This window comes from Podarcis melisellensis (assembly GCF_964234715.1).
Source record: "Podarcis melisellensis genome assembly, chromosome: 3".
In the NCBI taxonomy this organism is placed as follows: Eukaryota; Metazoa; Chordata; class Lepidosauria; order Squamata; family Lacertidae; genus Podarcis; species Podarcis melisellensis.
In genome coordinates this window covers 64,267,992-64,340,080 of record NC_138530.1, presented here as the reverse complement: position 1 = coordinate 64,340,080, position 72,089 = coordinate 64,267,992, and the positions used below count along the sequence as shown (strand labels likewise).

Below are 72,089 nucleotides of genomic sequence, written 5' to 3'. Positions count from 1 at the left end.
ATTGCCTCCTTCCCCTTTCCGTTCACAGATGCCCCTGTGGGATGAAAGAGCCTTCAGTGAACAAAAGGACAATATTGGAGACAACCCAATAGCTTTGGTATTAGTTTCATCGAGTTTTTAAAAACTGTTGCATCTCCATCTGAATCATTAAAAGGCAAGGCTTTACTATGCCACGGCTAAGTGTTAAGGCCTCTTAAATATTTCAAAAAGTAGTTTCTAGGATATTCCCCAATGTTTGTTCATTCTCATTTAGAGCCATTTTATAAAGAAGCATTACATTATTTATTTGTGCGTATTTATGCATGGGCACGAAACATCTGCAAAACATTAGAGAAACAACACGCCTTTGCCTTGCACATTGCTGCTTTTCTTGTATGGAATTAATGTATTCCCTTGGAGGCTGCCATAATAATTATACCATGTTTCATGTAGAATAACAGTGGAATGAAATTCAGCAAGGACAAACGTAAAGCGTTACACACAGGAAGGGAAGAAAACAAACCAAGGCACGCAAACAATGTTGAAAAACAACAAACTTTAGAATCAATAAGGATTTAGAGCAGCAGTGGGCAACCTTTGGGGTAAATGTGCCACAAGTACTGGTGTTACGTGGATGGCACAACTCAGAGGAGTTTGGAAGTTTTCATTGCCATTTTCAATTAACTACAGTTTTACTGCATATCTGAACCTTAAAATGTGGTCTGTATGAACTATGGATTATCAAAGCAAACCACCTATATGCTTTCCCCGGGGCGTACTGGGTCTCATCCATGTTAAACACCTAAACAAATTAAAATAACCTAATTGGTCACAACACCATTCAAAGTTGGCTTGCTTTGGTAAAGCATAGTTAAGACTAATCACAGGGGGTTTTTTAGGTTTGGCCAGAAGAATGCCACAGTCTTCTCAGTAGGATTGGCCTTCCATGAAATCTTTGGATTTGGGGACTTATTTGAAGGTACATCTCTTCATAATTCACATGCTGAGTTTATGGTTTTCATACATGTTATCTGTACTGTAAGGGTTTTACTCTGGGAAAGGAATTAGAACCCTATTGACAGAACAATGTCCACCCAGCATACACCCATTCTTAAGTGATGCTGAACAAGGGTTTAGACGATTAGGATTTATTTTTTTTGCGGTCATGGGTGTCACCTTTTTGGTGTTTTCAAATATAAGTGCAAATGAAACAAAATAAAACGAGCAAGACCAAAATAGAAGAAGAATTAAAAGTGCCATGCCTTTGTTGTTTCATTTCCTTTACTACGGAGTGTAATCAATACTTTACAACAGGGTTAATATGCTCTCTTCAAGCATGCTATTATTCTTTCAAAAGAGCACAATAACTTTATTAGTTATGCTGTCTGCAACACTTCCAATGTGACAAGACTGCGTGGGTGTTCAGATCATGAGCAATTCTTGGTGCCCTCTCTTGGAGGATTTCCATGCCTGTTAACAATAGCAGCTAACACTACACAGCTGCAAGAAATTTTAATGTTGGAAGTTCTAATTTTAATTAGTATAATTTACACAAACAAAAAAACCCACACAGAGATCTACTGTTTCTCCCTAGCAGCAACTTACTATTCAGATGCTATATTTGCCAACCCTTTCCTATGCAAATGAAGTTTGTGTAATAGTTTTCCTTTCTCACAAAGAAAATGAAAATGGAGTAAATATAAGTTTTCAGAAACCTCTGTGATAAAACTCTGATACAGAGCTCTTGCTTGTAAGTCTATCCATTTAATGGCATCTCCATCCCCCGACAATAATTAAGTGGGACCTGAAGAGAGTATTCAGTCTTGTCTATGGGATTCATAATTCTTCAGTTATATGGAGGTTCCCATTGAATACTGTATAGGAGTGCCTTGTCTTCAAGGCCATCTAATCAAATGCATTTTGAAGTGTGCTAAGGCAGAGGTTTCCGAAAAATGTTCCATGAAACACCTGCATGTTATCCTTTCATATGGACATTGATTGCTCTATCCTACACACTCAGAAGTAAACTTCATAGAGATCATTCCCATGAAGTGTGTATAAGATTGCAATCAAAGACTCTGAAAAGAGGGAAAGAGAACTGGGGCCAGGTGTTGGTGGGGTAATGCATGGATCAGTTCTGATTTAGGAAAAGGGGGCATACCCAAGGAGAGATATTAGAAAACACATATCCCCTGACAAATCTAGCTTCACCGTGTTCAGGTTTAACTGCCTACATGCCAAAATTCCCGACTCTGCCCCCCACCCTGGCAGTAGAGAAGCCAGTGGATGCCAAGATTTGATATGTGTTTCTGACATACTTTCAGCACTTTCCTCCAGATTGTACTGAAAGATGTTGTTGCTGCTGTTATATCCCACTGGCACTCAAATGCCTGGATGCCAAAATTTATCTGCCATACAAAAACTTGATGAATGGGTTGAGCCTCTCCACCACTTTGCCCTGTGAACCAGCTTTGATTCAGGAGACCTTCCATTTTGGTTTTTTGACCAAATGCTGGTTGCAGATCTATTTTCATAGCAGTGATGAGCTTTTCATGTCTCTAAAAATTAGATGAATGAAACTGCAGGGGGAGAAATTAACTGATAACATCAGAAAGCTAACCTTAGGCTTGCCCAAGTGACAATATGCAGACAGTTCCTGCCTCAGTTCTTTCCAGAATGGAGACCTCTTGCTGAGAATTAACATATCACAGAAGATAGCTTTTGAATTCAAAAAGCTAGTAGTTCACCAAATGAATTTGAAAGCTCTCAAATGAAGACAGTTTTTTTCCCAGGGAATGATGGAACTAAAAATTACAGGTGCCAGGAATTCTACATCTTGGGTTCTGCACCATTAACTTGGCTTACCTTATTATATAACTTTTCTGGTTATGTGAATTTCATACACAACATAATACGTGGGACTACTAGAGCAGATCAGGACTGTTGTTCAGCGACTGAGTTGCCTACACTTCTTGACTTCATAACTTTCAGCAGCGCAAAACAAAGGGGTACTCTTGTGGAGTCATCACAAGATAATGTGTCCCAGTTTAAGACTGTTACAGCTCCAGCATACGTGCTTTAACTTGGAAAAAGCATCTGCACTTACCCCCTTTACCTAAATGCCTAAATCTACTTAAAACTCCTCTCTAGACATAGTCCTATGCTCTAAGCACACCAACCAGAGTTCTTTACTACAGGGGTGGACTTTCGTAATATGGCACCCTGTGAGAGGCCAGATTTGGCATCCCCCAAATGGATCTTCTCAATTTTTTACCCCCTTGGCTTGCTGCCTTGTGCTGGTGAATCCCTAAATCCAATGCTGTTTTATATCAGGCCCATATATTGAAGCTGCTGGCCACTTTGCCCTTTCCAGATATCCCTTCTGTCTGCGATAGAACCACTGACTGAGGCTCAGAATGCTTGTTTTCCCCATGCCTCTCAATCACCTCTAGTCAGGTAACATCTTGAGTATCTATACTCCCACTATGTGCTCTGACGTACAGACCAAGGACCAGTTCTATGGGAAAATAGGTCAGGCTGTCAAGAGAGTCTCAGGCTGTGAACACCTATTGCTGCTAGGACATTTCAAGGTCAGAGTTGGAGACGATCATCATACATGAGAGAACTGCATAGGCCACTTTGGTATTGGCAGCATGAATGAGAATGGACGAAGGATGCTTGAGCTGTGCTCCTTTCATAGCCTCTGCATCACAAACACATTCTTCTCTACCAAGACAACACACTGAGTCCCTGGAGACATCCAAGGTCAGGTTACTAGCACCAGCTGGACTTGATTGTCACCAGGTGATTGGCACTGAACTGGGTTAATGTCACACAGAGCTACACCACAATGCCGACTGCAACATGGATCATGCTCTGGTGGTGAGCAGGCCAGGGGTTCAGGACACACAAGGGCCTGGAACTTCACTTGCTGGTCTAGTCATACCATTTCCCACCAGGAATTCCTCAATGCCACATTGCTAGTGTATGGATATTGCATAATTTAATCACTAGGTGATACTAGACTCAGTTGTATATGGGTGTGTTCAGATACTCTTCTGTTCTTGCTTAAGGGAGACAATAAAACAATACAATTCTTGCTGTGCCCTCTAACCATTCCATGACATCCAGGGATTAAGAAGCAGATAATAATCAATCTCAGTAAGGCTCATCAGGCTAAATGCAGCATACTGGTTGGTTCCCCACCTTTTAAAGAATCATTGCCTACTGAGATGCTTGCTTTGTAGGTGGCCAGTCAGGTGACAGTAAGAGGATGGGGGGGGGGGTAAAAAGGTATACCATATCTTTCACAGACTTAGTTAACACTGAGCTACCAGGATGTAGGTGAGGCTCAGGTTGAATAATGCAAGAGAGCAGAACTTCAGCAGCAGCTCCTAGTGGAGTGTCTCATATAGGAGCTGCAGTTCAGTAGCTAGCTCCATCTCTGCTGAGAGGTGCCCCTTTATTTAAAAGGGCCAGTCTTCTCCAGTAGGCACTAAATACAATGAAGATGGGGAGGTCTTGATTGCCCTGGGGCATCTGAGGCTGACAATGAGTTGTCCTCAAGCTGGGGGTGAACTGGCTTCATAAACTCTTCTTGTAGAACTGCTTCCAGTAGGTTAGGTGCTTTGTGGATTGCTCCTGAGGGCAATTTGCCCTCACATTCTGAGTTCCTTGCCTCATTCATTGCAGAAGGTATCACAGTTGGTTTCTTCTGCTCGGATCTTGAAGCATCTGTATTTGTAGCAGCTACCAAATTCTGTAGATCCTCTTCTTCAAGCCCCTGCAAGGGTCTAACTAAATGGAATCTTCAGTCTTTTCTCTACTGATACAATGAGCTGAAATTATAACCTGATTAACACTGCAATCATATGGGTATTTGATTGGGAGTAAGCTTGATCAGTAGGACTTTCCATGCATAGGATTGTGCAAGATTCAGGTAGGTAGCCGTGTTGGAAGACCTTTCATTGCCTACAGACACCCACCCAATCTTAAAAAACTCCTCACCCACAATAATACAGCAAGCAGACTTAACATGGACACTAGTACCAGAGCCTGCAATAAACCCAGATGCCAACTTTGCTGCCACATACACCCAAGACAACACCATCACTGGACCCAACAACATCAAACATACCATCTCAGGCCTATTTACCGGTATTTGCTTATCTTCTAACATTGTGTATGCCATCAACTGCCAGCAGTGCCCTTCAGCTCTCTACAGGCCAAACCCTATGCCAAAGGATATCACAAGACAGAGAAGCCAGTAGGAGAACACTTCAATCTCCCAGGACATTCAATACAGGATCTCAAAGCAGCTGTCTTATTACAAAAGAATTTCAGAAATAGACTTGGAAGAGAAGTTGCTGAATTACAACTTATCACTAAACTGAAAACTATTGGGAGACCTGGTCTTAATAAAGATATTGGATTCCTGTCTCATTACATATGCTAATCATCTGCAAACTATCCCTTGCTTTTTTCCTGTAGGATTAGCTGCAGTCATTAACAGTCGTCAACAGGTTTACAATACCCATTGAGTCAATCACCCATCTCCTACTACCCTCCTGAAAAATCCCACCCCACCCTCCCACTATATCTAATGGTCTGGTGACTTCTGTTTCAGTGTATCTGAGGAGCAGATGGAAAGCTCTTCAATCTGAGCAGGCTGAAAGCAAAGAGTAAGCTTACCATAACTTCCGTTATAGAGCTTCAGTATGCTGAGGACAACGTACTGTGCACATGCTCAGAGGATGACCGCCAAACCATCCTGAATATCTTTGCAGAAGCTTACGAAAAGCTTGGCCTATCACTCAACCTCCCAAAAACCAAAGTCCTGCACCAACAAGTACAAAATAACCCCTCTGCCGTGACACAAATCCACCTCAATGGTATAACGTTGGAAAATGTCGATCACTTCTCCTACCTAGGCAGTTATCTTTCCACAAGGGTCAACACTGATGCTGAAATCCAGCATCGCCTGAGCTCTGCGAGTGCGGCTTTCTTCCAATTGAAGTGCAGAGTGTTTGAGGACCAGGACATTCACAGGGAAACCAAAATGCTTATTTACAAAGCTATTGTACTACCAACCTTACTATATGTTTGTGAAACATGGACCACTTATAAACACATCTCCAACTCCTTGAAGGATTCCATCAATGGTGTCTCCTAAAATGTTTACACATCACTTGGGAAGACAGGCGAACTAATATCATTGTATTGGAAGAAGCAAAGATCACCAATGTTAAAGCAATGATTCTTCAACATCAACTTCGTTGGACTAGTCATGTTGTGCAGATGCCTGATGATCGTCTTCCAAAGCAGCTACTCTATTCCAAACTTAAAAATGGAAAGCGTAATGCTGGTGGTCAACAAAAGAGGTTTAAAGACTGTCTCAAGGCAAATCTTTAAAAAGGTAGTATAAATACTGACAAATGGGAAACACTGGCCTGCGAGCGCTCCAGTTGGAGAACAGCCTTTACCAAAGGTGTCATGGGCTTTGAAGACACTCGAACTCAGGACGCAAGGGAGAAACGCGTTAAGAGGAAGGCACACTTGGCAAATCCACACCGTGGTCAACTCCCGCCCAGAAACCAATGTCCCCACTGTGGAAGGACGTGTGGGTCCAGAATCGGCCTTCAAAGTCACTTACAGACTCATTTTTAAAACCGTGTTTATGGAAGAAAATTTTACTCGACTACGAGTGATCACCAAAGAAGAAGAAGACAACAACTGGATAATAGGATTGTGCTGTTGGTTTACATGTTTCTTCCCCACAGACATCTTTAGTTCTAAAGCTCAAATGCTGGCAGCTTCTACAAACCATGATTACTATAACGTTGAATATTTGTATGTCTTCCTTGATGCCACCTGCACTACACATCTGTGTTATTTGGAAGACTAAAGCTTCAGCACCTTATTAAATGTCTTGCCTTCATAAATGCAATGAGATGATTTAACTGACTTACAAAATAGATGCTGCCTCTTAATATTTCTATAAAGTTGCTATAGCAATATTGATGACTTCATGATAGCTCTATAAATATGGTTCTGATGACAATTTTAAATATAAAAGTTTCAGTTCACATTCAGTCGTGTTAAATGGATTTGATGCCTTAACCAATAAAACTGCAGAGACAAAAGAGCACAGTTGATAGGACTATGTGTCCATACTTGTGTTCTTTAGGGATGGTGTGTGTGTATGCACACAAAACTGCCCAATTGCTTAACCAGGTTTCCTGGCTTGTAAGAAATGAAAACGATTGCTGTTAGACTAGCTGCTATGAATATTAAGAGAACTGGTTTTTTTTAAAAAGAAAGTGTTTAGACACACATAATAATTCATCCACAGTGAGTTGTTTAAAACATGCAAGGACACAAACCTCTATCAGTACTGGCTTCAGACCAGTGCAGTCTTGTCTAACAATATTGCAAACTATGCTAATGATGCAGAGCAACTTTTAAGTCACTTAAACAGGGATGAGAGAAGAAAACAGAGGCAGCTAAAGTCTAAAGTCCACCCCCCCCAAAGAGCACCCGAGCCCCTGATCTTCCCAAAACAGGCAAAACAAAAAGGCTGTGATCATAGTCAAGGCTAACTGATAAAGAAAATGGAGAGGGTTGGTCTATTTTCCAAGCAACCAACTAGACTGCCTTGTCTGCTGTGTACCTTGGGGGCAGACCCGTGCTGTAGATGCAAGAGCTAAGGTCAGAGGGGAAAGTGTGGAGAGAGAGAGAGAGAGAGAGAGAGAGAGAGAGAGAGAGAGAGAGAGAGAGAGAGAGGAGCTGCAGCTGAAGAGGTCAAGCCCTGAAAAATGAACTGATTCACATACTTGCTTCCTTTCCTGAAGCACAGTATCCCATTTTCTCCTCTACATAGTGCCAGGCCAAGCTTACTTCATCAATATGAAAGTTGAGAGTCCTAGATGCAAGCATAAGGCAACAACCCTCAATTTCTCTCAGACATAGAAACCCCCTTAAGTCCCACCTGAAATATGAGGTCAGATTTTATTTGTACACTTGTCTTTCTCATTTTCTTCTTTTCTGTTCTTCCTTCTCCCCCTCACCTTTCTCCCTAGTATTTTCCCTCTTTTTATGTAATTTTTTTTTAAAAATGACCTTGTTAGACAAATTTCACAATTCATTCAATTGCTCTTGTTATTTTTTTTTAATATCTTTTTAAGAGACAGAAAATGAAACAGGCAACAATCAATGTTCCTTTTATGTGTCACATTTTTTAAAATATCAGAAAATCCAAGATCAGCAGAGGTCATATTCCAGTGCTGTTTATTGTTAAAATACCAGTGGTTCAAGGAACTACTTTATACTGAATAAGAAAAATATTCCACTCAGTTCAGTATTATCAGTATTTCGTATGTCACCAAGAGAATTGTTCATTTATTTTATTATTTAACTGCCTTTTAAACCCACGTTTCTATTCCCTATGGCATGGTAACATAAGGGAAGTATGTATGAATGGAAGAAGAATGAATATCATTCAAATCTGCATTTTGCAGGAGCATTGTATGAGGATACAAGATCAAGGATATTTCTTGTTTGTTTGTTTTTGATTTCCCTCATCTGGAATGCAAATCTAAAAATTACCTTGGCTAGAATGTGCCAATAGTTCTTATCCCAGATTAACAGCATCCATCCATGCATACAAAGAACACAAAGGGGAAGAGGTTAATGTGTGTGTGAAAATGCCCTTATTGCCATATTGTCCAAGGTGGAATTAACAGTTATTGCTTCTTTTCTCTACTGTAATTTTGCTGAGCAATGAAGGGTAAGAGGGGCAAGTCTCCCCCCCTTTTTTTTAGTTTCATTAGTTTTCAAGAAAGCAAATACATATCCAATGAAACAAGTACAAACAAGAACTTACATGAAGAGCAAGCATGGATACCCATCCCAAGACAGACCAAGCATTGGCTTGAACAGCAGAACAGACTGATGCACAATGTACAATCCCTGAGGCTCAATTATCGAGCAAGTGCCTATGCGACAGTGTGGAATGAGAAGCCAGTGGATAAGAGAATTGCATGTTTCTATGTATTTTATAAAAGTTTTTATATAGTGCCCTCTCATAAAATATCAATGTGGCATACAGCAATAGAAAAACATAAAAAAGCAGTAAAAACAGTACGAAACACACTATTTACAACATTAATAAATGGAAACCAAACCTTATAAGAGCTTTCGTGTTTTGTTGAACCCCTAACTACCTGGCTAACTACCTCAGAAAGGGCAGTTCCCCACATTCTGTCAATACAACCCACTTTGTAAAACAACACTTACAACCCGGTGTCTTCCAATGTCTTGAAATCTCCATGCGCGTTGCTGGTAGGAGCACTGAGACCAAATGTTTATGCACAGCAGAATAACTCAGGGAGCTTTCCACCAACAAGAAAGCCAAAGCTGACTCTGATTCAAGGTATTGACTGCTTATTCCAGACATTTTATCAAATATTTCTGTCCAAAACTGGTTGACTCAAGCACAGTGTCAGGCCTGTGTGCAGGAGCCAGACCCTGTGACCAATAGGACTCTGCAGGACTGGGGCCTTCCTAACTTTGTTCTGAAGAGGCAAGGCACGGCCACCCAGGTGAGGTCGATTGGTAACTCACAGCACCTGGTGGCAAGAGCTGGGAAGGGATATAAGGTCAGCATTTTCCCTTCGTCTCTTTGCCACAGCAACACATTCCCTGCCTTGCTTCCTGACCCTTGGACCCTTGGCTTCTTGACTCCTGGCTCTCTGACCCTTGGACTCTTGGCTTTCTGACTCCTGGCTTCTGAACTCCTGTTCCTGCTCCCACCCCACCATCTTGCCCCTGGTTCCAATGTCCTCTGCCGGGACTTCGATCACCCATGAACTGGACCGTGACACACAGTCCCAAGTCTTTATGCCCCTTGATCAGGATAGGATTTGGATGGAAAGTCTTGCTGTCTGGATTTGAAACCTTTACAGACAATTTATCTGAATCAGTAGAGCATAATCACAGTCATGGGTTCGAATCCCACATTGGCCAAAAGATTCCTCCATTGCAGAGGGTTGGACTAGATGGCCCTCATGGTCCCTTCCAACTCTGTAATTCTATGATCTCCACTCAAATGATGGGGAACGTGAGCAGATGATGCTGTGTATGCAACTTATTGTTAGAAGAGCTCTGGAAGTTAAACAACTCTCGCATTACATATTCTATATCTCAAGGAGAAAGAGGCGGCAGCATGCAATAGCAAGGTCAGATTGTACGTGGAGATGGGAAGACACACATCAGTGACAGGAAAACCTTATCGTGGATTCCCATTGACATTTATTCTTCATCTCTTTATTGGATGAATATCTTTATTTCCTGTCCCCTCACTCAGTTGCATGCAAGCCCTGTGTTTGATCTGAGATTTTTGTGAACCCCTGGGACTGCAACTTCCATCTATATGGAAATCTTGTGCTTATACATGCCTTCCGTCACGTTCCACTGTTTTGTTCACTTTCTTGCCCTTTTCAGGCCAGGGTTGCCTTTTTGAACAATTTGTCCTCTCTCAAAAATAAATTTAACGGGACATACAGTTTTCCTATTCAAGTGCTGGATAACTGTTGAAATGCAAGGAGCAATGTTCATCTCCACTTTCTGGACCTTAGGCTCCTTTCCTCTCCTCTCAGCCTTTTTAATCTTGGTTTTTGCCCCTTGCCAATCTTTGGTGAGCTGAGTAGGAGGAACTTTGGGTGGCAGGATGCCATAGGACACAACCACTTTACCGACCCTAAGCAACATATGAGCACCATGACGGAAGTAATCTGGCACATAAATGCACTGAGGGCAGATTCACACCAAACCTTCAAAGCACATTTAAAGCACATGACGCCACTGAAAAGAATCCTGGGAACATATTTTGTTAAAGGTGCTTATAATCGTAGCTCTGTGAGGGGGAAACTACAGTCTGGAGGAGTCATGCACTTTAAATGTGTACTGAATGTGCTTTAAATGTACATTGTGAATCATAGAATCGCAGAGTTAGAAGGGACCCCCCTGCAATGCGGGAATCTTTCTGCCCAACATGGGTCTCAAACCCTGGGATTGAGAATCTCATGCTCTATGAACTGAGCTATCCCGAAGTCACAGTGCAAGTCAAACATCTGGTGTGAACTATGGACAATAATGCAGTGGAGGAACTTCATGCTGCAGCACCAGGGGGCGTAGAGCAGGCATAGGAGGGGTTGGCGTGCACCCTGGGGGTGGGGGGGCACTGCCTGCAGGGGTGTGGCAGCCAGCGTGGGCAGGGGGCAGCCGCGATGGCACCCCACCAGGATCACACTTCCAGGGGTCCCCCCCCCGCACTCCTCTTCCTCTGCCAGTGCAATAATGAATGAGTTGCAGTTACAAGAAGATGGAACTCAAATGGATTTAGAAACTGAAAAGGTATTTCCACACACACACCCCTTGGGAAATTAATTGGTGACACAGTTACATTTACTACTCCCCCCCTTGTTTAAATATCAACTGAATCTTGTACTTTTTGTGTAGATTCTCCACCTCATTGGGAGCTCTAGGTCATGGGTAGGCAAACTAAGCCCTGGGGGCCAGATCTGGCCCAATTGCCTTCTCAATTTGGCCCGTGTATGGGCTGGGAATCAGTGTGTTTTTACATTAGAATGTGTCCTTTTATTTAAAATGCATCTCTGGGTTATTTGTGGGGCATAGGAATTTGTTCATTTCCCCCCCCCCCCAAAAAAATATAGTCTGGCCCCCCACAAGGTCTGAGGGACAGTGGACCGGACCCCTGCTGAAAAAGTTTGCTGACCCCTGCTCTATGAGATCAGGGTCTCTAAATGCATGAAGAGCCTACACAAGCATAGCAGTATGTGTTTAAGCATTTCCACTGTTGTGGGTGGTGTGGCTGGCAGTTTTTGGTGGGACTGATAAGTGCGGCCCCTCTTCTCCCTCCATGCATCATGTGTGCATGTTCATCTGCACTGGCAAGCACCGGCGGAGGAAGAGGAGTATGGGGGAAGCGCACCGCCCCCAGCAGCACGATCCCAGTGGGGTGCCATTGTAGCTCCGCCCCTGCCCACACTGAGCACCACGCCCCCAGGACGCGCGCCATGCCCCTGCCTGCTCTCCGCCCCCCCAGTGTCAGAGCATGAAGTTCCGCCACTGCTGGCAAGCCACAGATAAATCTGAGTCCACTGACTAGGGTCTGAGCTAATATAAAAGTTTTGTGTGTAGTGTGAGATCTATTGATTCAGTCATGCGAGTCATTGTCATTGGATGTCACTTTCATTATATTTCATGGCCCTTGTAAAGTTCAGATGAGCAAGTTCTGAATTCTTGATCAATGATAAGAAAACTTGGTGTGTCACAGTTTCCCCTTGCTCCCCATGTTCCAGAAGCTGATTATCTATGTGCCTTATAGGAACATATGCTGCCTCAGCCCCCACCATTTTTTTTTTGGTCCCACTCTCGCCTCCTGAGAATTTTCTTGATGCCAAGAGACTTCCTTGGAAATGAAAGTTATTAAAGTATTCTTTTAATTGGGATTGCCGTGGAAGGAAAGAGATAAAAAAGGGGGATCATTCCTCAAAGGTATTCTGCCTGAGGCACTTTCTACAGTCCAAGAAGAGGTGACTGAGAATTTGCTTTTAATTAAGCTGAGTTAATTAGCGGAAACAGGAAGGTCGGAACCTTCTGTAAAGCAATTTGGCGCAAGGATTTAGCACTAGTAGAAGGTTCTAAGGAAGAAATGGCGAAAGGCCACACATTATTTCTTGACGAAATGTATTAGGCTGAAGTATGAGGAAAGTTTGTTTAAATTCTGGGTAACACTTGAGGCTTTGTGTACAGTACCTGACTCTCAGAAAAGGCACTTTTGGCCATTTTTAGAAACTGGGAATATTTTGGCACAGATGGGTAGACAGGACAATGGTACTCTGCATCATGTGATGTGCAGGATTGGCCCAAAGATATCATCTGAATCTTCATGGAATGGAGAGCAAAGCAACTGAAAGACAGGATCCGGAAGCAGTGGGATAGCGAAAGGGTTAAATACCACTCCCCACCCCCCAGAACTCACAATTTCTTCACTCCAAATTGTCCTTCATTCCACATTGTCCATCCATCCTAAAACTGCTTTTACTTAGAAAAATCAATCATCTGCCTTTTTTATTACATACATATGCACATAACATGCAGTTAGGCCATCAGGCATCCTATCAAGTAGAATAAAAACTTGTTGTAAAAAACAACAACACCCTCTTATTATTTAATGTATAATTTTATATCGTCAACATCAGTTGGATTTGATCTGCTGTCCTACATGCATTCACAGAAACCAGAAGGAAACACTTTAGTAAATTATGGTGCAGTGGGAAAGGTAGCTAAGTAAGTTTCTTGCTGCACTTTAGTTTTTGTACAATCTAACAACACTTGCAGAAACTATTAGTCTGAGAGATTTTGTGGGAAATGGTTCAGACAAACATTCTTTTTGCTTTCTGAAAATTAATATCAAGTGCTTTTACAATATGGAGCCCAGAGAGGAAATTGCAATGTCCTTTCACTGAAAATGTATCGTGTAGTTCATTACATCCATCATGTGCGATGCCCAGTTCCTTGAAAATTTGTTTTCTGTAACTCTGATAAAGGTAAGATCTATAGACCTTTTGTTGTAACGAGGTGAGTCATTCCAGCTTGGATGTTTCTCACACATTTTCTCTGGATAGAGGCTCTCTTTTATAACCCTGATAGAGTGAAAACACATTAAACCCATCAGAAGCTTGTCTGCAGTATGTCCAAGATAAGCATCATATAAAGGACTTTGCCAGTTCTTGATCAGCTTCTTCTGCAAAACAATCCACTCCTTTTATCCATTTACTTCAACTATTTGTTTTGCTTCCCTGTAAGAATCCTCTATGTGGTACCCAGAGTTCCCCAAGGCATCTTCTTTCCATTAACTCCTTATTGATTTTCATTTATGTGTACAGATTACAGCATATACATTAACTGAAAGCATCAGCTGAGGAAAAGTTCAGACTTCAAATGAGTTCCAGCTTGGTGACAGTGCATTAGCATCTGAATGTTAATCACAGCCTGCGACCATTGTGCTTATAGACATACTCAGTGACATACAGCTTTGTCCCCCACTCTCTTTTGCATGCCCTTGCTGGTGTACTGAAATGTGGTCCCTGACATCTACTCTGGAATGGTATTTATTCATTAGATGTCTTAGAGCCTTAGTTCTCTTTTTTGTTAAAACAACTTTTTAAATAGAACTTATACTGGCAAAAACCCTTAAGCAATGCAGGCAAAGGCCTGCTGAAGGCCAGTCTCTGTGCTATCTTTTCAGGAAGGCCTCAGGTTTAATAGGAAAGCCTCAGGCAGGATCTGCAACTTGGAAAATCCTAGTCTGAAACCTTGGAATTGTGATGAAACCTGTGCTTCCCATCATGAGCATTAATAGTATCAGGCAGTGGTGTTGTTGAGTTGATGATGATTGCCGAATAATCCACACCCACTAGCTCAAAATGTCACTTGGTCATAGCTTGAACCTAGCTAGCAATCATAAAGAGAGAAGATACTGGGCACTTCACTAGGACTCTTAGTTTTGACTAATTTCCCTTAGTCAGACTGCACTGATAGGAATCAAGAACTGCTAAATTGGAAGGGATCACCTGATGGCACCTACATGAATCCTATAAATCTGTGGACCCCCAACTTCCCCCCAACTGCTTAATGAATTTTCTGCCTCTTGTGCATTGTTGAGTTTATTATAGAATAACTGTGGACAGTTCTGTCACCTGCTCTTGTGAAGCATTAAGGACAAATCCAGAAGAGAAGCTTTAAAATTAAATTGACACCTTTCCAATTTCAGAAGACTGAGATTTGCATTGCACGCTTTGATGTGAGATACCATACCATACCTTTGGAGCCTGTAACACCACCTGCTTTGCATCACAAGATTTTTCACTTTGCCCCCCCCCCCAATCCTTCTCCAGATGTCATTTCAAGCATGTAGTATATAATTTTATCTGAATTGTGGGATCTTCAAATAACAACATATTTTATAACAAGAGGCTTGATCTGCGATGAAGATGAATCCTTTTCTCTCTGATTCATTGGAACTGCATATACTATTGTGCATACCAGCGAGGTCCAGGCTGATTGTCCTCAGTTAAGTTTAGCGCAGCATGTTTGGAAGAATGAGATTGCAGAGTTCCTTTGTCCTGCCTGTTTTTGTAAGCGTCTCTTTACCACGGTCCTAGATTCTCTCTTGGCTATGTGACTGCTTGGGAGAATTACCAAGGAACTACTGCACATCAGGCTATGTATCCTGAGACATTTCGCTTCCTGTAAGGACTGGATAAGGCACTTCTTTCCTTCTTTACACTGCAGGTACTCTGACAAATTATACACTTAGAATCATGTGCCCCCAATTTACTCTCCAGAAGTGGCCTTTAGGGATTGTTTAAATTATGTCAAGTAGAGTGATGGTAGCAAATCTTACCATTCACAATGAACTGCAACAGTTCCCTTGAAGGATTGCTTTAACCCATATGTGCCCACTTGGCTGCTTTGATCTGCAGAACTGCACTTTTACAAGTGATACAAAATGTTCACTCCACCCATGCAAGGAATTGATCCATCAGTGTGGCAGCAAGTGCTCTCTCGGTCTCCCTGCCAATTAATATTAGGCAGGTGCTTTCACTGTGACTGCTTAAAAAAATTGCTTCAGCAAGACCTGCAATTCTAATCAAATTTTATTAAGAATAATATTTTCAAAACTGTTGATCTAGATATGTTTTGATATTGATCTTTTGATAGCATTTTTTGTCAACTTGCTTTTAATGTTTGCTTTCATTGGTATTTTTAATGAATATTTCAGACTGTTCTGTGGAAGCCACTTTGGAGCATCCACTTGCCATCTCACCCATAGCAAGAGAAACATCACACCTCATGCCAGAGTTGAAAGGTGGAGCCCCAAATGAGTAAGTTGTTGATATTTGTTTATTGGCTCCAGTGACCTCACTTGATTGCCTTCAGATTAGTGACGAAGCAGTGGGCAGTGCAATCCCAAGCACGCTTTCTAGGGAGTCAGCCCCATTGTCCTCAGTAAGACTTGCTGACCACCAATCTTCTGCACTACGGGGAGACATCATAACTCATCTCAGGGGGCCTTTTCTGATCACGATGTGAAGGCATCTAGGGAGGCTGCAAAAATGCCAGACAGTGGTGGATTTATGGTCTGTAGGGTGCTATGTACACACTTCTTGGGGGGCCATATTCATTCACCTAAATAAATGTGACTATGTCATAATTTGGAATGTATGAGAATAGGAGGAGGAGTTAGGACTTGATATCCCGCCTTTCACTCCCCTTAAGGAGTCTCAAAGCGGCTAACATTCTCCTTTCCCTTCCTCCCCCACAACAAACACTCTGTGAGGTGAGTGGGGCTGAGAAGTGTGACTAGCCCAAGGTCACCCAGCAACTGCATGTGGAGGAGCGGAGATGCGAACCTGGTTCACCAGATTACGAGACTACCGCTCTTAACCACTACACCACACTGGCTAAGATGATAATAATAATGTTTCTGCCATTGCGGGGGATTTGAAAGGGGCTTCAGAAGACCCACCAACCAGCTGATTGTTGGGAATTCAGAAGCTCATTCCAAGGCACTGTCTTGCTAATTTGCCCAGCAAAAAGGGTTTCTGTTGTGCCAGCTTTGCAAAGAGGGAGGAGGCATCAGGTGACTGACAGATGGGCAACTCCACCCAGCTGTCATAACGGGTCTACTGGCCAGATCCAGTTCCCACCACTTTCAGAAAATGTTCTCCTTTGAAATAGAGTCAGGAGGGCCCCACCTATAGTTTGAAGTGACCTGGGTGAACAATCACAGAAAAGGTGGTCTTGGAGATAATCTGGCCCCGAGCTGTCTTCTCCTTCCATCCCGTTCATCACCATCTAATGCGGTCAGGATGCCCAGAAATGTGTATTTTTTCTTTCCTGAGTGCATCTTTGAAACATCCAATAAAAGATGAAACACTCATCAGAATTTCATATCAAGTGTGTTTATGTTGATTGGTGAAGGCATCTGTTTCCCCACCACTCCCAATGTGTAACAAGGAAATTTCAAGACAGTGTAAGAAAACATGATGTTTTCAGATTGACAATTTAGCCTTAGGGGCCTGATTATCCCATGCACAGGATGCTGCAGAGCACCAGGAAAGTATGTAAATTGAGCACTCTCCAATCAAATAGATGGCAAGGGTTTGCGCAAAGCAAGCTGCCCTGTGTATGAGCTACATACTTATGATTCTCTCATCAGGTTGTCAAAGAAAGTCAGCCAAATGTAGATGAGGGCTATAGCTGGGGGAAACGGACGCATATGTAGGCTGCTGTGCAAGTGCAAGTGCAGTGTGTTTTTTCTTAACGGAATTGAGAATTTGTAATCATAACCTAGAGCTGAGTGCAGGGATCAGCAAATGTCATAGCTAGCTTCGTAATTATGGTTCACCTCAAAACCTTCCATAGTCCTTACAAGCACTGAGCTGCAAATAAAATGTTTTAAATATGTTGTAAAGTGCAATGTACAAAAGTGACACTAGATGGCGACAGTGAGCTATGCCAAATTCAATGTATTTTTCAAAACATTTTTTAGGAAAAGGATTTTCACAGCATTTTTTAATATGTGAGTAGATTCCACCCAAGTCACTAGGACTACTCCTGCCCAAGCCTTCCAGCCAAGAGCTCTGGAGCAAGTGTCATCCATCTCATCAGAAGACTTGAGCGCCAGACATTCGCATAAGGTTGTGCCTGTGGTATTTACGGGTCCAAATCAGGGTCAAGCGGAATTTTCTTCTGCGCCTTTGACAAGGCAGACCTTTCCAAATGCATATAATGTGGAAAAGAAGAATGGAAGCTTAAGGTTTGTGGCTCCAGTGAAAACAAATCCAAAACTGAGTGTCTTAGAGTCTAGTCTAGAGTTGGCAGAAGAAATGAAGGGCTTGATGGATGAGAGGGTTTATTCCATTATCTTTTTCCTTGATGAGCCCTCCCATCCTGTGCCAAAGTGGCTCCCAAGTTAACAAGGAGTGACGCCATGCTATACATTCCCATCTGGCTTCTTAATGGACAGCGTGTTCCCATTACTAACCATTGCCAGCATCCCATGGCTGGTAACCAGGCAACTGTATCAGGATGCAAATTGCTATCGAGTTGCTTTCTGATTCCAAAAGCCGTGTTGGGGAAGGCAGACCTTTTACTGCTCTGTCCTGATGACGTGTTAGCTACTATATGCTGATAGAAGCTATATTATTCCCTGCCTCACCTACGCTGCCTGTCCTGGGCGCTGGGTACAGTTACCAGCCACAGATGGTGAGGACCAGCTGTCCATGCTTAGCTTAGTATCCCTGAGGCAGCTGTAATGGGAAATTGGTATATGCAGTGTGCCGTATATGTGCTGAGTATACTCTTTGACTCCTTCTGCTTCTCCTTATTCCCCCCCCGGTTTTGTTCTGCAGCTATTATAAATGATGATGGTTATTTGCTAAGTGTTAACCAATGTGGGCAGCAACCTGCTAACACTACAGTACATCCATGTGCTGAGGGCTTTTCTGGTCTGCTGGAGCTCATGCTGCGTAAATGGTGCTAATTAACAAAGTTTCTCCCACCTCCTCCACTTCTTAGGTTTTACTGTTTGCTGTTTGTTTTTTAAATGAAAACTTTTCTGTGGGTTTGGCACAAGGCTATGTCTATGTGGGGGAGCACCTGCTGCAGCTGCAGAAGGTCCCAGTTTCAAGGCTCAACATCTCCAACATTGGCTGGGAAAGTCATTGTGCCTGAAATGATGGAGTCACGGCCTTCTCACACCGACCATTTCTAGTAGCATAGTGGCTATTTGACCTGATGTGTTTAGGATTGAATTTGGAGCAAATTGTCTGCACCTTTGGTCACATGTTGCTGTTATTAGGAAGTGAGTGCAGGGTTGTCTGTTCCACATTCATGGCAGGTTATGTTCATTGCTGAAGTCACACTCTTTACATACTCTCATGTTCCTCCAGCCAGTAAATTTTGGAGTTATGAGCATGCGCATGTGGATAGCCCTTTCATAAGCATTAATAATAATAATAATAATAACCTAGTATTCCAGAATTTTGATGTTGTGGGACTATAGCAGATTAAAAGGTGAACTATGTGTCTGCTTGAGCTATGGTCAACCTCGTTATTGTGAGGAAAGTTTGCCTGCAGCTAATGTTTGCTGTCATGGGCAGTGCTTTGACTCAATGCCATTTATTGCATTTGTATACTGCAGGCCTCAGGGCGGTTCCAAACATAAAATCACAATATAAAAACACAAAATACATAATAAAAACAAAAAACAAGAATAGCCCAACAACTCCCACTCCCCAACACAACCAATAACCCCCCCACACTCCCTAACACAACTGCTGCCCAGTGTGTGTGTGAGAGAGAGACGATGCGTAATAGGGCCTGTTGTGCTGTCTGAAAGGCCCCATTCAGACAACACAGAGTTGCAGCTCTGGAAGGACCCAGTAGGGCCTGCCTGGCTGCAGAATATTGAGGGGGCCCCAGCCCCCTCAGTGAAATTGGGGGTGGGGTTTAGCCCCCACAACCCCACATAAATGGCTTACCTGTCCAGTATGTTTTATGAACACAATTAAAAGTGTTGGTGCTGACCTTTAAAGCCCTCAATGGCTTTGGCCCTATATACCTGAAGGTGCATCTCCACCCCCATCATTCAGCCCAGACACTGAGGTCCAGCGCCGAGGGCCTTCTGGCGGCTCCCACACTGCAAGAAGTGACATTACAGGGAACCAGGCAAAGGGCCTTCTCAGCAGTGGCACCCTCCCTGTGGAACATCCTCCCATCAGATGTCAAGGAGATAAAGAAATGCACAAGTTTTGGAAGACATCTGGAGGCAGCCCTGAATCAGAAAGTTTTTTAATGTTTAACATTTTATTCTGTTTTTATGTGTGTTGGAAGCCGCCCAGAGTGGCTGGGGCAACCCAGCTACATGGGTGAGGTGAGGTATAACTAATAAAAGTATTATTATTATTATTATTATTATTATTATTATTATTATTATTAGCTTTGAAGGAAGGAGAATCAACTGTGTCTGCCCGAAAAGAAATGGCATCCAGCCCCACTGAGATCGCTGAATTTGAGCAGCCTTACTGCCCAAGACTGCAATCTCACCTTGGACAAAATGTACCAAGCTGCAGAAGTACAGCAACAAGTTGGCAACTCTTCCTAGATGACAACAAAAATGCAACCATGATTTTTTCTCTGCCTTCTCAAATACAATACAAATGACTAAAGAATGCAATAAATTTCCTATCATTTTACTTCCTATATAAGACTGTAAATCTTGAAATAGCATCAGAACTTTTTTTTTTTAAAAAAGCCCTTCATTTCCTTTTCAAAAAGAATTTTGGAAGATTAAACTTTTTCTAACAGAGATAGATTATCCTGGTATTAATAGTAGTGCAGGAGAGCAGGATAAATGATTTCCAGCAGTTGGTTACAAGTTTTTAAAGTTTTATAGTTAATGACCAGCAATAGCAAGAACTGAAACTTGATTTAGCATTTTTTGTAGATAGACATCACTCTATTATTTGAAGCACAGATAACGTGTCTTATAGTTTCCATTTCTCCACTGCCTTTTCCCCCCTTTCAAAGTAGCTGCTTAGTATAAAATGAGTTTTGGATGTACAATTCAGCATTCAATTCAGAAAGTATATTGTATGGTAATCAGGGCGAACATTTAATGAAAGTGTTTGGGTCTCAAGCATATGCCTTTCAATATCCTCTCCTGATCCACCTCCAAAGGTCTCTTATCAGTAACCCTGGAAAGGAATGCATATATCATTTTTGTTGAAGAAGGAAAAATAAAGACTGAGGTGGCCTTTGGAAAACAATTTTCTGCATAAAGGGGTAAAAAAACCCCAACAATCTCACAATGCCCTATAAGTTTAATTGGAATTGTAAATGTTTTTTTGTGGAATACTAGTGCTGTTCCAGAACTCTTGAGGGCAATAGGTTTGGATTGCATCAATAAAGTACCAGTATATTAAGCTGCGGTGAGGTCTCATTACATTTACAATATTTTTGATGCAGCAGCAGATAGAGGAGCTTGGTCCAGCCTTTACCTCTGCTTAATTTATTTTCCTTTTGAAGCAAGAGTTGCTATCTTGCAGCCCTCAAGTTGTTGTTCAACTCCAATTCCCCATCAGCCATCACAGGCAACGATCAGAGATGATGGGAGCCGTTGTCTAACAGCACATGGAGGGGACCACCTTTGCTACCACAGCTTTAAAGGTATGGATCCCGACTGAGGTTCTGAATGGAGGAAAGAGGAGGGGGCTGTTTTAATCTACTCATTCCCCTGCAGCTCTGACAAAATCTCCCACACTGTTCTGAAGGTTTCTCTCCCCAAATGTCCAAGGACAATTTTTTGGGAGCTGTCAGGGGTGGTTAATGCTAGTCGTACTCACAGCAGATCTATTGAAGTAAATGGACATGATTAACTTAGGTTGATTCATTTCAATGGATCTACTCTGAGTAGGACTAGTGCTGAACACCACCCAATGAAAACAGCCTCCCCATCTTTCTCCATCAGGGGTTTTCCGTGAGCGCAGTTACACCCATGAGCTACTTCCAGGAGAAAGTGTGATATATAAATATAATACAGTGGTACCTTGGGTTACAGACGGTTCAGGTTACAGACTCTGCTAACCCAGAAATAGTACCTTGGGTTAAGAACTTTGCTTCAGGATAAGAACAGAAGTCACATGGCTGCGGCACCAAAAGGCCCCATTAGCTAAAGTGGTACCTCAGGTTAAGAACAGTTTCAGGTTAAGAACGGACCTCTAGAACAAATTAAGTTTTTAACCACAGCAAATATATAATACAATGTTGCTTTATTTACTGCACAAGGTGGTGATCTACCCCTGCTGTGTTTTTAGGCTCCCCTGTGCATCCTTCTGAATGAGGCCCCAAATACCTGCCCCTAAGTCCTGCCCTGAAGGCATCACTGCCCTCAAATCTGCCCTGGTCTTTTTGTATCCCTGCCTCTTCTCCATGTCAAAGCGATAAACAACTACCTGACATTCAGAAGACATCTTAAGGCAGCCCTGTTCAGGGAAGTTTTTAACGTGTGATATTTTACTGTATTTTTGGTTTTTATGGAAGCCGCCCAGAGTGGTTGGGGAGGCCCAGCCAGATGGGCGGGGTATAAATAATAAATTATTATTATTATTATTATTATTATTATTATTATTATTATTATTGTCTTTGCTCCCATGCATTACTCCTGTTTTGTTCTCTTGGCATATTACCCTTGCAAAGGACATTCATAGCAAGTGCCAATTCCAGTTTTGTTCTTTTTTGAGGGGGGGCGGGCTTTGGCAAGATGCTCTCAGCATGCCACTTTTCTGGGTGTAGCTCTTGTTGCTGTTGCCACTGCCCATTTCCTTGCCTCTACCTGTGGACTCAATCTGCATGCTTCCCCCCACCAAAAAGAAAGAAAGAGGGTAAGACCTGCAGGGATTATGTTTCCTCTCATTGCTTGTTCATTCAAGGAGTATTCACACATTCTGTAACATAAGTACACCATCTGGGTACCTTTTTTGCACAATAGCTGAGATGTATGCTCATACAGTTATTCCCATGTAATGGTCAACAAATATACAATTGTACCTGTGTGCACAGCAGCTCATCTTTGCAAATCAACATGGGTGCAATGTTTCACACAAGGAGTGTTCGTGCATCGTGTAAAATGAATGCACAATTCGTGTATACAATAGCAGAGCTTTACACTCATACAGTTATTTCCATGTAACATTCAAGGGATAGCTCAGTCGGTAGAGCATAAGACTCTGAATCTCAGGGTCATCGGCCCCATTTTGGGCAAAAGGATTCCTGCATTACAGCAGGTTGACCTAGATAATCCTCATGATCCCTTCCAATTCTATGATTCTATGATCTAAGTGTACAGTTGTACCTGTGTGCACAGTAGTTGATCTGTGCAAATCAACAAGTGTACAGTGTTTCACACAAACAGTTATAAAGGTTCAGTCTTGTTCCTGTGTTCAGTATAATGTGAACAAGTCTTTAGAGAAGGCAGGTGAATGATCAGAAGCAGCAAGGACCGGCACAGCAGAATGAGGAGACTTCAAGATGGAACCCCTACTGTGGCTTGAACCTTAGGAGATGCCCAACAGCACTGATAGTTGGTGCTGACCATGGTCAGAGCTGCTGCTACAGTTTAGCTTAGCCAACTTCACTCTTGCCTCGCTACTGGAGTAAGGAGGTCCAGTTTCTTTTATAACCCATCTACAGTGGTACCTCGGGTTACATACACTTCAGGTTACATATACTTCAGGTTACAGATTCCGCTAACCCAGAAATGTTACCTCAGGTTAAGAACTTTGCTTCAGGATGAGAACAGAAATCATGCAGCGGCAGTGGGAGCAGGAGGCCCCATTAGCTAAAGTGGTGCTTCAGGTTAAGAACAGTTTCTGGTTAAGAACAGACTTCCAGAACAAATTAAGTTCTTAACCTGAGGTACCACTGTATTCCTCAGAGTAGTCACAGCTGATTTTAACACAGCTTTATGTGGAAAGGGATCTTTGAAATACATAAGCCAGTGTTAGTTATCCTTTACTCATGCCCCAAAGTATACCTTGGTGTGACATATAACAGAATGTTCACATTTAATTCCAATTTTGCATAAAAAGACATTTTGACAAGGCACACATAGCTGTGGTGAATCAGGATTGTGCTATATTGCAATATTGATCTCAAAATGTAAAACAATGATCTGATTTTTTATAGGGGTTGTACATTATCATTTGAAAGCCTGTTTGGCCAACTTAAAGGATGAAATAAAAATGTATCTGGAAATATTTTCTCAGCTATTTTCATTAAAAAAAATAAACCTATTAACTTCAGTTTACGTTTTTAGACCATTTTCCCATATTGAGCTATTATTTTTATCTAGCACATTACTGTACTCTTGTAACCTGCTGGTCCTTAATGAGTGTTAAATTTATTGTGTGTATATCTAGCAAAGTTCTTTTTTTTTACACAGAAATGGAGGAAAGCTCTGCTGTTGTTGTGAAAAGAGCAACCAAGATGAACAAGCTTTGGACTGACGGGGCTCCTTAAGATTTTGCAAAGGCTTGGTGGTACAACGTCAAAGAGATATTGGTGTGGTAATAAATTCTACTTTATGGCCCTCAGGTGTGGTGCATTATGAGATGTGGTTGCTTGTTTCATGACTATTGAGAGCAGTGGGCTAGTGGCAAATTCTGATCCACAGGCACTAAGGCTGTGAACACACTATAACTTTCGATCACATTTGAAGCCCTTTAAATCACATTCTTTCCCTCAAAGAATTCTGGGTGCTGTAGTTTTTGCCTCACAGAGTTACAATTCCCAACAACCCTTAACAAACCAAAGTGGCCAAAATTATTGGGGGGGGGATTTGCTTCAACTGTGATTTAATGGTATAGTATTGTAAACAGCCTATCAGGGCTGGCCCGCCCATGAGGCAAGGTGAGGCAACCACCTCAAGTGGCAGTGCCTGCCCTGCTGCCTCAAGAGAAGCGCAACTGGCAGCAGTGCTAGTCTATGGTGAGATCTTGCCAGAAGGCAGCACCACTGCCAGTGCTCTGTAGGCGCTGCCGTACAACTCAGGTAAGGCAATTTTCAGCGAATGCAAGGGGATATGTGTCAGTTTGCATTCCTTAGTGCAGAAAGTATTGATCTGATGTGTAGAGATCTTTCCTATTCTAATTAATTCAAGAAACAAGCAGAAGGTTCATGGTGTTTGGGTTATTCCTTCAGAGAAGCTGAGTACAGCTGGTTTAAACTGGTTCTGTTATCTCTTCTGTCAAGGTTATGCGGACTATAGTAATAGGCCAGAAGGAGCCAAAGTTTCACACTTTCTCTTTCTATCTCTTTTCCTTCTGGTGTGGTGTTCTGTATACTTACGTAGTGTTAAGGTTTATACTTATTATAAGTTATTGTGAGTTTAAGTTAAGTCTTCTGCAGGTGTATTTCTTATGGACAGTGCCAATCCTGAATGTATTGGATTTGTGACCATTATGCTCATTTGCTTTCAGTAACAGTAAAGCTCTGCTGGATGAAATACAATTGCCTCCGGTCTATTTTTTGGGAATCCTGCTAACTTACATTTGAATCAACTCTGGATCAATATTGAATAGAATTTCCATGACAGCACATGCCCTTTTTGACTCAAGTGGTGAATGGGATGTGCCTATAATTAAACAAAAAAAATATTTTTTCTTAAGCCAATGAAGACATTCTCATATGAATTATATGTGCTGCTAAGGAGCATAAACATTTCTGCTTGCTTGATGGAGTGCTCCACCCCCTCCTCCCTTTGTGCACTGTTCTGGGAATTCTCCTGCCTCCCTGAGCGGCTGAGTCAATTTGGCAGGAAGGGGAGAAAGCCCCGTTGCACTAGTGAGCATCCTTGCCCAGGTTTCAACTAGTCAGACCCATTAGTTGCATCTAGCCCCATAGCTTCAATACCAAGCCATTTTCTTCTTATCCCCTCCCACACACACTTTGCTTAACGTCTAGACTGATGAAGGGTTCTGATAGACCCCAAAAGCTCCTTGCTATTTTGTCACATTGTACTTAGTAAAGGGACTTTGGGAATTTTCAAAAGTGGCTGTTAAACCCTTAGTGATGCATGCTAATGTATCCTATCTCTTGCTCTGCTTAACTCATTTGGTGGGGCTTTGTCCGAGAAAAGTTTACATATAGAGGACTGGCAAATACTGTAGTGCCCCAGGAGATAACATACTGTAATTGTTCCTGCAGTGCAGCAAGTGGCCGGGCCCTTCCTTGCTCTCCCATGCCACTGATTTAGGGATCAGAAGGGAGATACAGGAACATAAAATGTATTGCAAAGCCAGTGAGGAGAACCATTTCAATGAGAAAAACTACAGAGATATGTCTGGAAAGACAGACTCTGCTTCTGTCAGAAGTAGAGTATATAGCAAAGGCAGAAGAGACATGCTGTCCCGACTGCCAAGTGTCACACTGGCGTGGAAATCCTATACTGTTGTGCACTTGGCATTGTGATTAATCCAGACAGAAATGGGATTTAATTCATAGTGAGTTCCAGTGAGTGGTGGATCTTGTCCTTTAATAGAAAGTGTGACTACTTTGGGAAGTGCTTAATTGTTGTTGTTTTTTTAAAGGGTAAAGGACTCCTGACAGTTAAGTCCAGTCGCAAATGACTCTGGGGTTGCGATTGGCAAGCCCTAGATTGGCAAGCCCTTCCGATCAGCAAGCCCTAGGCTCAGTGGTTCAGACCACAGTGCCACCCGTGTCCCCTGCTCAATTGTTAAAGGAAGTCAATTGGTACTGTCTGCTGCAGTCTTTTTGATTCACAGTTATTTCCGTTGTTTGTTTTTCATCAGAATTAGCCATTCATCTCCTGAGCAGTTTCTGACTGGCCTGAGCTACTCTAGAATTCCAACACACTTTTAATGGCATGTATTGCAGCAGTCTGTGGTCTCCTCGGTTGTTGTCTGTGAATTTCCCAACTGGGGCTTGAATGTTCCACAGTCCCTGGCAGACTTCTGTTGATGTTGTTTCTTTCCCCATAGCTCCACCTGGCTTCTTCATGCTCCATTATTTACCCACAGCAGGAATCATTTGCTTTTTGAAAGGTTATGCAGTGCCAGCAACTATACAGAACCCTTGCTGTCTTTTTGCTGTTCCTACATTTTTTAATTCCTCTTACCAGATTCATACACACTTCACCTGTCACTGCTAGTTTTGCCTTATTTTTGCATTCTCTATGGCTGCCATCTGGTCAGTTCTAAATGAACCCGACCAGTGTTCTTGGGGGGGGGGGGGGTTGAATCTGGCCAAAATACAGAGCAGAAGAATTTAACCATGCAATCCTATGCATGTTTACTTGGAAGTAAGTCCCTGTCTGCACTATACTTTCAAGCAGTATCATACCACTTCAAACAGTCATGGTTTCACCCAGAAACACATCAGACATTAAAAATTTACTGACAGAGGGCTGTCTATGGAAGTCTTCTAAAAGTCAGATACAGTAGTACCTTGGTTCTTGAACATAATCCATTCTGAGAGTCCGTTCAACTCCTGAAACTGTTCTAAAACTAAGGTGCAGCTTCCGATTGGCTGCAGGAGCTTCCTACACTCAAGCAGAAGCCACGTCAGATGTTCAGGTTCCGAAAAACATTCACAAACCAGGATACTTACTTTTGGGTTTGCAGCGTTTGGGAGTTGATTTGTTTGACAACTAAGCCATTCGAGAACCAAGGTACCACTGTAGTTTCACCTAGGCTATCACCTTGACAGGAAATTAGCCTGGCTACTCCAGGAATTTGAATCCTTGCTGGATCCCTTGCTGGATCCAGGGATTAGAAAGGTCTCGGCATACAGCCTGCTCCCCTGCAAACTCCTAACATTATAGAAGCAGGACTTTCTGTGATGGTACTCTTTGGCATGGAGTCTGGCACCTTTTTGTTTGTTTGTTGCTGCCCGTGGCCACCATTTTGTGCTAGCACCCATTGCAGCTAAAAAACAACAACCAGGTACCAGTATTCTGAGTGCCAATCCTTATGTAGTAGAAGCTGTACCATCTGTGTACAAGAAAGGGCCTTCATGGTGGCACCTCAGTTGTCAAATATTCTCCCCTGAGTGGCTTACCTGGTGTCTTCTTTTATGTTATTCCTGTACCAAGCAAAGCCCTTTTACTTACTTCTAGTTTTGTCTCCAGTGATTAGTTTTTATGTGGTTCTGCCATCTGGTGTTTTATATTTTTTTGTTGCTCTTGTTTTATTGTATACATTTTATTATTTTCATTTTATAATTGGGGAGAAATTCAACACAGCACTGTGTCAATTGTTCCACCAGTGCAAGCCTTTCAGCTTGCCAGACATAACAACCCCCTTTTGTGCTGTGCTGGGGGTTCTCCTGACCCCACCCCACAAACCAATGTTGTGGGTGCAGGTGGAGGAACTATCAGTGGCTGCTAATCACAATGGCCATGTTCAGCCTCCACTGCTGGAGATAGTAGTCTCTGAGCACTGGTGGCTTGGAATCTGAAGTAGGAAGAGTGCTGTTGCCCTCAGGTCCTGCTTTGAGGCTTACCATAGGCATCTGGTTGACAACTGTGAGAAGAAGATGCTGGATTAGATGGGCTTTTGGCTTGATCTATCATATTCTAAACCTGTGATGTGCTGGTGAATGCTTTACACCAAGGGCTAGAAATATAAGCTACTGTTACCGTCATCTTTGTATCCCAACCTTCATCCAAACAGGTCAGGTGCTGTACATGGGAGTTATTCCACTTTATCCTCACCACTGCCCTTTAAGGTAGGTTAAACAAAAATCTAGCAACTGCCCAAGGCCACCCAGTAAGCTTTAGGGTTGAGCAGGGATTTCCCTATTTGAATCTGCGTAAGCTCTCATAACTCATCAAAGCTAGAGACTGTTTTTAGTGTTTTGTTCACTGATATTCTTTCTTTTTCATTCTAAATCCCTCTACAACATTACAAGAAGAACAATCACTCTACGTGCAAAGGCAACCTATTCTTTCATTTTGCTCCAACTGAGTGTGCAGAGGGTTTAGAGAGAGTTTAAATCTGGCCAGACCTAAAGGGAGGAGAAGCGGAGGGCTTGGCACACAAATGCAAGATGGCAGATCATGCACACATAAGCAGGAGTTTTAGATTAAAGTAACAGTAAAGAAAAGAAGCAATCTGATTTGCCTAGTGGTTTTACCTCCTTTACCGTTGCAGTTCCTCACATCTTTTCTTTCATCTTATTCTAGAAATGCTAAGACTGGGAGAACGTTTGATGATATATTTATTTGCCCAGGTATTTTCTGCTGTTGATACTCAGTTGTAGCTATTGTTCTGCCTACTGCATTTGTATTTTGTTTCATATTACTATTGTACACCAGCTTAGAATCTTAGATCCAGTACATGCTTGTATAAGTATCATTTGCCTAAGTGGGAGTAGTCACTCTCATAAAAAGCACATATTTGCACACATGAAGAAATCTTCTTGCTGGATTAGAATGAATGGACAAATCATTATGGATGAAAGTGTTCCCTGTATGTATTAGTGTTCCCAGACTACACAGAAGACATTGATGAGATTTCTAGCCTTGGGTATATATTATAATCTGCATAATTTATCTGGGGTGGGGAATTTAATACATGGAGTTTATCACTATTCACACATTATATGAGCCTGTGATTTCCATTTGGTAGGCTCTTGCTTCGCTCCTTAGAATTGCACCTGATCCTCTTAAATTTGAGCATAGTAATGGCCTCTTGGTACAAATCAAGTGATATAGATGTAAGGGGTGTGATTTTGAGAATGTTAAGTGCATGAAATTGGTAGGTTGTGGGCATCAAAGCACTTACACCATTTGAAAGCTGCTTGATGTCCTCTGCTGCTTGGTTTAGCCATGCAGTAAACAGTTGTTCATGTGTTTTCCACATGGTTCAGTCCCCCACTACATGGTATATCACAATCTGCCGCTGTTAATGTATTTCGTAGCATGGAGATAAATGGGTGTTAAGAGCATTCAGCATTCTCTAGAGTAGACACCATGCATGTGCACACAAGCCACATGACTTCATCAGTGTAAACATTGTTATAGAAAGAAGGATAACCAGGCATGTTAAGTGTACTGTGTCATCTTTAATTGCGCAATTGTAACAATTCAATGTGTTAGTCTTCAGAAGTCATTGTTGCTCATTCAGACCAGAATCATTGTTCAGAAATACAAAGGAAAATGCTGCATTTTGAAAATCATCATTTGGCATTCAAGTCTATGAGCCAACCTCAGTTTGCACATTTTTATTATGACTTGGTGCTAGCTTGAGTGAAAGTGTTAGTAATGATAATTTAACTTTTTGTCTTTCAAATAATTATTCTAATTACCTAACCTAAGATAGATTTGACATAATAAGATGCTAAGTATTCATTAAAGTACTCTATCTGGATTGTTTCCTATCATAACGGATTATCACTAATGCAGAATACATTGTGATGCCTATTCTTTTAATAAGCTAATATCTTTTAAAACTAAAGTCTGTTGTGCAGGATGTTAATTATATGTCTGCTTATTGAAGTAGATTTTATTTTATTTCAGCTTCCACTTTGCTCAGATAAAACACAAAAAGAAGTCAAGAAATACTCTGCATAACAAAGAAAATGAATTGCATATTAACTTCCTGATGATGCCAGTGCAGCTTCTCCTAAACCATAGGATAATTGCATTTCGGAAACGGGAGTCTTACAAATGTAAACAATGAGGGGGAAAGAACAGTAAATAATTATTTTTCTCATTTTTCTTGGTATAGCCTCATCCTTGGAATCCTGGGGTTGTTCTTTAAGGTGGTGATGGAAAGGCTTGAGGAGGACCATTTTTTATTTTGTAAAAGCCTCATTAAACTAAAGGCATTTCAACTGTATTGAAAAGCACAGATCACAGATATTACAGAATAAATAGGTGTTCACCATTCACAGCTTAGCCTCTTGCTCTGTGTATCGGCAGGTACACCCTCAACCTTTGCTCTGTGTATCGGCAGGTAGGTTTTGCTGTATTCACTTACTATCCAGTTGCTACACTTGGAGGCCAGAAAATGGTTTTATGCTAGACAAATTGTTTAATGGCCTATAGCAGGCTTCCTCAACCTCGGGCCTCTAGATGTTTTGAGACTACAATTCCCATAATCCCTGACCACTGGTCCTGCTACCTAGGGATCATGGGAGTTGTAGGGCCGAGGTTGAGGAAGCCTGGCCAATAGCATATGGCTTGCTGCACTAGCATGAACCAGGCATACTATGTGATCCACTGATGTTATATCCTCCTAAAGGCATAATACAGCTCTCTCTTTCATTGCACACCACAATCAAGATCAGAAGTGAGAAACCTGTGGTCTCAGGATAGCCTACAGCTGTTGGTGTAATCTCACATGGATGCTCTCACTGACTCTGGCCTCTAGAAAGCATCCTCCTGGTACCCGAGGGAATGGGCTCTCAACAGGAGAAAGGACCTTCATCCCTGAATGGGGTGAATGAGACAAACAGGTGCAGAATGAGTTGATTTTCAAGCACAGCACAAACCTCAGAATATTTGCATTATAATACCTGAAAAGAAAGAAAAACATGCAGCGGAATGGGGAGTAGTCAATGCAGGCACCTAGTCATTAATGCCATTTCTCATCACAGAATGAATTTGTTGATATATTTGACAAAAGATGATTTCGTACCAAATATGATTTTCAAAAATATCTACTTGGGATGGTGCGATGTCTGTGTTTTTTTTGGGGGGGGGGGTTTAAGTGATTACTAATAGTAAACAGAAAACAATGGAGAAGTTACCTTACACAATAACCATGGTTCAGAGGGATTTTTATTTCGTTCAGTGAATACTCTGAATAATCTGTATCATTAGATTGTTAGAATGGCAACATTTTATCAGGTTCACTGGAGTACTGGGCCAGAGTGACAGGCTTAACTTTTACTTTCAGTCGGCAGCAGCCTCACCGAAGGCAGAGATTTTGTTCTGCTATGAAATATATCCAGGGCAAAATGTAAGGTCCTGGGGAGTGGACGGAATATCCTCTGACTCTCAATGATGTGAAAAGGATTTCAGTTGAGGAAGAAAATACATAAGCACCTGGCATTATATCCTAAACTTGTTGTTTGTCATTGGCATCCATCTGTCTTTAGGGGCGATGGAAAAGTGCACCATTGTGGGGGCAAAGTGATAGGCCAGTAATTCTGTTTCCCTCTCCTGTGTTATTCTGCTGTGTTCTCTCTGCACAGTAGGCTAGAAATTAAAAACAAAGCTCCAGATATGAACTATATATCCTGTCTCATATTTTTGGATTTGCCTTGCCTCAAAGTCTTCCTCTACTGTTATATGATATCTTGGTATTCCATTTGGGAATTAAATCACTTTCCATCTGAAATGTATTCAACATAAAATTAAAAAAAATTGTTGACATAAATGCATGGATAGCTTGGCTGGATATAGTGGATGCTTGTTAAGCTTTAGTCCCCCTGAAATCAATGGAGCCTCTAGGTCATTCCTATCATGTCCCAGTGATTCCAGCAGGACTAAACCATGATTGGATCCAAATTCAATACAGACTTTGATGCAATTGCTTATGTTTTCTTTATTTCTCTAAACTTTACTTTTTTACAGCAGGCAAACGTTAAGGGCCTTTGGTGTAATCTTGTTACTTTTATTCAAATGCTTTCAGTAGACCTTTTACAGAGCACACAAGACCACCTAGGCTGCAGATGATGCCCAAGGTAAAGACAGAAATGCCTGCACATTTCTCCAGCAATATTAATTTTCCACATTTCAGCTTCAAGTGAAAAAGAGATGGAAGGAGGAAGGCCATTGCACTGCCCGTTACACTACCTGCTAAACCCATCAGAAGAACAAAATGTGGTATGAATATTGCCATCAGCTGAGTTAACAAGAGGAGAGAACTTTTTTAAAATTGCAGGAAGTGATAGAGAGGTGTGGCTCCAAGTTACGTAAGCATGCAAAATCTCTGTCATTGAAAATAATGACATTGGGTAAGACAGAAGTGCCTTGACTAAGAGGCACAAGTTCACTAAGGTTTGCAATGATGATGGAAGGTTGTCAGTAATGACCTCCTTTGTTTCTTCACCCCAAGTCAGGAATGCAGTCAGTGCAAAGATTGTCTTGAAGACACAGGCCAAGAAATGAGTCCAGTTCAGCATCGATCTACTGTCTCCAGGATTTTGCATATTCCCTTCCAGAGTAGGAAGAAATATGTGGGATGTGGAACTGAAAATGATCGCTCCTACTGAGACCAGGAAACTCTCAAATTCCACTGAGAGGCTGAATCTTGCCCAGGACCACAGATGCATTTAGGTCAGGCAGTATGTGATCACTACAAAATGGGCTAGGGAACCGAAGAGGCTGAGCTTGGACAGAACTTTGAGTGTTTTGATGAACACACAAGGAAGCAGGCCTACGCAGGCAATTACCAACCATGTTTTCTCGGTCACTGGGAGATCTGGAAAGCTGTGTGACAGCAAGTTGCCACTAACAACCAGATACAAAATGCATATTGTGATGGGACGATGAGCTGCTTGTGCGTAAAATGCAAGTCCCTCAGAGTTTGATCAGGTTTTCAAACCTCTGCCTGTGACGGAGCCCCTCCAGCATGGCTGCGTCAATCACTAGTAGAATCCGAAAGTGGCTGCTTTCGGAAACGTTTCCAACATAAAAGCTCCTTAACGGAAACACGTCGTCTGGCCTCTCGGCGTGACAGTTTCCGTCGAGGTGTGGGTGTCCCTATAGGAGGTCCTGAGACCTCCCCACTGGTTTCGCTTGAAGCGTCTCTGAGCCATCCCTCCGACTCACTTTCCCTTGGAGTTCTTGCTCGCCCTCTACTGGTTCCCTCTTCCGCTGCTACTGCTCTCTCAACCTCAGGGAGCCTTTGCACCTGCGGCGCTTTAGATGTCAGTTCCCTGACATCCACCTCCCCTCCAGGGCCCCCTTCACCCCCTCCCGTCTCCTCTCCTACTGGCGGTGAGGAGGTAAAACCCCTGAAAGAACCTCCCTCATCTTCCGACGTCGCGAACACTTCCTTCCACTTGTTGCTGTTCCTACTCTCTAGGTACTCTTCGTCATCAGAGTCCACTCCATCTTCCAACTCCGACTCCGTGAACCCTTCCATTTCCTCTTCCTCATCGGTGGTGCCGAAATACTCCCTCCTAAACCTTGCTATAGGCTGAGGTTTCCTCGGGAACCTTTGGTGGAACGTTTCTGTTAAAACCTCGTCATTGACTTCCTCTGCACTTACCCAGGTGTTTTCTGACTCCGGTTCCCCTTCCCACGCCACCAAATACTCCACCTGATTACCCTTCCACCTGGAATCGAGGATTTCCGCTACATGGTTGCGGCGTTCCCTCTCTTCCAAGGCTGGTCCCCTGACGTGCTCCCCTTCACGTCCCCCCCTGTATGGTGACAGTAACGACCTGTGGAACACTGGGTGCAATTTCATGTGGTTGGGTAATCGGAGTTTGAAAGCTACCGGGTTGACCTGCTGAATCACCTCAAAGGGTCCCAATCTTCTGGGCCTCAGTTTCTTACAACCCCCTTTGAACGGCAACCCTTGGGTTGACAACCACACTTGATCCCCCACCCTTATGGTTTCACCTTCCCTTCTGTTCTTGTCTGCCTGCTTCTTATATTGTGCCTTGGCCCTTTCTAAGTTGAGCTGGAGCTGCTGATGGATGGCTTCCATCTCTTCTACAAAATGTTCAGCCGCTGGAACGCTCCATCTCTCCCCTCCTTCCCCTGGAAATGCCCTGGGGTGACACCCGTAATTAGCCAAAAAGGGACTCATCCCTGTGGACACATTCTCCGCATTATTGTAGGCAAATTCTGCCAACGCCAACTTTTCGACCCAATCGTTCTCTCTGTCATTGACATAACACCTAAGATATTGTTGAAGAATGCCATTTGCCCTTTCCGCCTGCCCGTTGGTTTCAGGGTGCCGGGCAGTTGAAAAATTAACTTCCACGTGTAGCAAGCTCATGAGCTTCCTCCAGAACCTGGAAGTAAATTGTTTGCCTCGATCTGAGATCACCCTCGAGGGAGCCCCGTGCAACCTAAAGATATGTTCCACAAACAACTTCGCCGTTTCTTCCGCTGTGACTGCATGTGAGCATGCTACAAAATGGCACATCTTAGTTAACAGGTCTACTACTACCATGATGGCTGTTTTCCCCTTGGACCTTGGCAGATCCGTCATAAAATCTATTGATATCGCTTCCCAAGGCCGTTCTGGTGTGGGTAAAGGTTCTAATAACCCTGCCGGCGCCCTTCTTTCCCCTTTGGCTCGCTGACATTGGTCACACCCTCTTACATACTCCCTTACATCTTCCCTCACCTTAGGCCACCAAAATTCCCTGGTAACCAACCACATGGTTTTGTGTTGCCCAAAATGTCCCGCCGTGGGGCTATCATGCAACTGCTTGAGTACTCTCCCCCTCAATTCACCTTCGGGTATATACAGTGCCCCTTTGTAATACAATGCCCCATTTCTTTCCTCAAAACCTCCGGGGCTCTCGCCCTCCCCCCTGAGACCTCTGAGCTTATCCTGGGCATATTCATCATTTTCCGTTTCCTCCACCAGTTCCCGTTGCCCCACCAGCGCCGCCCCACACACCCAGCGGTCCTCCGGGATGACATGTCTCTCTTCGATCACCTCCTCCCCTTCCCAATATTCTGGTTTGCGTGAGAGCGCATCCGCCCTGACGTTTTCTGGGCCTGGCACATAACAAATCTCAAAGTTAAATTTGGAGAATTCCTGTGCCCATCTCACTTGTCGTTGGTTGAGCACTCGAGCTGTTCTCCAATACTCTAAATTTTTGTGGTCGGTGCACACTTGCACCTTGTGTTGTGCCCCAATTAATAAATGTCTCCACCTCCGGAATGCTTCGTGAATGGCAAGTAGTTCCCTGTCATACACCGTGTAATTCCTCTCGGACTTATTCAGTTTCCGCGAGAAGAATGCACACGGTCTCCACTCCGACGCACTCCTCCCCGGTTGAAGAAGGACCGCCCCTATAGCCCGGTCGGATGCATCTGTTTCCACTCTCATGGGTTTTTGTAAATCCACATGCAGAAGTTGTTCTTCCGAGGCGAAAGCCCTTTTCAGTTCTTCAAAGGCTCGATCCGCCTCCACCGTCCAAACAAATTTCTTCTTGCTGCTGAGGCAGTCGGTGATGGGCGCCGTCAAGTGGGCAAAGTTCTTGATGAACTTCCGATAAAAGTTCCCAAACCCCAAGAATCTTTGCACGTCCTTCTTGGTCTTCGGTGTCTTCCATTCCAGTACCGCTTGAACCTTGCCTGGATCCATGGCCAATCCCTTGTCTGACAAGCGGTACCCCAGGAATTCCACCTCCTTGGTATGAAACTGGCACTTCTCCAGTTTCACCCACAGCTGGTTGGCTTGCAGCCTGCCCAACACTTCTCGAACGTCCCTCACATGCTGTTCCTCATCTTCCGAATACACCAACACGTCGTCTAAAAAGGCCACACAGTTCTTGTAGAGCAAAGGTCCCAGAACGTGGTTTATAAAAGCTTGAAAACAGGCGGAGCCCCCTTGTAGACCGAAGGGCATAACGAGGTATTCAAAGGCTCCCAAAGGGGTAAACATGGTGGTCTTCCATTCATCTCCCTTCCTTATGCGTATCAGATTGTACGCCCCCCGCAGGTCCAGTTTTGTAAAAATCTTTCCCTTCCTTACTCTGGTCAAAATGTCGTCAATTCGGGGCATAGGGAAAGCCAGGGGCTCCGACACTGCATTGAGGCCCCTAAAGTCACACACCAGTCTCGGTTTGTCTGTGTTCTTTTTGTCCACAAAAAACACTGGGCTGCCCCCCACCGCTCGGGACTCTCTGATGAAACCTCGCTTCAAGTTTTTGTCAATGAACTCCCTCAGCTCCTGCATCTCCCTGTCTGACATGGCGTACAGCTTGCCTACTGGGAGTTGGGCCCCTGGGAGTAGGTTGATTTGACAGTCAAAGGGTCTATGCGGTGGCAGTTTGTCTGCTTCCCTTTCGCTGAATACGTTGCTCAGATCTGCGTATTGCGGGGGCACCTTCCCTTTGCCCATCACTTCCATCCCCGCTAGGGTGACTCTGTCTCCTCCCGAGACCTTCCCCTCCTTGCAGTGTTCTAGGCAATGCGCTGACCCAAAGGAGACCACCCTCTGATGCCAGCCCACTAGCGGATCGTGTAGCGCCAGCCAGCTCATCCCCAAAATGATGGGCGCTCCTCCCAGGATGGCCACATTAAACGCTATCTGTTCGGTGTGCCTTGCCACTCTCATTATCATCGGGACAGTCTGTTGGCTAACTTCTCCCCCCAACAGCTCTCTGCCGTCAATCGTAGTCACCTGCAAGGGGTTACTTAAAGGGATGGTCTGTATCTGGTGCTCAGCTGCAAACTCCTTACTCATGAAATTACAGGAGCTGCCTGAATCCAAAAGCGCCTTGACCTTTAGTGGGTGTCCGTTTGGCAGTTCTAGTAACACCTCTATCACTAAAGCAGGTCTGGGAGGTTCTGGCATGGGCACTTTCATTGCTCTTTGGCCTGGCTGCTGTGCCCCGACGGTGGCAGCCAGGCGTTGGCTTTTACTTGCTCCTTGCTTTCCTCTTCCTTTCCCCCAACAGCTCCTGCCATCCCTTGCCATTCCTTTCTTTGTGGGCAGACTCTGGCAAAGTGCCCTGGCTGTTGGCAGAGATAACATCTCTTGGCGCTCTTTCCCTCCTTCTTCCGCCCTTCACTGGGATTTGAAACTGCGCGCGCCCGCGCTGTTCCAACTTCCATCGGCTCTGCCGGCGGGAAAGATGGCTCTGGAATGTCTGGAATGCGGAACTCCCTCCAACGGTCTCCTTTCCCTTCCCGCCTTTCCAAAGCCCTCGCCTCCTGGCGCGCTCCTATGGCCAGCGCAGATTTGGTTAATTGGTCCATAGACTCCGCCCTGGGCCCCCGGGAAAGCTCATCTTTGACGGTTGAAGAAAGCCCCTCTTCGAAAAGCATTTGGATGGGCTCCGCCGATAGGTCCCACCCCAATTTATGAATCAGCATAGTAAATTCAGTCCAGTACTCACGGACAGATCTGCTTCCTTGCTGGCAAGCCATTAACTGCCTTCGCACCACCCCCTGCTCAATATCGCTGGAAAACATCAGGTCCATGGCACGAAAAAACTTCCTCGTGTCCTTTAAGATCTCATTATTCGCTGCCATCAGGGGTCTAACCCAATCTTTCGCCCCGGATTCGAGATGGCCAATCACATACGCCACTCGCGATTCCTCGTCGGGGAAGTCATCAAACTGCAAGTTTAGAGCGTATTGCATCTCTGTTCTAAAGGCATGATAGTTCCTGGGATCCCCCCCGAATTTCTGCACCAATCCTGGTACCTTTCTGGCGAGCGGGGTGGTTTTCTCCTTTCCCTTTTCTGCATCCTGAGCCCTCCTCTCCTCAAGCCTCGCCGTTTGCAGCGCCAACTGGATCTCCAACGCTCTGTACCTTTCTTCCAGGCTTGGACCCCCTCCAGCTGCTCCTGCACCCCCGGTTCCGGCTGGGTTGCTCATGATGCTTCTCTCTGCACAAGCTGGCTTTCGGTGACTTTCGGATTGCTGTGATGGGACGATGAGCTGCTTGTGCGTAAAATGCAAGTCCCTCAGAGTTTGATCAGGTTTTCAAACCTCTGCCTGTGACGGAGCCCCTCCAGCATGGCTGCGTCAATCACTAGTAGAATCCGAAAGTGGCTGCTTTCGGAAACGTTTCCAACATAAAAGCTCCTTAACGGAAACACGTCGTCTGGCCTCTCGGCGTGACAGTTTCCGTCGAGGTGTGGGTGTCCCTATAGGAGGTCCTGAGACCTCCCCACTGGTTTCGCTTGAAGCGTCTCTGAGCCATCCCTCCGACTCACTTTCCCTTGGAGTTCTTGCTCGCCCTCTACTGGTTCCCTCTTCCGCTGCTACTGCTCTCTCAACCTCAGGGAGCCTTTGCACCTGCGGCGCTTTAGATGTCAGTTCCCTGACACATATCATGATCAGTTCCATCACCTGGGTCACAGTGACAACTCTGTCACCAAGTTTCGGAAACGGCTCTTTGCAGCAAGCAGTAGCAATGTCTTCATATGTGCCTCTCACTTTTACCAGCTACCCGTCTTCATTTTCCTCATACAGGCAAGCTATTAGGATTTTGCCAGTGTAGCAGCAGAAAACTGCAGCCAGGATAATGAGAAGCAACCCACTGAATCCACTGTGGTGTACAGCATATGGCATACCTAGAACAAAAATCCCCTAGAGACAAGAGAGAGAGAGAGAGGACAAAAGAAAAAACACCTGAAGCAAAATGTTTACTAGAAACAACCCATTCAAACCTGCAGCTGTCAGTGGCTACCTTTTGCTAATTGCATGGAAGGATTGCTGTTACATTAACCTGTCTCGGTAAATAATAGCTGCCAGAAATGTGTATATTCATGATGAATGAAGTTAGCAGGGAAAATAACTGCTGGCAGAAGCACAGAAATCCAGATAAGCCAGAAAATTGAAGACAAGCAAATTGTAGAGACAAGCTCCTATTAAATATCAAGTGCTGATGTGATTGCAGGCATAATTTAAAAGGCTGCGAAGCAGTTATTTAATCAATGTGCATATTAATGTTCAATAGCAGTTCAATAATGATAAAATCAAAGAGCTTTCGCTGTCCCCACACATTTTGTGCAAGCAGGGAGGTGGTACTGCTGGATAAATAAGCAGGGGGACCTAGAAATAGCATCCCTCTCATATTTCTGACCTTGCAATACTGTGTTACTTTTTTATGGATTCACACAGATTCGTGAAAGGAAGACCTCTTCACCTTCACCCATAAGGCACATACACAGTCTTTATACTCTTCTGAGCCAAGATACTTGTGTTCTGAATTTTCCTTTAATTGTGAATACAGCCACCTTGTTACAAACAGCAGCAATATTCAAGCGGCAGATATATATGTGTATTTTAAATGCATGCTAGAAAAGAAGCCCCTTCATGGATCACTGCTTTGTCGTGGTGAAGGGGCTTGAATAACTCCAAGAAGCTATGAGCTATGCCGTGCAGGGCCACCCAAGACGGACAGGTCATAGCCCAGATTTTAGACTAAATGTGATCCACCTGGAGAAGGAACTGGCAAACCACTCCAGTATTTTGCTAAGAAAACTCCATGAACCTAAAAAAGGAGAAGCTTTGAGAAGAAAGTGAGTTTCCAAGGCATGCTCTGGTTCATGGGGTCACGGAGAGTCAAACACGACTAAGACGACTAAACAACAACAAAAGATAAGAAGACCATCAAAGTGTGTGTGTGTTGTTGTTTTTTTTAAAAAAATACGTTGTGTGGAAGATGGGTATCTGTTTTGGCTTGGCACCAATTTTGTAGCTGGCTTATTGTAGCCTTTGACTCTGCCAGTGATACTTTAGACTATAGAAAGCTGCACAAGTCAAGACTATTTGTCCATTGTGCCCAGTATTGTCTACAATGACGGGCAACATCTCTTCAGGGTCTTAGGCAGAGATCTTTTGTGTCACCTACTGCCAGTGTACTGGAAGAAGCGAAGATCACCAGTGTTGAAGCAATGATTCTTTAACATCAACTTTGTTCGACTAGTCATGTTGTGCGGATGCCAATTATCGTCTTCCAAAGCAGCCGCTCTATTCCAAACTTAAAAATTGAAAGCATAATGCTGGTGGTCAAGAAAAGAGGTTTAAAGACTGTCTCAAGGCAAATCTTAAAAAATGTAGTATAAGCACCGACAACTGGGAAACACTGGCCTGTGAGCGCTCCAATTGGAGGACAGCCTTTACCAAAGGTGTTATGGACTTTGAAGAAGCTTGAACTCAGGGTGAAAGGGAGAAATGTGCTAAGAGGAAGGCACGCTTGGCAAATCCCCACTGTGATCAGCTCCCACCCAGAAACCTATGTCCCCACTGAGGAAGAATGTGTGGATCCAGAATTGGCCTCCACAGTCACTTACAGACTCACTGTTAAAACCATGTTTATGGAAGACAATCTTACTCGGCTATGAGTGATCGCCAAAGAAGAAGACTGTTCCTTATAACTAGAGACACAAGGGGTTGAACCTGGCACCATCTGCATGCAAAATAGATGCTCTACTTCTGCTTCCAGGGTCCTAATTTAAGACATCATTATTATTACATTTATGTATTAGTTACTTTTCTCACTAAGTAACCCCAAGCAACTTACATTAAAAACAGTTAATGAAAACTCTGTCCACTGCATTGTTCATTGCTTGGGAAATACAACAACAACAACCACAGTTTTTAAAGGTTTAGTCTGCCATCTTGAATCAAGATGGCTTCCAGATATATCCAAAGAAAGACAAAAACTAATTCCTTGATCTATGGAGCCATAATGCAAAACGTGGTTAAGAGGTGTCCAAATGCATAGCATTACTGTCTCAAGGCAAATTTTAAAAAATGTAATATAAACACCAACAATTGGGAACCACTTGCCTGTGAGTGCTCCAATTGGAGAACAGCCTTTATCAAAGGTGTCATGGGCTTTGTAGACACTCTAATTCAGGGCGCAAGGGAGAAACGTGCTAAGAGGAAGGCATGCTTGGCAATTCCACACCGTGATCAACTCCCGCCCGGGAACCAATGTCCCCACTGTGGAAGGACATGTGGATCCAGAATTGGCCTCCACAGTCACTTACAGACTCATTGCTAAAACCGTGTTTGTGGAAGACAGTCTTACTCGGCTATGAGTGATCGCCAAAGAAGAAGAAAGCTGTCTGTGGACAAACGCCAGCTCCCTTGGCCTGAAAATTGAGATGAGCACCACAACCCCATAGTCACCTTTGACGAGTCCAGTCAAAAGTGACTATAGGGTTGTGGTGCTCATCTTACTTTTCATCTGACCCACAGTCCTATTTTCATCTGACCCACAGTCCTATTACTGTAGTTTCTTGCCAGATATGGTTAATATGCAGTTTTAAAAGGTCCAGTCTGATATCTTAAATTGAAATGGTGTCCGATGATATTCAAATATGGACCCAAACCTCAATGATCTCAGAAACCACCATGCCAAATTGGTATATCTTTAGAGTGATATCTTTAGAGGCATTGAAGGGCACAGAAAACAGACAAAGAAACCAACTTTCTAAAATTATGTTATGCTATGTTATATAACATTATATTACATTGTATGCATTGCTCAAGAGAGGCAAATATGTTTACCCTAAATTCAAACATATTTGTTCTATCTACCTGCCCTCCATCTACCTATCTCATACCTACAACATTTCTCTACAGTATGTACAATACTGGGTGGGTGACCCTCCAAATGAAAGTCTAACACTTTTCATGTACCGTCATGCCCAGTGTGTTATTTTTGTGGCAATTTAATTCACATTAGTACTGAAACTGGCACCCTCTTGAACCAAGTTATGCATAAAAAAGATTCAATTTCAGATAAACAGTTCTCACTGACATTTCTCATTTATATATTAAAAAGTCTGCAAATATACCATGGACATCAGTCACAGTTTTGTCAGTGTTTCTCATTGCATGAAAGATAATTGAAAGAAAGAAAAAAGGAGAGAAAATTATTTATGGAAATAAGGATCTAATAAGGATTTATTAGATAAATGTCCCAGGGACAGTGGAGCAACTGCAAGGAACAAGTATCTTACATGGTCATGGGGATTTTTTTTGGGGGGGGGAGGGGAATGATGGACAAAACACGAAAGAGGGGAGAAGGCTAGTTTCTCACAAAAATAAATTGAGAAAAATAGCGCCTCTGTTTTTTGTCTCATATCCCTGGTTCTGCAAATGCTGTAAACCTACTCTTAAAAATAAAAGAGAAGAAAGGAAAGATGGGAATCTGGGGATTATGACAGATTTAAGGGGGACAACTGCCCCCTTGCCACATTCCTGCTCATGTTATGTTATTCTGTAGGCCACCCTCTCCCAGAGAAGGAGTCCCCTGCTTTAAAATAGTCCCATCAACTATTTAAATGGATTGAACAAAAACAAAAAATATTATATATATTATACATTATTATTATATATTATTATATAAATTGACTGCTTACCTATACCAGGGTGTTGGTGTTTTCAACAGCTGTTTTGTGAAACTTATATTATTTTTTATAGTGTACGTGTGGGGTTTTGTGTCAGTGTCAACTCGATAGGTTGTCTTTCTATTTTATATTTTATATTCTATTTTATATTTTCTTGATAGTGAGAGGGATTGGAGGGCAGTGCCTGTACTTTTCATTTCATTTCTCTCTGACTTCATTCTTTACAATTCCACCATCACCATGAATTCATGTGAATATATTGGGGGTAACAGTTCATACATCTGATGAAGCAGACTGTAGCCCAGTGAAATTTGTGCCTTAATCAATTTGCTAGTTGTTAAGGTTCCACAACACTCTTTCTTCTATTCTGCTGCAATTACTAAGGTGACAACCTCTCTGGAAACAGATAAATGAGTAAGATCCACTTTAGCATTATTTTTGAAGCAATTGTCCTAGCGCTGCATCCTCTTCATTCGTGCGCTGCAAGAGTGTTACATGTAAGCCATGGTGGCTGGGGCCCATTGGGACAGATAGGGCAGAAGGCAAGCAGTAGCTGACATGCAGGGTCAACTAATTCCAGTTTTGTCCCCATTGTCCTCCCTGCTAAATTCTGTAAGGGCAACAGTGAGATGATGGCAAAGGAAGTTGGCTGCCAGCGCCACCTACTGGACTGGATGTTAAGGAGGCAGGCAGATAGAGGCTAGTTGAGGGCTAACTGATGTTGGTGGTGCATAGTGGCGTAGCGTGGGGGGTGCAGGGGGGCTTTTAATGGACCAGCCTCCATTAAAAGGAGTCACATAAGCAGGGAAAGTCTGCCCTGCTTGCTTCTGCAAGTTATTTCTGGCACTTGTCATTCTTTGCCAATGCAAACTTGTGCTCCTTCATTTGGCAGCGATGGAGGTGCTCTCCCTGCCTTTAGGGTACAACATAAACCCCTTCCCTCACCTAGGGAGCAATCCAAACCCAAGGACTATGGAATGAGTGGAGTTTGAAATAGGTGGGTCTCTGGCTGAGCCAACTGAAATCCCTCATCCCAGCTCAGTCAGAGATATGTCAGCATAAGTCCTCCATCCTTATGCAGTCAGACTCAGCCAAAACTGACACATGATGCTGGGGTAACTCCTCAAAAGTGGGGACAGGACAGGACAGAGCAGGGGGAGACTTAACCCTATTCCAAACCCTATTCAGTTTGGTCACATGGCCTAGGGACTCAGCAGAAGTTACACTTGCAAAAAAAAAACACCCTATATTTTAAAGGCTTGTCTTTCCTCTGCCAGGTTTAGAACAGGGGTAAGTTACATTGGAATAATTTAAATTACATTGGCTTCCTATAGTTTGGATTGCTCTGCCCCATGTCTTTTGTGTGGTCCTTCTTAACCACTCAAAGGAACTAGATGAGCCTTTGCAACAGGTCTGGGAGCTGGACTTCCAGTCCAGCTAGTTTGCAGCGTCAGTACAACCCTGAAATAACTGACCAGAGTACCCCATACAATGAATTAGAACAAAAATTCACTGAGTTAAAAACAACTGCACAGCGTAAGAACAAGCACAGAGGTGCAAAGGTGAGCCCCTATTAACCTCCCTAGGTGGATTTTTTCCTCTCTTTTTGCACTGTTACATTGAGAAAATGTGCTTTGGTTCTCCTAAATGTGTTGTGAGCATCTCTATGGACCAGAAAGATGAAAATAAAAAGAATAAAAACTCCCAGGAGTCTCTGTGGAGGGGAATATGCTATTACGAAACATTACATTGCTTACAGGTGTCTCTTCATATATACTGCTGTGTGTTTATAGAAAATGTATTTTCCTGGTGCTAACATAAAGCTGAAAACTCAATTGAAAAAATGAAAATGTCAGAATTTATCTTCTGAATAATAATAAGAAGAATAAAAGGACCAGTTTTTAGGAACCCCAGATTCTAACAGCCATCTCTGTCCAAAATTAGCAACCAGCTATTCCAATACTGAAGATACTTGGGTTTTAATCATTTAATAAAATTCTTCCTGTTGGTTTGAGGGGTTTTTTTCTACAGCAAACATTTGTATTACAAAATGATGCTGGAAGTTAACGACCCCATCGCTTTGTTTGTTTTTAATAGGGAGAAAAGCTGCCTTGTGACCACAGAGCACGAAATGGTGTCGGAGAAAACAAGCTCAACAATTTCAAATCAATTTCCCTTTCTCCATATTTTTTTCTGACTTGTTTTGCCAAATATATAACACCTTCATCCAATGTGGTTTTCTTTGTTTAAGGGGTTGGCCTTGTAATCTGATTGCTTCAGACCCATAGACCTTTGCAAATTAATTTAGTGTGTGCTGGAGCAGTGTGTGTGTGAAGTTTTTTTTTGGGGGGGGGGAATTCTAGCTCTACAATTCTATGATTCTGTGATTTAGGGAGAGGAAGGAAAAATGGAAGCTACAGATATGTGCCAAACAAGGAATCCCTGGGCTGGCTTTGGAATTAGCCTAGGGCTGGCTGAATGCAAGCCATTGTGAAACAATAGCCAGGCATTTACAATTCAAATAAGGTTCTTAGGTTTGTGCAAAACAGGGGTTGTCAAAGTGACAGGGAAGGGTGTGAGCTGACAGTAACAAATGTCATTTTACAGGAGGTTTTTGGCGAGAGGTGTGTTGGGAAGAAGGAGGACCAAGGCCAGTCCTCCATGACCTGCTAGGCAGACCAGATCTCCATGCGGGGGCTGGAGGGCAGAGCCATCTTGGTGCTGGTGGGAGGATGCTGAACTAAGAGACAGGGAGTCATGACTGATGGCTGCTTTGGACCCAAGCTTGCTGAACGTAGGAGAGGGGCAATGAGAGACACTCTTGGGGTGTAATGTTCTACACCCACTCCATTGAAGACTCCAGGAGTAAATATGTGGTCATAAACAATTATTCTTAATACACTAGCCTCCGCTGTGCCTCGATCTTCCCAAGAGCCTGGGACTCCTGGAATCTCACAGTGCTTGTGAACATTGGGTTGGTGTGTAACATTATTTTGGTTTCTTTTCACCCTAAACACTGGGAAATGAACCATCTGAAGAAATATGCTAGGATGGGCATAAGCAACTAGCAACCCAAGGCCAAATCTGGTCCATGAACAGTACTATCTGGCCCTCCGGTTGCCTATCCAAAGTCAAGAATGTATAGGAGAGAGTGGATGACTGTGTCCATCAGACTAGCTAGAGGTCCTTTTTCAGAGGTGAAGGTGGTACCATACTCAACAGGAAAAGGTCCAAGCATGCAAAAAACATGGCCTATGACAGCTGCTATGTGAATAGACTGGGGAAAGAACAGTAATAAGGAGAAAGGCGGTGGATAAAGGAAGGGAAAGGAAGCAGCAACAAGGGAAAAGAGGAGACAGACAAGAAAACCAGATGGAGAGAAGGAGGCCACCTTCTTGTACTTTGGACAGCCTTGGCCAAGGCCACAGACAGAAGACATAGGTATATTCCAGAACAAGCACGAAGAGGCACCTGTTTGGCACCTAAGAGTAAGGTCTTAGCACCACCTGTGTGGTGGTGTTGCAATTTGCTCATGTTGATAAAATATTTGTGCATGTCCATGATATTTACATAAATATTCAAGAACTCTTCCAGTGGCCTCCTAATCAGTGGACTAGGAAGAATATACTAGTACCCTAAATACCCCTTCTTCCCAAAGCCCAGGAAGCTTCTGGCCCAGCTTAGGGAGGGAGGCACAATGTGCTGATGGGTCCAAGAGCCCTACCTCCACCTTCCCAAAGTTTGCTTGGCTTTGGGAAGGAGGCAGGAGGGCTCCAGCCTTCTGTCAGAGGCCTGGCACCTCCTTCTCAAAGCCTAGGAAGCTTCTGCCTGACTTAGGGAGGTAGATAGGATGCCCACGCTTGCAACGCCCCTCCCAATCACCCCCGCAAGCTGGTACCTGTGACCCTAACTGTTTCCCTACAAAATATTTCACTGCACGCCACTGGACTCTTCCCATGTGATGACTGGACTTTGAATGAAGAGCAGGAGGATGTCCTCTAGCCTCATTCATAATTTCTGTAAGCTGTACATGCATAAATCCTGTCCAGGCAGTAATCAATAATCTCTGAAAATGCATAGGATGTGGGGTGAATAAGTATCCCATTTTACAGAGGACCATCTTCTATTTGATGATCCATCCAGTCCAGGTCCAGCTGAAAGAGAAAGAACTACAAAAAGGAGAACAGAAACAGCAAAGGTGCCTATCAACAGTTTGCACCAGATAGCAGACTCAGCAGGCACACAGGTCGCCTGGCATCTATACCTAATTAGCATATGCAGATTTTATGGAAATTGGTGTCCTCTCTTCTCCTTTGGTGATGAGTGGGTGGCCACCCTCAAAGGAAGCTGGAGTGAGGACTGTGCAAAAATCCTACTTCTTATTTTACCTGTACGCATCATCCTTCAGATACTGTTCAAAGGCACATCAGATAATAGGAGAGAATTGCTTTGAGGCACATTCGGGGGGGGGGGAGAATGGGATTAGGCTAGTCTGAAATCATAAGCTTTGACCCTATGCCAGTTTTTTGGTTACTTACAATATTACTGTCAGGGTTTCTGGGAGAGAGGAGGAGATGACAGAGGAGACGGAGAGCGAGTGGGAGGAGGGGCAGAAGGATGAGGAAGAAGATGACGGAATTCTGAGGGAATCCACGAGTCTGAGCAGCGAGTCAGAGGATTCTCAAAAGGGGGTTACCTTAATCAAGCAAAGGGGAGGAGAAGGGAGAAGCGGAGAGGAGCCCAGTGGAAGACAGAGGAAGCAAGAGACGTCTCAGCCGGAACGGAGTAAAGGGGGTGGAGTCGTCAGCCTCTCGGAGGGAGCAGGATTAGGAGAGAACAGAGAGAGGGGGTTGGAGCAGGGTGTTCAGCCGGAAAGGGTGGAGAGCAGAGCAGGGGGTGGTGTAGCGGTCGAAAGAAAGGTCAGCAGCAACGTACGCGCGCCAAGTTCAAACGTAGAGGCGCGCGGAAGTGGAGAGAGCTCAGGGGAGGAGCCCGGCCCTAAAGCCAGAAAGAGGGGGGAAGAGGCGGCAGAGGATTCAGCCTCAGGCGAGTCACGGAGAGAGGGAACCCAGGGGGGCAGGAAGACCCTGCGGAAAAGAAAGGAGAGGAAGAGGTGGTCTAGAGCCAGGCTATTAAGTTGGTGCGGAAGAGGGGAGGAGTCAGAGGGGACTTCAGCGGTCTAACGTGGCAGACGTACGGCCACAATGCTGAACTGTATGAGAAGCAGAAATCTTCAATAAACTTTTCCTGTAAATAAGCTGCAACGGAGTGAGGTCTCTTGTGAGCTGGGACCAGTCCTGGGTGGCCGTGACAGTAAGTCCCCTCTCTGAAAGCAAAAATTTTTTTTTGCGAAGCTCACGAACGGGAGCAGCCATGAGCGCTGAGGAGCAGCTGGTTGCATTGCGGAATCAGGTTACCGCTCTCACATCGGCAGTCATTGCTTCGCAGAAGAAGAATGACGACTTGGAGAAGACGTGCCAGGATTTGCAGGCAAGGTGGGAGCGCGCGGACAAGGCGGGGGCCCCGGGATCCAGAGCGGAGGGCATTGCGCTTGGACGAAGGGGGGGTGCCCTAGTTCCGCATTTTAATGGCAACTTGCAAGACTATCCCAATTTCAGAGCGGACGTTGTATATGCACTGCACTTACTCCGTCACGATTTTAAAGATGAGGAGGAGAGAGTGGGGTTCATTGTTTCGCACCTGCATGGGGAGGCCAGGGCTTGGCTACGCAATTTGTGGCGCGAAGATGGACCGGCCCGTCGCGATTCAACTGCGTTCATCAAAGCGATGGATTCTTGTTTTCAATCCTCTGTGGATGTGGACATTGCGCGCCGTCAAATGCACGGGCTGAGGCAGGGGAAAGCGACTGTGCGCCAATACCACTCTAAATTTTTTGCATTGCTCACCGCCTTAGATTGGCCAAAGGACAGTAAACCGGTCAGAGATCTTTTTTGGGAGGGATTGAGCCCCCCCATCAAGGATGAGATCGCTAGGGGGGACAGACCCCAGACCCTAGAAGACGTGGTGCAACGGGCTTTAGCTCTTGGAATTCGACATGAGGCGCGTCCGTGGCACGAGGAGGACGGGCCCCAAGCGCGTGCGCAAGCAAGGACTCTCCCTTTTGTGCACAGGGACTTCAGCCGTGCGCACCCCTCGCCAATGGGGAAGGACAGAGAGGAGCCAATGGAGATTGGTGGTGCTAGGGCTCAGAAGCCATCCCAGAGCCCTGTCCCTGGTGCAGCCAAAGCGAAGCCTCCTAGAGGAACCAGGAAGTGTTACATCTGTGACAGTGCGCACCACATGGCGAAAGAGTGCCCCCAGAGGCTCCAGAAGCACACTGCAGCGCTGGCAACTGTAACAGCAGAGGTGCAACCAGGGGAGCAGCTTCAGGGAAACGACAGTGCCTGGCTGGAAGCAGAGCTACTGGGGCTCAGCCAGGCGGATCTGTAGACAAGCCCCCAGCATCACTGCAGAGCGTGGACCCTTTGCCTCCCAAACCGGCAGTTCTGCTCACAGCAACACTCCAGTTGCCTGATGGGAGACTCCTCGAGGTTCCAATAACGATCGATTCGGGAAGCAACGCCGACTTCATGGGACTGCAGTTCGTTAAGCAGCACAACATGGCGCTCCTGCCTGCAACGACGCCTCTGAACGTGGTCACGGTGGACGGCAGGAAGTTGCTGGGGGGGCAAGTGGTGCAGCAAACCCCTCCCATGATGATGCAGATTGGCAACCATCGAGAGCTTATTAGTTTCAATGTCACCCACTTATCGGACACACCCATCGTGTTAGGCATGAGTTGGCTGGAGAGGCACAGTCCCGCGGTTGCGTGGTACCAGAGGCAGATCAACTTTTGTTCATCGTATTGTGCTCAGCATTGCTTTCAGACCGATCAGGGAGGAGAAGCTGAGCAGCCATTGCATCTGGGTATGGTGCAAACAGTGCCTCACAAGTACCAGGAATTCTTGGAGGTTTTCTGTGAGAAGGAAGCTGACAAGTTGCCGCCTCATAGACCTTACGACTGCGCGATTGATTTAGTGCCAGGGGCGCAATTGCCTGCTGCCAAGCTGTACTCCATGTCGGAGGACGAAATGCAAGAGCTTCGGGAGTTCATAGACCATAACCTCAAGCGAGGTTTCATCCAGGAATCTAAAGCAGCGGGAGGCAGCCCTGTTTTCTTTGTGAAGAAGAAGGACACGCCCCAAAAAAGGCTTATAGTGGATTACAGGTTCATCAACAGCTTGACTAAGCCCAAAGCTTTCCCCATGCCCAAGATTGACGACCTTTTAGCGACCGTCAGGAGGGGCAAGATTTTCACCAAGCTGGACCTACGTGGAGCTTACAATCTCATCCGCATCCGGAAAGGGGATGAGTGGAAGACCGCCATGTTCACCCCTCTGGGCACTTACGAATACAGAGTCATGCCTTTCGGCCTCCAAAATGGCAGCCACGTTTTTCAAGCATTTATGCACCACGTGCTAGCAGGTCTCCTCTACAAGAAGTGTGTCTGCTTTCTCGACGATATCCTGATTTTCTCGGAATCGCCGGAGGATCACGATAAGGACGTGAGGGAGGTCCTGCAGAGGCTGAAGGAACACAGGCTGTACGCCAAGTTGGAAAAGTGCCAGTTTGATGTCAGAGAGGTTGATTTCCTTGGCTACAAGTTGTCCGACGAGGGACTGGCCATGGACAGGGCTAAGGTTCAAGCGCTGTTGGACTGGAAAAGCCCTCGAAATCGGAAAGAGGTCCAGAGGTTCATCGGCTTTGCCAATTTTTACCGCAAGTTTATTAAAGGTTTTGCGAACGCGACGGCGGCGATCACTGACACCCTCAGTTCCAAGAAGAAGAAGTTCGTCTGGACCGAACAAGCGGAGCGGTCCTTCCGGACGCTTAAAGGTCTTTTCGCCTCCGAAGAGCAGCTGCTCCACGTGAATCCCGGCAGACCCATGCGGGTAGAGACCGATGCGTCAGATAGAGCGGTTGGGGCCGTTCTTTTGCAAGAGGATTCACAAGGCAACTGGCGACCGGGTGCGTTCTACTCCCGGAAGCTCAGCAAGGCGGAGCGCAATTATACCATATGGGACAGGGAGTTGTTGGCCATTCATGCAGCTTTCAAAGCGTGGCGACACTTCTTGATAGGAGCCAAGCACACGGTGCAGGTCCGCACGGATCACAAGAACTTAGAGTATTGGCGGACGGCTAAGTTGCAGACCCAGCGACACATGCGCTGGGCGGAGTTCTTTGCGGATTTCGACTTCAAAATAGAATACATCCCAGGAGACTCCAATGTTATTGCAGACGCGCTGTCCCGAAAGCCGCAATACTTGGAGGAAGCAGCTCCAATCGCAGCAAAGCACATTTTCGCACCGCAGGCGTGGACGTGCGCTACCATCGCAGTCGACCTGGACGCGGTGCGACGCGCGTTGCAAAGGGATCAGTTTGCACAGTCCAAGATGGAGGAGCTACGCGGAGGGTCGCGACACACCGATGAGTTTCAATTACAAGATGGACTTTTGACTCGTAAGGGTGCCCTTTACGTGCCCACCGACGATCTTCGAGCCAAGGTTCTGCAACAGTTGCATGACGCCCCTAGTGCAGGCCATTTCGGCAAAGAGAAGACGATGGAGTTGGTGGCTAGAGACTTTTGGTGGCCCCAGATGAGAGGAGAGGTGGCGGACTACGTCGCCAGGTGTGATATCTGCCAGAGGTCCAAACCGGTGCACCAGAAGCAGGCGGGATTGCTAGAACCGCTGGAGACACCGCAGCAACCATGGGAGAGGGTAGCGTTGGACTTTGTTACAGACCTGCCCAGCTCCAGAGGTAAGACGGCGGTGTTAGTGGTGGTGGACTTGTTCACCAAGATGGCGCACTTCATCCCTTGTGCCAAGGTGGCGACGGCAGAACAGACCGCAAAGCTCTTCATCGATCACGTCTTCAGAGTGCATGGACTTCCGCAGTCCGTCTTGTCCGACAGGGGGCGCCAGTTTGTTTCCACTTTCTGGCGAAAGCTTCTGGGCATCTTGCACGTCAAAATCAACCTGACATCGGCGAGGCATCCACAAACCAACGGTCAAGCGGAGAGGGTCAACGCGATCATGCAGCAGTACCTGCGGTGCTACGCCAACCAGCGACCTGCGGCGTGGGTGGACTATCTGCCGATGGCTGAATTCGCCTACAACAACACGAAACACGCTTCCACCGGGGTGACGCCTTTCTTCGCGAACAATGGCCGTCATCCCAGAACCTTCCCGAGATTTGCGGCACCAGGAGGGGGGGGGCCTCAAGATGCCGACCAGTTTGCAGCGGAGTTGCAAGAGGTGCACGAGGAGCTGCGGAGACATTTGGAGCTGGCAAAACAGGCGTATAAGGTGCAGGCCGATAAGCACAGGAGGGCGGGAGAGGACATCCAGGTTGGGGACTGGGTGTGGTTAGCAGCCCACGCGATGCCGGCCAGGTCATTGGCCAAGAAGAAGTTAGGACACAGGCAGCTAGGGCCATATCAAGTTGAGGCTAAGATCAATCCGGTGGCTTTTCGTCTAGCTCTTCCGGAAGGTTCCAGGGTGCACCCGGTCTTTCATAGGTCGGTGCTCACTCCCTACAAAACCCCACACAGGTTTCAAGAGTCAGGAGCACCCCCAGAGCCACGTAGGAGGGCGCCTGAGAGGGGGGAATCGCCAAGACCAGGACCTCTTAACGAGGTCACAGAGATACTGGACTCGAGATGGGGGGAGGAGGGAGTTGAATATTTTCTCGCCAGGGAGGGCACACCAGCCGCTGCTAATAGTTGGGTGCCAGGCTACGAGTTAGACGAACCCCTTTTGAAAGAAGAGTTCCATGCACTTTTCCCACATAGACCCATGCCAGCTGAGTACTTTGATGACTGGCTTTTCACACCCACATTGTCAGATAGCACGTTCAGGGGTTTCTCTTCCCCCGAGGAAAGAACACCAGAATCAAGCCCGCCCAGGGGATCGTGCTCGGGGGTGGACACGGAAACCCCTTATTGGTGGGAGGAGCAGCCAGAGGAGGAATGGCGTAAGAGGTGGCTGATAGGTCCTTGGCGGGCAGCACCGGAGGAAGTAGCGATGGAAGCAGAGACTGAGAAGCATTTGGGGGAAGAACCCGACTTCGAATACGCTTACACAGAACTGCCAGCAGAGAACATTGACGTAGACGACCTGTATCCTGAGCCTACCCCCGAAGAGCCGCAGTTTCCACAACCGGTCCCCGGCGAGCGGGAGGGGGGAAGGGGGGGCTTCGAGGGGGGGATGGATGTCAGGGTTTCTGGGAGAGAGGAGGAGATGACAGAGGAGACGGAGAGCGAGTGGGAGGAGGGGCAGAAGGATGAGGAAGAAGATGACGGAATTCTGAGGGAATCCACGAGTCTGAGCAGCGAGTCAGAGGATTCTCAAAAGGGGGTTACCTTAATCAAGCAAAGGGGAGGAGAAGGGAGAAGCGGAGAGGAGCCCAGTGGAAGACAGAGGAAGCAAGAGACGTCTCAGCCGGAACGGAGTAAAGGGGGTGGAGTCGTCAGCCTCTCGGAGGGAGCAGGATTAGGAGAGAACAGAGAGAGGGGGTTGGAGCAGGGTGTTCAGCCGGAAAGGGTGGAGAGCAGAGCAGGGGGTGGTGTAGCGGTCGAAAGAAAGGTCAGCAGCAACGTACGCGCGCCAAGTTCAAACGTAGAGGCGCGCGGAAGTGGAGAGAGCTCAGGGGAGGAGCCCGGCCCTAAAGCCAGAAAGAGGGGGGAAGAGGCGGCAGAGGATTCAGCCTCAGGCGAGTCACGGAGAGAGGGAACCCAGGGGGGCAGGAAGACCCTGCGGAAAAGAAAGGAGAGGAAGAGGTGGTCTAGAGCCAGGCTATTAAGTTGGTGCGGAAGAGGGGAGGAGTCAGAGGGGACTTCAGCGGTCTAACGTGGCAGACGTACGGCCACAATGCTGAACTGTATGAGAAGCAGAAATCTTCAATAAACTTTTCCTGTAAATAAGCTGCAACGGAGTGAGGTCTCTTGTGAGCTGGGACCAGTCCTGGGTGGCCGTGACAATTACTTTTCAAAAATATGCATGTTCATTCTTGAGGCAACGGTACAAGTTTGGATTCCTGACACACGTTTCCAGTGACAAACATAGGTTTTTGGCAAAAGGAAGAGAACAGTCTAGCATTTGGGAGGATTAAGCTGATTACTGGTTAAAAGTGGGGAGGGTGATGCATTTTTTAATTCCTGCTGATTTGCGTCTGAGAGTGTGTAACGCAGGAAACATTTGCTTAATTCCTACCCACTGAAATGAATGGGATTTTGGCTAGATCATTTCCTGCATGTGCCTTTTCTCAGAAGTGATGTCACTTAAGATAGCTATGTTCTTTTCTTCTTCCTTTCCCCTGTTGCAAGGAATGTGGCAGAAGGAAAGGTTTATTTTCTCCGCTTAGCTCCAGGTGCAAACATTCTGTGCAGCTCACTACCTCTGAGACTTAGGGTGTGATTTGTCATCCTCTGTACTCTGTGTAATCAGTGTTTAGGGCATTTGGTCTTCTGGAATAGGTCTATTTGCTCATTCAAGCAAAGCATTGTGCTTTTTCCAAAGAGAAAGTGTGCCATTTGTTGGATTTACACACCTAGTGGTGCATGATAGATTAACTATGGTATGTTTGGCAAGGGAGAACACAGTCTTTTGGATACCTCTGTGCTATAAATGTCAATATTATGCAATGGGATAATTAACATATATCGTTTTTAGTCTCAAAACCATTAGAAAGTGGGGCCGGATTTCTGAATCTCTCTTTGTAAACACTAGGGGTCACTCTTCCTTGGCTTAAAAGTACGGTCACTGCCCAGTACCCACTGATATCTGAGGAGAAATATGTTTCTGTGTAGGAAAAGCTTTTGGCTGTAAAAAAGTTTTTAGCCTTAGGCTGTCAGTCACGGAGGCCCAGCATCTATATTCTTTTTGCCTTGTTTCCCTCCAAGCGCCGCTAAGATTTCTCAAAGGCTGTACGTTAAAGAAAATAATTTACACAAAGAATGAAGTGGAGAGTAAAGGTAGTTTTGACAGTTAAAAGTTTCAATCTCAGACAACTGTGTACCGAGACATCCCCTCCTCAATAGTTATCAGAAGCCTAGATGTACTGACTAATGAAGGTTACTTTTCTTTTCTCCCCTCATTCTTAGCACCATCGCTTGCAGGCTACACGTGGGAAACGAGAGAATTGTAATTATGGCTTTCACTTGAAGACTACATGAAAATGCACATCTCAAAGGAAAAAGACAAATGCCTCAGTTAGGCAGACATAATATATGTAATCTATGGAATGGCCTTGAAAGGCAGGGATCAGTCAGGAATGGGAGGCAGAAAAAAACATCAATTTATTTCTCTGTGTCTGTTTCTATATAAATTGGGAGGCATCAAAGTCTGAGTCAAAAGGAAAGGGTGCTAGAACATTTTCCTTGCAGAATGAATGTGGAATGTGTGTGTTTCTTTTGAGGGCAGGGTGGGCAAAGGCCTGTACACACTGATTTCCTCACTTAGTTCAGGGCTAGTAGCAAACCATAAAGGTAAAGGGATCCCTGGCCATTAGGTCCAGTTGTGGCCAACTCTGGGGTTGCGGTGCTCATCTCGCTTTATTGGCCGAGGGAGCCGGCGTACAGCTTCCGGGTCATGTGGCCAGCATGACTAAGCCGCTTCTGGCAAACCAGAGCAGCACATGGAAACGCCGTTTACCTTCCCGCCGGAGCGGTACCTATTTATCTACTTGCACTTTGACATGCTTTCGAACTGCTACATTGGCAGGAGCTGGGACCGAGCAACAGGAGCTCACCCCATCGCGGGGATTTGAACTGCCAACCTTCTGATTAGCAAGTCCTAGGCTCTGTGGTTTAACTCACAGCGCCACCCGCGTCCCAGCAGTAGCAAACCATAGTTTGCAGTTAATGCCCCAACGAGCAAAAAGCCCTTCAACCATGAGAGGATGAACAGTGGAGATATGAGGGTCCTAATTCTCATTGCCCTCAACTTTTGGATAGCAACTATGTGAAGTGGAGAGCCTTGGACATTTGTGGAGACTCCCTGTGTTTTGGAGTCCTGAGTATCCAAGATTCCAAAATGTGAGTGGACTCTATAGATATAGGAGGTCCCCCACCTCACACAGTTGCTCTCCATGAATGGAAGGAAATGGTGGCAGAATAAGCATTCTTATTCCCACCGCTCCTTGACCTGTTTTCTGAATACAGCACCTTAGCCCTGGAAGAGGGCTAAACAATGTTTTGCTGCCAATCCAGAAGTAAGAAAGACAATCCAGGTGCACGACAGATGGAGACAAAGCTCAATCACATAGTACAAACTATGGTTTAGTGTTACATCTGCGCTGCGGTTTTGCACTGGCCTGCGCTCTTGAATAATTTGTTTTAGAACTCAGTCTTGAATGTGCTCACAGGGCCAATTCAAAGTGCTGGTTGCTACCCGAAATGGGTTGGCACCAGGTTATTTTTTCTGAGCCCACCAAGCCCTTCAGTTCATTTGTGGAGGCCCTGTTTGCCAGCCTGCCCATGAGGTCCACCAGGCTGGTAGGTCCAAGACGGGACCTCTCAGTGTCTGGCTCTGTCATTATGGAACTCCCTCACACAGAATGTTCACTAGGCTTCCTCACTGAAGGCTTTTAAATGGCCTTGAAAGACCTGACTGTAAGAATGGCCAGTCTAATCTTGCAGCTGGAGCTGGGAACACACAGAGGCCTGATTTTGCTCTCTGTGAGAATCAAGTGCTATGGCGCTGGGAAGCCCCTTACCCCAAAACAGTAGCAGTATCTGTTAGAGTATTAATGACCTGAATCTTCCATCCTATGGTCAGACTGTATATATGTGTAAAGAGAGAGGTGAGCATGTTAATGATTATGTGTGCAACATGTAAGTGTAGCAATTAAACAAACAGCAACAATGAGACTCTCCTTCTCAGTGAGCACAAGGCATTCACTGATATAATATAAAAAGCAAGCAATATTTTGGTGCCTTGCCATTACGCACTGCAGTGACTTAGCTACTGTTGCTAAGAATAACTACATAAAGGCTAGCTACACAAACCAGTTATGTGAGATATTTAAGGTCTGCTTTGCAAGCAGGAGGAGAAAAATCTGGGTGCATAGGCCTTCTATACAATCGTAACAATGTTTTCATGGTAGGGTTGTCACAAGATGTTGCTGAAGTTTTACTAATGCAAAGAGGGCTGTCACATTAAAAAAATAAAAGTCTTGTGTAGAAGTGGTATTTTTAAATCCCATCGTGCATTGAGCATTGCAGTTTAAAGGGGCCCCCCTGACAGAGTGCCACCATCTGATATGCAGGCACTTTACAGCCCATTAGGCTGATGAAACTGATGGAAAGGAGCTTTGGGATAGGACAGGTTTGACTATGATGAACACATCAGTTCCCACTGATTCTTCCCCCCATTCATTTTCATACGGGCAAACTTGTTCCCATCTATCTGACTCACTTCCCCTGATGTGAGCAACAGAAAGAAAAGCCACAGACATGCTCCCAGAGCTCATGAACAATGTAGCATCTTCCGTTTGTGACTGGTGAGTGCCATTTGGGTCACCTTGAGTTCCATTCACTTTTGGGGAGGTGCGCAATCTTTTACTGAAGCTGATAAAAAATAAAAATAAAAAGCCGTCTTAAGTGCTTACAAGGAAGTGAGAAGAAGAGGCTTGCCCAGTGGGGCTGCAGCAAAAGCATCCTGAAAGTGGCATCGTTACTGCTTCTCTGAAGGTGAAGGTGGTGGTGAAGTCAGAGTTTGATGGGCAAACTGGCAGGAGTGGTGCTGGGGCACATTTGCTAAATAGTGCTCCTGGAAGTAGGTGGATTAGCCAATAACTCCCTAGATCCCTTTCTAAATAAATTAATAATAATAATAATAATAATAATAATAATAATAATAATAATAATAATTTATTTATACCCCACCCATCTGGCAGGGTTTCCCCAGCCACTCTGGGTGGCTTCCAACAGAATATTAAAATACAATAATCTATTAAACATTAAAAGCTTCCCCAAACAGGGCTGCCTTCAGATGCCTTCTAATAGTCTGATAGTTGTTTTCCTCTTTGACATCTGATGGGAGGGCATTCCACAGGGCGGGTGCCACTACCGAGAAGGCCCTCTGCCTGGTTCCCTGTAGCTTTGCTTCTCGCAATGAGGGAACCGCCAGAAGGCCCTCGGCGCTGGACCTCCATGTCTGGGCTGAACGATGGGGGTGGAGATGCTCCTTCAGGTATACTGGACCGAGGCCATTTAGGGCTTTAAAGGTCAGCACCAACACTTTGAATTGTGCTTGGAAATGTACTGGGAGACAATGCAGACCTCTCAGGACCGGTGTTATGTGGTCCCGGCAGCCACTCCCAGTCACCAGTCTAGCTGCCGTATCTGGATTAATTGCAGTTTCCTTCAAAGGTAGCCCCACATAGAGCGCATTGCAGTAGTCCAAGCGAGAGATAACTAGAGCATGCACCACTCTGGCGAGACAGTCTGCAGGCAGGTAGGGTCAGAAGCTCAGAAACTCTGGAGATCTATATTGCTGTTGTTCATTACATTTATTCATTGCTTACTACATAAATTGTGTCAAAGGGACTTGCCATGGGGGAAAAAGAAAAAGCTATACAAAAGTTTAAAATACCAAAGCAATAAAATGTTATTTACTAAAAGTATCGGGGTGGGATGCAGGATGACCCCTCTCCTTGCACCTATCAACATGGAAGCTATAATTGTCAGGCCAGGGCTGTGCATTGAGGCCTTGGTCACCTGCATGTGCAAAAGAAGAATATAATATATTTCTTTAGAAAAAGTAAATGTCTGGATCTTTAAAAATAAATAAATGCCATCAAAATTGTATGCAATTCAGCTTAAGGGAAAAGGGCTTACTGGAAATAATTTATACCCAATGCAGAATATAATTAGAATACATTTTTATTCCATATGGACCCAACACGATGAAACCTTTCACCCCCTTTACCTCCCAAACAATCCAGATTATCAAACTTTTTCCAATTTGATGTTTTTCTAATAGCTCTTTTGAGTGATTTCAAATGTAGCTCAGAACTGCTACCTCTAATTGCCATGCAAAACAGTGTTGCCCTTTCCTCCGGCTAGGGCAAAACGACTGTGTCGTTCTCATTTGTTACACTCGGTTTCCACCAGTAAAGAGCAGTCTGATTGCTTTAATCATTCTTCTAAGGTCCGTAAAGACTTTCCCTGCCACCCCGAAGTTCCAATTCATTATTTCACACAGGCTTTTCCATCATCATCCCATATTTGTCATTGCTTTCAAAAGGAAAGCAGGATCCTCTAAATGAAGAGCAAGTGGGAAATGTTTTTGTCTTACAGAAAAAGACACACACACACACACACACACACACTAACCCATATGGAAACAGGCAGGTATGTGAGATATAACATTGTCAAGCTTTATTACACTCTCATAACAGTGAAATACATCTGGGGTGTCTTCTTGTTGCTGTTTTGTGCCTTTGGCAGTGCCAGAGTTGGCTGCCAGCTTTAGCAGAATCATAGGTTTGACCCCACGTTGCTCAGGAGAACAAGGAAGAGATGACAGTAGCTAGGTTTGCCCTTCCTTTCCAACTACTCCCATCTCTTTACAACTAAGGTGCAGTGGAAGCTTTGAAAAAGAGGAACTGGCTTGTGTGGCTCTGTGACAGCTTGGAGCTTCTAAAGAATCAAATGAGTCAGTAGATTTGCTGTCAGATTGCATAACAGGGAAATAGACCATATTTATATCGTTATACCTCTCTTCTCTGCCCCACCCCCAATATTTGCCAGACAGTCTGTATTAATGCCTTGGCTATCTGCTCATCAGGTGCTTCTACATAAACCAAAAATGTGTATTTTCAGGACCCTCACAAAAAAATGCTGAAGAGCACACAATTGTAAAGAACAGCATATTGATAATAAGTTTTCAATTAAGTAGGCAAAATATTATTACAATTGCAAACTGTACAACTCAGCAAGACTTACAAAGAACCATATAACACAAAAATTATTGTTGTAATGTTCTAAACAGCTGACAAATATTACACCTGCAAACTATACATTTCAGTTTGGCATACAAAGAACTATTATTACTCTGCTGAAGAATACTCTAAGCAGCTGACAACAAGCTTCTGAATATAGTCCTTTTTCTAAAATCTTCTTGTTTTATAAAATCATTTATTTTCTATTATCAGGACCCATCCTTTTTTGAGATTGCATATTTTAAATTGTAACTTTTAAAACTGCTTTTAAATTGTCTTTTAAATGGTTGTAACCACCACTGGAGCTAAGGGTGAAGGAAGGGTAGTAAATTAAATAATAACAATACTGTTTCTGTTCTGCTGCATTTTGTCTTCTTCCAAAAACTACATTATTTGTCTCACTGTCCATTGTGACAAAAGTATGCAGCTTACATAATTAAATATGCAAAATATATAAAAAGATCTCATTTTATTCCACCCCATTCATTTCAATGCAACAGAAACACAATGCAAATGAGGGGGAAAACCCAATCAATTACATATCATTTGCAGCCTGAAAACCACAGCAGCAGCAAATACCAATCATATTTGCTGGATTGACTTCCTTTCTGGGCATGGAAAGAATAAATGAAGATTGGCAAGTTCGCCTCCTGCTTTTCATTGGACTTCTCTGACATCCCTAGTCCTAACCATGTGGCTGTGTTGCCTGTACCCTCCAGGTGAGCTGCAGCAACACCATGCCAGGAAGGAAATTTTGCAGCAGTGACCCACCATACCAACCACTATTTGTTCAAGCAAGCCCCACAAGTCTAGGGGTGGGGAGGTTTTCACCTTGAAGGACACAACTTGTGGGCAGGCTAGTGATAAATGATGAGCATGCTTCCCCTCACTTGGTTCAGAATCTGCAGCTCATTTCTCAAAACTGTGGAATGGGAGAAGCATTTTCCAAGACCAGTCCAAAGCCTAGACATTGTTGTACTTTTGGCACCGGGAGCATAACAGGATCTGAAAAGCTCTCCAACTTCTCATGAAAACCATTGATGACCAGAAGACCTACTTCTGCCCCAACACTTTCCGCAAGTAGTGACCTCTTTTACATCCAAAACACTGCTGCGACAGGCTCTTGAGTATTAAGAATGGTGAGAAATACAGTTCTCATGGCTTCTAGAGTGTCATGATACACAGGAATTGTTTGGATGAGAAAGGAACATTTGGATGAGAGAGGAAAGGGGCATTTATAACAGTAGCTAAAAGCCCCCACACTTGGGTGCAACTATTATGAAATAAACCTGAACATAATGGGCATTAAGGAGGAAGTCAATCTTTGAACTGTTTGTTCTGTTGCTTCTCCACATGGCCACTTTAAGTTGCCACCACTTGAGACCCAGGCACCCAGCACGCCTTAGAAATTATGTACTGATTTCTACTACCTATTCACACTCAGTGTTAATACGACACCTTGTGTTGTGCAGACAATATTCCCAACTGAACCAATGCCTTATGTCAGGATTCAAATATGCACAATGACATCTCACTGGTCAAGAGATCTCTGATGTGCTTGATGGTGTAATAAATTTTATCCTTTATCAATGGTTTGTAGCTCAGTCCTACATTCATGTTTACTTGCAAGTCAGTTTTATGGGATTTCTATGAAATTTGCTCCCAAGCAAGACTTTCAGTCTGAATGGCACATCTCCATGCAGCAGTTCTATTTTTTGGAATTGGGTTGGGTATTTGGGGTCTTATAAAAGCAAAAGATTAATACTGGCATGATAGCATCTTAGCTCCAAAATATTCAAAACTTCTAACCTGTATTTAAGTTATGATGGACATTTTGTGTGGTATGCTCAAAGTAGAGCAGGCAAAACAAAGGGCATCTCAACTTTTTTATGGGACTTCTTTCTGACTACTGGAGCAAACATATATTATGAACTGAATACCTTTAGCTTTCAAGCTTTTCAAGTTCCTTAAGAAACTTCCTGCATGCTACATAAGAACACTGATAAAGAAACTGCAGCTGTAAAATGAATTTCTTTTATTTGAACTGTATGTTTTTTGCAACGGGACGATTTTTTTTGAAAATCAACTGGTGGGGGTTTTTGTTTTGTTTTTTAAACTGCATTGGCAGTAAAATACACAATAGTTTTTTCCTGAAACTTCAATTAAATATCAAAAGAAATATGAACTGCTTTGCCTTCAAAGGAAAGAAGTGCAGAGAAGGAAAGAAGTTCTTAAATACCTTTATATTTTCCCTCCATGTTTAGAATCCCTTTAAGAGCCATCCAAGTTAAATTTTGCCAACCTCTCATGTTTTCCCTCTTTCTGACATTTGGCTGTTGCAATCATACAGACCCAAGCCTTTCCAATTCCTAACAAGATTTAATATGAAATATAGGTATATGAATGTACAGCAGTAACTGATCACATTTTTATTGTTTTTGATGCACTTCTTCAATTCAGTGCTACTACCATTTCTGCAGCAACACCAATAAAGCCAGAATATTTGAATTTAGCCCATTAAATCTCATTAAATCAAATAATCCAAATACAGTGGATCAACAGCTCTGTACATGTGGGTGCTGTGTACATCAATGATGTATATGTTGCAGCCAAATGGTACATCATCTACTTTGCATGCCCATGATGACGTCATCTCCAGGTAGGACTGGGAAAGAATGCTGTTTGAAATCTAGGAAAGCTGCTGCCAGTCAGTGTAGACAAGACTGAGCTAGATAGACCACTTGACTCCATATAAGGTGACTCCTGGTGTTTCCATGATGCTGTTTTGCTTGAAATTTAGGAAGCCTAGATAAAGGCACTTTCAAATCTTTATTATTTATTATTGTTATTTAGATAGACCCATAAATGTATGCAACACAAGGAATGTATACAACAAAAGGAAAGAAAGACGGGACCCTGTCTCAAGGAATTTGCAATTTCAAATCCAACAATGAAGGGGAAAATAAAGAGAGAGGAAATGAAGAACGAGTGAACAAAGTAACAAGGGATTAATGCAGACTCATGCTACCATCTTCAACTTTGCATATACAATCCAATGCTACAATAACTAATTAAGTAATAATTGCCTTACACTTTTGTTTTGTACTTTGAGAAGAAAATGGAAATCTTCAGAAGGCTGTGAAGAAAAAAACAGTTTAAGAAAATGATGAATGGGTGATGGGCAGGATGTCTTAGTATTGCGTTACCTGAATAGTTACAACCAGCTTCCCAGGTGGTGATCGATGAACCTTCAGCATTTTGCATGCAAGCCTGGGTCTGGTGATCTGGGTCTTGGGAATGGGCACCAAACACCCTCTACATCATGGGTCCTGTTGAGTTGATCCTCTCTGGCAAAATCTACATTTTCTTCATCTGTATATAGGCTACCTTTCCATCTCCAAAAATGATCCAAAAGAGGTGAAAACATTTGCTTCATTCAAGATATCCTGTACAAACGAGACTGTTTGTTGCTGAAGTTAATTCTGCAGATGTATTATTTCCTCTTTGGGAATTTTTCAAGATGTACATTGACAGAGCAGCTGTGCTATATAGAGGTAGATTCTCCTTAGTAGATTCATTTCTACCAGTCCACACAGTGTATGCAAAAAGAACTCTCTGCAGTAGTCCTCAAGGCACTGCTCAAAATTATCGAGGGTGAGTAGCCTACAAACTAACACCTCCAATTCAAATCCTTCCAGTTGTGGTCATTATATAGATCAGTCAATCATGAGGCAGCTACAAGTTGCTGCCAGAATATATTGCTAGGTATTATGCAAGCCCATCTTCCATTACAAACAACTATAAACCATAAAATAATTACTGCCCTCAACACTCAAAATTGACTGATGCTGCCAAAAGGAATTCTAATATGTTTTCAGTGGCAAACTAATAGTTTGGGAAAGTTGTTAGGGTGAGTCATGGTATACTTAAAAAAACAGTTCTCTTGAGCCAGGTCAAAATTTACAAACTGCTGTGAAAACATGTAAAAAGTAATCGTTTGTTCAAATTTAGCTACATAAAATAGAAACAATTTTTGCTTGACGCATTTCCTCTTTGTTGTTGACAATGGGTATAAATGACGAGCCTTAAGTGTGTGTATGAACTTAGTAGCTTGTTCTTTTTTAGTTGCTTTTTTGTTCATGTTGATCTTGTTTTATTAATGCTTTATTGATTTGTTAATCATATACTATGAGTTTTGCTGTAATTGTGATATTTAGCCTATTTTTAGTTGCTGTTTTGTTAATAGTGTTTTATAGATTGTATTATTTTATGTGATTTATGCTGTGATGTCCTGTGATGTTCTATAATGTTATTGTTTGTAAGCCGCTTTGAGATTCATTTGAATGTAAAGTGGCATAGAAATACAATAGATCATATCAAATCACTGTACCTCATATATACAAAATCTATATTCTAGCACATAAGTCGGATCTGAGCACGTTTCAAAGAAACGGATAACTATGATCCTTTTGTGTGCCTGAGAGTGTTCCTACATTTGTCTTTCCCCCTCTCCAGCCAGATGAAGAATTCTCCACTGAAGTATTATTTTCATTTCAGGTATTTATCAGTTGCGTACTGTGCAATACTGGTCCTTGAAGTGGCCTTCATTTAGTAAGAGAAACAGAGAACATAAAAAATTTAAAACGTAAAAACAACCCTAAACTAAGCCAGTGGCACTCTAAGAAAGTTGGAAGGAAATGCCTTAAAAATATTTTTGTCATGTGGTAGAAGAACAACAAATATGCTTCCTGTACATGGCAGCTATAAGCAGGTAATTCTACCATGGTTTAAATTCCTGACACCCATCTTTAGGATGGCTTGACTTCATTCCTGTTTTAAACAGCTGGAATTTGAGAAATATATAATGTGATTATTCTGCGCTTTTTATTTTTTATTACTGACGAAGCATTGACATTATGGAAGATGCTTATATTGTTAAGGGTAAAAAACACATTTGGTTGATTCACTGAGTACCGGTAAGTCCTATGTGAAAGGTATAATCTTGTGAGATGCGTAATTAGCATTTTAAAAAGCATTTTTATTAGATTGGAATACAGACAAGAATTATTTAAACGCCCTTGACTGAGAAACTAAATTACATCAGAAGCAAAGTGTCAGGGAACTGCCATCGGAGCCAGAGGTGGAGGGAAGGCTCCGGAGGGATGCCGGAGAGGGTCCCAGTAGGGAGAGAGGCAGCCCATCTGCTGGAGAAGGAAATCAGCGTAACACCAGTGGAGAAGGGGGGCAGATGGGGGAATCAGAGAGGAGGCTCCAGGACTCCTCGCCGCAGACCAGCGGGGAGAGCACGGGTACTCCGCTGCCCACACCCTCCCTGCGCAGAAGACTTCTGCGCAGGGAGAGTAGGAGGAGACTTGGCGTCAAAGAACTTCTTTGCTGGAAGAAGTTCAAGAAACACCCACTGACAGATTCTGCCAGCGATTGAGACAGCCACGGGTGAAAGGCTGTCCAGACAGAAAGTGTTCAACCAGGCAACCTAGCCAGGAGTGGTGGCAAGTTACGCACGAGCAACCCCCTAGAACCATTACACAAAGCTTCCATAGTTTATCATTTTATGTTTGATTTAGTAGATAGGAGAGAAATGCATTGTTTGGCTATATCTTGCCAATGGGTTATAGTGTGGCCTTGGAAAGAAACAATTGACTGAACACAGTACTTTTTAAAAAGATACCTGGAATGTGTGTAGATCAGTGCACACTTACCAATGTACAACCTTCTGGGTAAGGCTCTGCTCCAGGCATGTCCAAAGTCCGTTCAGGGGGCCTAATCTGGTCCACCAGTAGATGTAAAAGCTCAACAACGTTTGTGGGCCCTCCCTCACGCATGTTCACTTCATCAAATCTGGCTTTGAAAAAAGTTTGGGCACCCCTTCTCTATTCTGATGGCATGAGTATCATGACAACTGGTAGATTCTTATCTGCTGTGGCCTTCATCCGCCTTCACAGCTGTTGTAACATACCACTTATTGTCTTCCACCTGTTCTGCTGTTTAGGACTTCATGGATCATTCTTTGTCTATGCCCTCCCCTTTGACCTTACCACCTTGGGTGACCCTGCTGGGAGTATGAGATTCCTGACTGCTTCACATACAAGGGTCATAGGAATGTGCAAGCCCACTCACCAAGACAAGGTGATGATCTAGCAAGTGATGATTACCTGTAATAGGCCCACTGGCACCACATTTAATGCAGTATCATACCACTTTAAACAGTCGTAGTCCCTCCGCCAAGGAATTCTGGAAACTGTGGGTGCTGAGAGCTGTTGGGAGATCCCATTGCTTTCACAGAGCTAGAATTCCCTGGGAAGAAGAGTTGATTGTTAAACCACTCTGAAAACTGTAGCTCTGGGCAGAGAACAGCAGTATCTTAACAATTCTAAACACCCTTTATAAACTACACTCCAAAATATGGACTAGGCCACCCTTAGAGAATTGACTCTGAAACTGATGGTTTTTTACTCCCCATCAGGCACATTTCTTAATAAAATATTTCTATAGTCGCTGGTAGTATTTCTAGTTTATTGAACTGCTGCTTAAATTGTCAACTCAGACAGCAGCATATGCAATCTAGGGTGCCTCCAAATGTTTTGGACAACAATTCCCATAATCCCTGACCATTGGTTGGGCTGGTTGGGAGTTGGAGCCCAGCAATACCTGGATACCACAGGTTCCTTTCCCCTGCGTTATTGGTTTCAGTTAATATCTACTCAAACACTTGTGTTTGTTTGTTTTTAAAAAAGAAAATATACAGTAAGCTGATTAGTAGGTTTGAAAAACACCCTTCATTTAGCTGTGTTGGTACGTGTTCTAAACACATGAGTTGATTTGATGTTCTAGTTTGGGGAAATGATTTCACTTTGGATCTAAAGAAGAGATTATACAGTTTCATTACAGGGTGCTTCCAAGAAACAGCTTAGAAATACTCCCCTGTTGGATATTAGAAACAATCCGGCACTTTCGTATTATTGAGTTGAGCCATGAGGGTGAGTCTCAGATGAAGGCATGAATATTTTAAATCAAACCCTTTTCTCTGCTACAGTGAAGCAGTTGACTACTTCCTGTGTCAGTTTAATGATTATAATAGTTGATACGTTTTGCCCTATTCTCTCCCCACCTATTGTTTTTCTTCCTGTCTTAATGAGCTTGCAAGCCTATAGGCAGGGTCCAATTGATTTAAAATCTGTACAGTGTCTAAGCAGTCCTTTTAAAAGAGGGACGAAGAATCTGTGGCCTCCCAGATGTTGTTGGACTCCAACTCCCATCATCCTTGATCATTGGCCATGCAAGGTAGGACTGACATCTGGAAGGCTGCAGATTTCCCATCCCTGTCCTAGTCTAAAATAACAAATGATGATGCTGAGTCATGTGATGATAAGAAGTGGTGGGAAGAGTCCTGCTAATTCATCCTTTCCTCTGATTATAGTTTATAGAGTCCTAAGACTAAGCGGAAAGGAGAAAATAGTTTCCATGCCTTCACCTGTTGCACACAAAAGGGAATCTTAGCAGTTGCAGCATCTCTCAACCCTATCAAAAATCTTGTACAAGGTACAGGAGACTTTGAATATGGACTGCTTTTCGCTTGTGGGAGATTCTGCCTGTATTTGGCAATGTTTTGTAGGCCAAGTTGCAGTTGCTTGGGTCAGATGAAGTTGTTTCAGGAGGGAACATGGGAAGTTACCTCATACAGCTTCAGAACATTGGTTCCTCTAGCCCAGAATTGTCAACATTAAATGGCAGAGGCTCTCTAGGGGTTGAGATTTCTTCTGTCTTTCTCCCTGAAGACATCAGGGGTCGTCCCTGGGACTTCTTGCATGCGAAACATGTATTCTACCACTGAGCTTAGGGAAACCTGGCCACATAAGAGAATGTAAGGAAAGAAATATAAATGAACGTTCCCAGAATATATAGGACCAGGTTACACAAATGTGTCGTCAGCAGGATATGAGATTTGTAGGATTTATGTCTTCATACCTACTGCGGCTAAATGTATTTGAAGAATAGATATTTATTTTATTATTTACGTTAACTACTGGCCTTTGCTGAATAACTGCATGATGAACTCTGTCTTCCCTCATTACCTTGTTGCTGTCTTGTTTCCCTTCATTGGCTCGTTCTTAAATGTCAGCTTCTAGCTTTCCAGAGCAGGGAGTGTGTCCAATTTCCCTGGGAGTGACAAGCTTAGTATAAGTTGAGGTATTCCAAAATAACACACAGTAATCCTCTTTTCAGGCCAGCCCTTGCAAAGTGAGCCATCTGCAAACTAACAAACACTTGAGCGTATCACTTGACATTCTCGTCAGTAAGAGGGTTATGGCAAATGTGCAATCATCCCTGTTATTTATTGAAAATGACTTTTTTATTGGTCCTCCTCTCCAATGAGCACAAGAGATCATCAATTTTTAAAAGCTTAAGCAAACAATTCATCATTAATTATTTTTCTTCTATATTTATCCCCCCCCTTTAAAAATGTAGAATTGACTGTTAAGTTCGTTATTCCCAAATTCCTTATTCTGCAGTGGTGTAATTTAGTGGACATGTTGTGTTTGTGTGTTTAGTGTCACCTCTTTGCTGGGTTTCAGATCGAATGCTACTATTATTTGGAGTACCTATATTTTTGGCTAACTTAATAGTTCCATGCACAGGCAACTATTATTTTTCTCAATCAAACCTGAAGTGGCACCTCAGATATTGTTTAAAATTCTGCTATCATACATTCTTTTGATATTGTGAGTTGCTATTGAAATGATAGTTTAATCTATTTTTTAGTCTAATGATTGAAAACACACATGGTAATCTGTGGTCCTCCAGATATTGTTTGACTTAAAAGTCCCATCTGCCCCAGTTAGCATGGACAGTCATCAGGGATGATGGGAATTGTAGTTCAACAACATCTAGAGGACCAACACTGAATTTCCTACAAGCAAAGATTATTGGTTTGTTAGCTTATCGCATTCTCAATAAATTGTCCAAAGCCAATACAATTAAAACAGTCCTGACCTTACCATTCTGCTGGAATGGCCAAACTGCATATTATGTTAATTGTGACCATGCATTACGCACCAGGGCTGGCCCTACAATGAGGCAGAGTGAGACAGCTGTCCCAGTTGGCAGATGCTGAGGTGTGGGGAGGAACAGAGCTGTGAGTGCTTTGTATCGCCTACGCTAATCTGCTGCCTTCAAGTGCAGTGGAAAATACCTGTCCTTCGGGGGGCCACCAGGTGGCGCATTGGAAGATGGCCGACAATAACATCTCTCCGACCCACACAAGGTAATTAAGAGGCTGCTATGGGAAGTATGCAGCCTTCCCGCCCCCCCCCCCAGGAGATGGGGAGACTGCCTTGCCAGCGGTGTCCATAATTCACCCCCGGATTCGAAAGAAGGGGGTGCGGACACTTGGCACAAGCCCTCGGGTGAAGTCGGCTCTTCCTGACGCTGTCTCCAATCAGCGCACTGGTTCGCTTTAGCTCGAAATATATAATTGGAAATATATAATTGGAAAGAAGCTAAAGCACATACATCAAGCAAAGATCGAGAGTAAGACTGCTGATTAATGGATCTCTGTGAGTGGAGCGACGAGCGGGACAAATAAATCAAGTGATGAATCACCATTAAAAGACTGGTATGTTTGGAGTGAAACGGAAAGGGGGTGGAGGAAAAAACTTTTCTTTTTTTTGGCCTTATGTGAGTATTAATAACCCTCCACCCCAGAGAGAAGAATCATTGCAAATTATTAATCACAAGCAGGAATTTAAGAACTGTGTGGAGTGAATTATTGATCAAAGAAAGGATTGGTAAACATTGGAGAACGGAGGAAAGTTTTATGACGCAGTTTTAAATGGCATCTCGCCAAGACAGGCTTGCCTAAGAAGGGCGGGGGGAGGAGGAACAGGGTCATCGGAATGTGAATGGTGATCGGAATGTGATCTAGACCTGGCAGAGCCCTCTGAGATATGTTTGGCAAGCCTGGGAAAATCAACGGACAGACTGAGGCAAAGTTCTTTACGGAGGTGTGGAAATGGCGTCTGTCCTTATGTGATATGATTTTTGGGAGTGTAAAACCCACACAGAGGATGTTTGTTTTCAACCCGCTTGTGAAGATTATCAGAGATCGCAAAGAAAGGAATATATGATAACAACAAGAAGATGAGGAAAGCAACAAAGAGACTATCTGGATAGTACTGGATAGAACTGTCTAATTAAAGCAGCAATATAAGTGATGCTTGGACCCCTGTTCGGAGCTTGAAGTATGGGTACCCCCAACAAAAATTTAAAAATCTGGCTGTATAATTTGGAACTAATGTGATTTGGAAATAATGTGATATGATTGGCCAGTTAATAAAAATTATTTTTTTAAAAAAAGAAAATACTGTCCTTCTACCAGTACTGGAGTAAGATTCAGCAACCAGTCCAATTGAGTTCTCTAGGTGCTTTAGGGGCAAGGCCCACCTTGTCCTTTACCCTCAGGCAGCAAAATGCCTTGAGATGCCCCTGTTTGGCACCAGTAGCAGCTTTCCTCCTTCAGCAAATAGGAGCTGCAAGGGTACAGGCCTGTGGGACACAGGGAAGTGTCTTACAGCTTCCCTTCCCACGTGCCGAGGTCCCAGTCCTGACAAGCCTCCCTCTAGGTCAGGGGTCTGCAACCTTTAAGACAAAAAGAGCCACTTGGACCGAAGAAAAAACAACTGGGAGCCGCAAAACCATTGCAACATTTAAAACAGTGGGGAGTGTCGGGGCACACAATGCGCCTCCTCACCTCGCTAGTATCCGCCCCGGAGCCGTGGCAAACGTGTAAAAGAGCCACATGTGGCTCCGGAGCCGCGGGTTGCTGACCCCTGCTCTAGGTAAAGGTAAAGGGACCCCTGACCATTAGGTCCAGTCGTGACCGACTCCGGGTTTGCAGCGCTCATCTCGCTTTATTGGCCGAGGGAGCCGGCATACAGCTTCCGGGTCATGTGGCCAGCATGACTAAGCTGCCTCTGGCGAACCAGAGCAGCGCACGGAAATGCCGTTTACCTTCCCGCCGGTTGTTGTTGTTGTTGTTGTTTAGTCGTTTAGTCGTGTCCGACTCTTCGTGACCCCATGGACCAGAGAACGCCAGGCACCTCTGTCCTCCACTGCCTCCCGCAGTTTGGTCAAACTCATGCTGGTAACCTTGAAAACACTATCCAACCATCTCGTCCTCTGCCGTCCCCTTCTCCTTGTGCCCTCCATCTTTCCCAACATCAGGGTCTTCTCCAGGGAGTCTTCTCTTCTCATGAGGTGGCCAAAGTACTGCCGTACTTCCCGCCGGAGCGGTACCTATTTATCTAATTGCACTTTGATGTGCTTTTGAACTGCTAGGTTGGCAGGAGCAGGGACCGAGCAACGGGAGCTCACCCCATCGCGGGGATTCGAACTGCCGACCTTCTGATTGGCAAGTCCTAGGCTCTGTGGCTTAACCCACAGCGCCACCCACATCCCGAGCCTCCCTCTAGCCACTAGTTAAACAAACAGATACGTTTAAATGCATGTTACATTTAATGTAACAAATAGAGTATTCACCTAAAGTTGAATTTTCAAGGGTGAAATATGTTAGAATTGTAGAGTTGGAAGGGATCCTGAGGGTCTTGTAGTCCATCCCATGCAATGGAGGAATCTTATCTTGCTCCTTGCCTTGAACACCTTCTCCGTTTCTGCTTTACAACATAGTGGTTGAGGTGTGTAAATAAGTACTACAGATGGTCTGACTAGCAGATGGAACAAAATACTTTCTGTATTGTAGGAGCCCATAAAGTTAGTGCTGGATAAAAGGGGCAGGAGGAAGAGTGATTGTTCTTTGGGGGCATTCATCTGGACATATGGCATATGGAAGAATGAAACTTCCATTCCCTGGAGTCTGGTACAGTCAACATAGGCCCTTCAAGTCTCTTGAGCTATCCCTGAACAGCATGTGGTGCAATGGTTAGAACAGGCTTCCTCAACCTCAGCCGTCCAGATGTTTTGAGACTACAGTTCCCATCATTCTTGACCACTGGTCCTGCTAGCTAGGGATCATGGGAGTTGTAGGCCAAAAACATTTGGAGGGCTGAGGTTGAGGAAGCCTGGGTTGGAATGTAGGAATAAGACCTAGGAGACCAGGGTTCAAATTCCCATCCAGCCATGGAACTTTCTGGGTGACCCTGAGTCTGTCACCAATCCTTAGCCTCTAATTTACCTCACAGTGTTATTTTGAGGATACTATAGAGAGGGGAGAACCATGTGCTTGAGCTTTTTGGAGGAACGGTGGGCTATATATATGATAATAAATAGATATCAATAAATCAATCATGTTTTTCTTTGGTGATTCCCATTGAGCAGAAAGGGTGATGCATTTACATGGGCTAAGGTTTCCAAGCGAGGGTTCTCCCAAG

General features: G+C 44.1%; 1 pseudogene across 1 annotated transcript; it reads right to left on the bottom strand.

The window, feature by feature from the left end:
• Nucleotides 1-32,273: 32,273 nt before the first annotated feature.
• LOC309366304 (vesicular inhibitory amino acid transporter pseudogene) lies at nt 32,274-65,528 on the bottom strand (annotated as a pseudogene). Its single transcript has 3 exons — nt 65,406-65,528; nt 38,638-38,899; nt 32,274-33,155 (listed from the first exon to the last, which is right to left on the bottom strand). The product of its transcript is annotated as a vesicular inhibitory amino acid transporter pseudogene (transcript).
• Between the last annotated feature and the right edge of the window lie 6,561 nt (nt 65,529-72,089).